General features: G+C 39.3%; 1 protein-coding gene across 1 annotated transcript; it reads right to left on the bottom strand.

The window, feature by feature from the left end:
* Positions 1 to 25,195: 25,195 nt before the first annotated feature.
* On the bottom strand, positions 25,196 to 56,667 carry gabra4 (gamma-aminobutyric acid type A receptor subunit alpha4). The gene is made up of 9 exons (XM_063000954.1): positions 56,573 to 56,667; positions 56,253 to 56,371; positions 50,399 to 50,466; positions 49,230 to 49,450; positions 48,457 to 48,539; positions 40,534 to 40,668; positions 36,521 to 36,673; positions 28,358 to 28,617; positions 25,196 to 25,723 (listed from the first exon to the last, which is right to left on the bottom strand). The coding sequence occupies exons 1-9, from the start codon at positions 56,665 to 56,667 to the stop codon at positions 25,196 to 25,198; spliced, it is 1,662 nt and encodes a 553-aa protein (XP_062857024.1).
* Between the last annotated feature and the right edge of the window lie 15,422 nt (positions 56,668 to 72,089).

Below are 72,089 nucleotides of genomic sequence, written 5' to 3'. Positions count from 1 at the left end.
TGAAATAATAGTTTAATAGTGCTCATAGACATAATAGAACTCCGACATTATCCCGCGTGGAACATTTGCTGCACTCAGATAATGCGCCAGCTGTCTCAACCCGTAAGACACAAGATGATTGATGGAAAACTTTACAGTCAACTTCCTGCGTAGTGATAAATTGTTACTCACTTCTCCCTATGCAGTTCGAAGTTCCCCTCAAACTGAACACTTTCACTCCCTATTGTTTGTAATCTCACTTAAAATAGAATGCACCTCTGGTGAGCTGATGGATAGTGTTTCTCTGGAATACCCTGTTCTCTTAATGGTTTGTTTATTGTTGCTATAATTGTATTCATTTATCTTGCTGCTGGCTGATATCTTCCTCTTGTAGTATTTCCTGACTGCTGGAACCTTTGCTGATAATAATTGATCCAAGTAGGCACTCTGTGGTGCAGCGGTCTAATGCTCTATCCCAGCACTGCTTTGAGTTTGGATTCCTCATTACTCCTGCTTCTGCTGACTGGTAGAAAGTGTGTGTATTGAGATGGTGAATAATGGAGAGCAGGGCATGACTCTCCAGATCTGATACTGCTCTTTCTCGCAGCATAAACAAAGAGCTTGGCAACTGCACACAGATTGGAGGGGGTGAATGTTAGATATAGCCCTCCTCGGTCAGGGTAGGAGTTTGCAGCAGTGAATGAAAGATACACTATATGACCAAAAACATTTAGATACTTGACCAAGAGATTGCTGGACATCCCATTACAAAAGTGACCTCTATGTCATCCTTTCAGGTATAGCTACAGCCACTTTTTTGAGAAGGCGTCTTGCAAGAATTTGAAGTATGTCTGTGGGAATTTGTGCCCATGTATTCAAAAGAGCATTTGTATGGCTGGGCACTGATGTTGGTCAGAAAAGCCTGAATTGATGTTCCACTTTATTCCAAAGCTGAGTGGGCTGAGGGCAGGACTGCATGCAGGCTACCTTATAGAGCTTGCTTTGTGCACAAGGGCACAGTCATGCTGGAAGAAAGGGCCTTCCCTAAACTGTTGAACAGGGTGAAAGCAGGCTAAAAAACTAAGAAACTGATGTACTACAGTCAGTAATTGTAGAACTACAAAGTGCTTCTATATGGTAAGTGGAGCTGACAGTGAGTGTAAATGGAAAGTGAGTGTAGAAACAAGGAGGTGGTTTTAATGTTATGGCTGATTGGTGTATATCATTCCTTTGCCTTTTCTGTATCTCCTTGCACATCTGGCAGTTCTCTTACAATGTCTCTAACCTGCGTTGAATAATTAGCACACACACAGTTTAAGGTTAGTTCTAATCTTTACTTTTTGCATCATTTTTGATAATTGCATTCTTGTGGTGCTCAGCAGTGCATAATGGCTTCCAAAACTCATTAACACAGAGGGATAAGCACTCAGGTTTCGACGTGATTACATCTACATGGAGAGCTAGCACAACCTCAGGTGGTTATTTTTTAATGCAAGTGGTTCCTAATACGATGGTCAGTCGACTGAATCACGCACAACCCAGGTACAGCCAGTGCTCAGGTCCTAAGAGACTGTATTATTGAGGCATTGAGTGCAGCTTTTACTCAGTGTATTTGTGTACAACAATGTGTATTTGTCACTGTAATGAGGTGCCGCTGCTGCAAGAAAGAAACAAAAAAACACATTCCTCCGCTGTCAACAGCATCATCGTTCACATCTGTCAGCCTCAGCACCGATACAAATGCCCACGTTAGCCTGGATGCAACAGGAACGGCGCATGATTATGAGAATCTCTATAAGCAACACTACAGAAAATGAGGATTGGTGTGCCCACTGTGATCTTCTCTAGAGGAGTCTAGCACATGATTCAGAACTGTAATGATGACCTGCTGTTCTGAACAGCCAGAGTGACAAAATGATGAGGTTTTAGTAGTGAGATTAATGTAGATACAAGAGTCATGAGCAGGTAGTCAAAACACTCACAGGAATCCCCGTGGTATCTAAGCCTGTCTGCAGGATGCAGAAACATTTATTATGTTTGGTTGGGAGGATTTTACATCCCAAATCCCCAACAGAGAATGCGTGGAGAATTTTGAATTGTAAAATGCAACAACAACAAAACAACCCTGTATTGTTACACCTTAAGATGTGTTAGCAGGGAGAATAGGATAAAATAACAGCTGAAACACTTTATTGCTTGGTATCATCGTTGCCAAAAAGACTTTTAAGTGCTGTGAGAAGCTTTACCATCCCAACTGTTGGAATGTGTTGCAGGCCTGAAATGCAGGAATGGATGTACGTGTATTAACAAATGAAATAAACCACTTAGACCAGCAGACCAGACAAAACCTGAAATATCTTTATCTTGGGTTCATACCAATTTAATCCTAACCTTTTTCCTGATTTGGGGTTGTACACAGGCAATAATTTGGATTAATATGTGCACTTAAAGACATAATTTAATGAGTTTGGTCATTGAGTCAACATTTTGATTACAAATGATATTTTGACATAAATAAACATAAATCTACATTCTAAAACAATGGATATAGTGTATAGCTGGTATAGCTGTAAAGGGTGGTGATGGGGTTGGGGAGACTCCATATTAAGCCATGCAAGTCTATCGCCCATTGATTTGGAATGGGACGTTTAACATGCTATTAAAATGATCATGTGACCACACACTTAAATTAAAATTTGCTTTCTCACACTAAAAAAAATAATCTGTCACATTTACTGGGACAATTAATTTAGGAAACCTCTCTTTGGCTACACAACAGCACTGAAAGAACACAGAGCGAGCAATCTGGCAGCTCTTCCAAATATAAAATCTCTCTATTGGATTCCCTCAGGTTTTGGAACACAGGAACAGCACTGGCGAAAGCTCGATTCAGAAAACCACATCCATCATGCCATGTATTCCAACAGGGTTTGGAAGCTGTTGGAAAGCCCCAAAGCATTAAAGATCATCCACCATAACTAACACTGGGGATTAGGTTTTTTTATATAACCATTCTATTTTTCTAGGCCAAAAACATCTTGAATGTTCAGTGCCAAAAGGCTCTATTTTTGTCAAGTTCCAGTTTTTAATTTTGGGCCAAGTTCCAAATTCCAGAAGAATCGAGCACACTAAAGGCACTTGGTTTTGTGGTTTTTCTTGCCTGCCTATGGAAATGGTTTGTTAAACTTTAGGGACATAAAATCTAACTGGAACACTTATTGTAACAAAGACTGCACGGGCTTTATGATTAAATTTTTTTCATTAACCTCAACTCACTGGCTAGTCTATTTTAGTGAGATTGACAGGTTTACCTACCTTTACTAGAGATATCAATATTATATACAGTATAATTATGTATAATTGAAAATGGAAAGAGTTAGCCCTATAAATGGTGTCTGTGCACTGGCAGATTATCTCTCAAAAATTTTGATTTTTGGGTGATTAGAACCTTCTGAGAACATTAAAGCCAGTATGTTGCAAGTGTCAGATTTATCATGCTGAAAACACTGATTGGTTAATGTCATTATGAGATGAAAAAAATCCTTTTTAAAGCATTATGCACCATCCTAAATTAAGCGTGTGTGTTTTAAAATACTAAAAGAATCTTCAAAACTAAAGCTAAAGACATTACAAGGTTTCCTTAACCATTTTTCTGTCTTTGCATTAACACTACATACATCTAATGTCCAGGAAGCTGCAATTTACACAACATGGTACAATTTTGTTATCTATGTGATTTCACATAACATTCCTGAAGCGAGTTACTGAGTGATTAACCCATTTAATATTTAATTACTGGTTTGCAATTAATGTTTCAAATAGTTGTTAATAATGACTGATGGCTCATTAACTTTTAAATCACTAAAATTTACAGACATTTCAAACAGACTGTTTGTCTTGCTGCTTTTAGTTCTGGATCCAATCCTAGGTAAGTCAATAAACTAAATACAATGATGAATCAAGTTTTTCCAAGTGAACACACAGTTAATGTCTTGTTCATATGAACATATGCTGCTGTCACATCATCCAGAGTTTGTTTGTTTTGCATGTTTTGTAGCCATGGCTCCACCAGAGAACTTTGAGGTGGCTTGTACCACTAAAGCAATTGGAAGTTCAAAGCAGAGCCACATTGTTTTCACACCAGCCCCAGATCCAAAGCAGAGAACAATAAATATATCACACAATAACAGTGTCTATAATGATACAGATGCATAGATAATCTTTAAACCTGGATCATTTCCAATCATTGTTAAATCTGCTTACAGACCACAAGGCATTCTGCTTTGGGGAATTTCCTTTTTTTTTCTATTCAAATATACCCAAAATCACAATTTAAATATGTACCTCTAGAGTACTCCTGCCTGTAAATAACCTTTCAGTTCTCATCAGCTGAAGAACCCCGTGTTGCTGCTTTACAAGCAATGAGCATGTGGAGGTAAATAAATCTACACTAGTAAGATCTGAGGGGTTTTCCCTGCAGATATAATTTTGATCTTGCCCTAATTACATTTTCTGCTCCTACATCTCATGTCTCTGCCCACTGAATGTGAAAAACAGCTGATAAATTGTGGATTTTACACAAATAACTGACCTGGCTTTTATGAAATCGTGTCAGCGCTGCAGCTCATGGGATGCAAGGGAAGAGATTAAAAAACAAAGCCAAATAAACGGTTATAAATGCTGCACTGATACGTGGATGTTGTATGTGATTCGCCTGTGGAAATTGCTTTATTTACTTTTTGAAGAAAGAAAAAAACTGGCATTCATGGAAAAAAAAAACATTCAGTCTTGCAAGGGATGCATTTTACTTTTTACATGTTAGTACACTGTAGTGTAGTATAGAGTGGATACCATCAGATACCAGTGTAGTTAGTACTGATTAAGCCAAGTTGTGAATCATGCTTCTCTATCTAGCAAAATAATTACATAAATTTAACTGCTGACTGTAAGCCAAGCTTATACATTACCATACAGCAGCACTAATTAGTCCATAACCTCACAAATCTGAACCTAACCCCTGAATTCACTTATAAATTCTAGTCTAAAAGCCTAAAGGCTGTTATGACATAAAAGACAAACCAAACCCAAATAAATGCTTATGGTTTGAATGTAAGGTTTACTAAACATATATGAATGGGAGTGTTGGGTCTTGTGTCCATGGGTTGTATGTTGCCTTCATAGATACCAACATAGACCAAAAGTATCACAATATACACAACAATTGTTGTCAATGTTGATTAAATGGTTTTATAAAATCCCATAGTTTCACATATATATTTGTTCATATATAGATGGTCAGTCTAGCAAAAATGTAAAAAGTGTGTTTTTATTTGGTATGTAAAGAATGCATAGCAATTCATTCACATTAAGAATTGTGATTGATTACATTGTGACACTGCACATTTTGTTAGCTCTCTGCTAAATTAGGGTCAGACAAATAAATTTTTTAATGCATTGAAAAATGTCAGTACAAAAGCATGGACTATTGTTCATCCAACTGCATTGATTGCTATTAGATGCACTGAAGTCATAACTCTATACATTATAAAAGTTATAATGTAAACCATTTCATTTCTTACAAAAAGTATCAAACCCTGATAAGTCAAGCTACTCTTTAAAAGGCACCGAGTAGAATTTTGGCTTTAAAAAAAAAAAAAAAAAAAAAAAAAAAAAAATACACTTCACAGCTCCAATGACACTGATTTCTGTAAAAGAAACCAAAAAAGGCAGCTGCTTGTCTATCATGACAGATGGGTGGTTGTAAAAACTAAAACTTTTTTTGGACAGCTGACAAACTGCAGGCTTTTATTGTGTGATCAGAGGAGGAACAGTGACAAGACCTTAAATCTAGCTTTCAAAATGAAAATGGTTTTCCAGAGATTGCAATATGTGACGTAGTAGAGTGGGGGAAAACATGCAAACAAAACAAGAACACTACTGTTGTTACAAAGACTATTGAGTATTTGCTGTCAGTGTTCGGTGGAGACAAGCTTATTTCCAGTGAACACCTAATTTCACTAGTAACCTTGTGTTATTACAAACAGTAGCTCATTGGGTACAACACAGACTAATCTAGATGTGAATGTGTACCAGTGGCGATTTCTCAAAGACTGCAAGGGAAGCTCAGCTTCCCCTAAAATGTCCAAAATTAAATGGTCAAATATGTACAGTTGTGTTAACATTTCATTGACTACAAATGCGTTAGAACACGTATATCTCGAAGACGAGTTCGTTCAGAATCAGCTAATTATCACAAATGGACTCGATTTTCTTAACTTAACTCATACATTCCCGTAGCGTCAATGTATTTGCCCGCAGAAGCTGAGCGTCTCTTCACTTCTATGGGACTGCGTTGAGGTTTTTTTTTTAATGCTCCGAAACTCGCCGGTCATTGGATAAATGCCTCGATTTTGTCCCGCCCCCGGACGCTGAGCGTCTCTGGGGGTGAATGGAGCTGTGGGCGGGTGTGGACGCTGAGCTTCTGCAAGATGATTGGAGGATCAGTGGAAAGGCTGAATTCCGTTTTGATTGACAGCTAGTTTGAGATCTACACCGTCACTTCTCAAACTCAAACTCAAAAGAAGCTTTATTGGCATGACAAATAGGGACATTCGTATTGCCAAAGCAATACACTTCATTAGTCACTTAATCACTAGGAGCTTCAGTCCCATCGCGGATTTTGCGAGTGAAGTCGAAAGACAAACTGCTGCAACCCATTTCAGGCTATTTTCTTGAAAAGGAACGGAGGGCAGAATTTATGTATAAATAAATTGACAAATTTTATGATGTAAGCCGACAATGAGCTTCCCCTCTTTGAAAGACCAGCAGCCGCCACTGATGTGTACTGTATTGCACTGTAGGGTAGCAAATATGACAGAATGGCAGTTGGATAGAACCAACCTATTACTCAGTCCTCCAAACTCACATCAATACATCTTTCTAAGCAAAGTCTTTTTTTTTTAAATGTGTTTAATAATATTCCGTTGCCACATTTCTTTTTAAAGGTCGAACCAATAGCACTACCATTACTGGCTTCATTTGAACTCAGCACTGAAGTGAGTTACAGGCCTGCTTATAAAGCGTCGGACACAGCTGACAATAATGAGCGTTAATGACCGCAGGGAATGCTGGGAAATGTAGTTCCCAATGAACTACACTTGCATCGGTTTTCGCTTCCCTCTGCTGGTCAAATTCTCACATTACAATTATTCCACATATTTTACACATTTTTCAATCCTTTTGCTATTATAAAATGCATGAAATCTGCTCTTTAAAGGTTATAAGTGTATTATATTATATTATTAAATGAGCTGCTTTAATTTACGTTAATAATCAAGTAAGATTTGCATGTTCCCGTAGTTTGATCAAATATTGCTATTACTAGTCAACTTGGGGTGCTCTGTGCTACAACAGTAAAGTACTCTAGTCCACTCAAGTATTCGAATCTCAGTGCTATCAAACAGTTGGGCATCCACATGGACATGATTGATTAATGTCCGAGGTGAGGGGATGGCCGAAACAGCCTAGCCATTGGAAGGTGCACTTGTCAGTGCGCTCTCAGTGCCGGTCCCAAGCTCAGATAGTAACAGGAGGGTTGTGCCATGAAAGGGGTGTACAAACTGTGCCAAGTCTATGGCGACCTCTAACTACTGAAGCAGCCAATAAACGTCTTGGTCAACTCAGCAAATGACATCAATCAGGTTTATGACATGTTTATGTCAGTGTGATGAAGGGTCACTTGTCCTTTATCGTAATACTTTACATTCATTCTATAACAATAAGGTTTTTTTGTGTCTGTGAAATTAGTTGTCATATTATTCTTTATGTATGACCTTGCACTGTATTGCATCATAATCAGGGAGTCTATGCTGATTTCTATGCAAATTAAAACACTTAATTTGAGTCACAAACCAGACTGTAATATATGTTACGAATACTAAACCCCTAAAGCATTATATTATATTATTATATTACACTGTTGCAGTAAACCCTGAAGCTAAAACATTTGACAACCCTGTGAAATCCCAAATTTAGGCTCTAAACCTCAGGAGAAAATGTGGGCTAATGATTATAATAGACTGCCATCTGCTGGTCGGAATGAGTTTATACTTCTTTTAGTGTGTTATTAGTGGGCAAGATGTTTACACTGAAAGTTTGTAATATTAAAGATTAGAACAATAGAATATGTTTATGTTAAATGTGTTTACCTAATCAAAGATGTCTTAAAATGTAGCCATAGAAAGCCATAGTCATATGAGGAACCACATATCAGGACCAGTGGGCCACTTGAGATGTCAAAATATTATTTTAGACTAATACAATATAGTATAAAAGGTAAGAAAGAAAGCAGATGTCAGTCAAGTAGGATAACTTTTTGCACATAAGACTTTTTTACAATCAGCACAATTGTCAGAAAACTAAAACCTTTGTCATGTTTGGGAAAGAACATTGACACAATACAGTCCTTTAAAATTCCATATAAAAATGAATGGGTAAATACCCAAAGACTCTGAAGCTGTTGTCATTTTTTCAAAAGGTGGTGGACAACCCAGGTGAGCTGGATGCTGGGGCTTTGTTGCACCCTACATACTGCTTTTTACTGATTACTTTCACCTCATTCTTCTCATTACCCACTATATCTTGTTCAGGGTCATGTGGGTTCAGAAACATCCAGGACAGAGCACCAATCCATCCCAGGGTATGTAACAAAATATCCTGCTAAATACTAAAAGACATAATTCAATTGTCTTGTTTATTTGCTGCATCATTGAACGGATAAAGACTTTATTTAAAACAAAATCTAATTTTGCAGAAAAGCTATTTTATCATTATTTTATTTGTGTTGGGTTAAGTATTTGGGTTGAGTATTTCTGACTGCAACTGTATGTAAGCTTAGTTTGCCTTTGGTTTGGGAGTTTGGAACGACGTGGGGATTGACTTGGGGTTTTCCAGCTTTAGCCTGTGGCTGTAAATGTGTTCATAAGAAACTGGACATGAATTTTTCACCAAACCATTTTTTGAAGGTAAAACTTGCTCCAAGGTCAGAAGCAAATGCTAGTCCTGTGATGAAATTTATTTATAATAAAATATTTTTTTTGTAAATGTTGATTTTCTATTATTTTCTATTATTTTTATTTATTTTCAATACAACAGACTAATAAGTGTTTTGAAATACAGTATGTTGGGTATTAGGATGGTTTATAAAATAAACAAAAAAAAGAAATGTTTTAACTTATTGTCCTAGTTTTTCTACCTGGTCTTTTGTGTAATGTGTATACTTTTAATTTATTATTTAATTTATTTATTTTTCAAAAATGTCCAGCGATTGTGGAAATACTGGGTGCAAGTCAAGAAAACACCTTGGACAGGACATCAGTCCATTCAGGGAAATATGTAAATGGTTAAATACTACATAAACCTTTGCATACACCTCTCCTTTAATCAGCATCCACCATGTCCTTTGCTACCACCTACTGAGAAGTTGTGTTACATGAAGCATCTCAATCAGTTAATCACTGGTACTGATGCTACATCAGACAAACTGCTCTCTCCTGTTGCCTGGGTAACTAAAGTAAGAAATGACCAGACCACAATCTTAGAGAAAGTATGGCCGGAGAGATCAGAAGTAGTGGCATGGGCAATTAGATAGTGTCAGTACCACTGGCAGTTTCTACTTTCTTTTCAAGTTAGCTTTGTAAACTGAAGCCCTTTTTGTTGTAGCTGAACTGCAGCCTAATAACTAAGATGCAGGGCCAAAAATAAAGCCTGTTATCCAGAGTCCAGAGAACATGCCACCATAAAACCAATTTATTAAAGGCCAGACTTCAAAATATAGAGACCGTGAAAGCTTTTTTATTACCTGAATGTATTTTATTGTTGATAGATATGAAAGCCCAATAAAAAGGATAAAGCTGTAAAATATGGTCAAGGCAGTCTTACCTGTAATTTAATTGTGAAAGAAGCATAAAAGACCTAAATGAAAATAGGTTCCTTAATTATTGAACTTGAGCAAAATATCACCATGGGCTTAGAGGCTGTCGTCTAAGAAAAAATCAATACTTTAGAGCTTGGATAAACAAAAAGCAGGAACAGAAGCATGAGTAAAGCATGTAACCCCTGGTCAAACAGAATAGTTACCAGCTCTAGTCAATCATAGGAGTTCTTGCTACAAAGTTAAAGATTTGCTCTTTGCTCATATTTAACACCTTTTGACTCTCTTTGACTCTCTATCTTTGTTAAATAGTTACATGTGGTTTCTAAGATTGTTGGGGGGGGGGGCGGGGTTCTTAGAAGTCAAAGACATTGTGTGTGAGTTTAAAGTGGATATATGCATAGTGGAACCTCGATTTAACAGACTAAAAGGGGGGAGCGCTGGTCCATAAAATGCAATTGTCCGAAACAGAGAGGGTTTTTTTTCAGGGGGTGCAAAATTATACAAAATATACAGGTCCCGGGAGGGATAGCACTTACGTGCTTGCGTCACACGTAACCTGGTGTAGCGATAATTGGAGCAGCTAGCGATCTTGTCAACAGGTACCTGGTTCTGCTGAGGTCTTAGAAGTCAAAGACATTGTGTGTGAGTTTAAGACATTGTGTGAGTTTAAAGTGGATATATGCATAGTGGAACCTCGATTTAACAGACTAAAAGGGGGGAGCGCTGGTCCATAAAATGCAATTGTCCGAAACAGAGAGTTTTTTTTTTTCAGGGGGTGCAAAATTATACAAAATATACAGGTCCCGGGAGGGATAGCACTTACGTGCTTGCGTCACACGTAACCTGGTGTAGCGATAATTGGAGCAGCTAGCGATCTTGTCAACAGGTACCTGGTTCTGCTGAGGTACAACCTCCAGGAGACTTTTTCTGAGACTGTGGCTCTGTTGAACTTCCTCATAACCACTCCCATGACAACGGCGGAAGCTGAGAGATGTTTCTCAACCTCAAAGAGAATAAAGACATTCCTGCAAAATGCTATGGGACAGGAACATCTGAATGCACTGGCCATGCTTTCCATGGAGAGGGAACTATTCAGGAACATGCCTGACTTCAATGAGAGGGTAATTAATCACTTTGTTGCTTTGACAAGAGAGACAAGCAAAATTTCAATACAAGTAAGTAATGTAATTTTTAAATTGTGCATTGTGATTTCACTTATTGTATCTCCCAATTGTTTAATTGTACTTCTTTATTCATTGCACATCAGCCCTGATGCCAATCTTTATTCTGGATCTGCTGCACCTAAAATAAAATGCTATCTGATGAAGACTGAATTAAATTGTTAGGGTGAAGGCTTTACTTAATTTTATGATTAATGGTAAAGTTGGTCTCTCTCCATGTTCAAAGTTATTTGTGAGGGCAAACTGACAGATGACTTAAGATGTTAATTATTAAAGGTTTAATTTACCCATTGAATGGGTCACCTTGGCCATCATCGCAACAATTGCCCCCCTTCCCGAGAGATCTGGCAGGAGCCGCCACTGGTCTGAAGCACTGCTGGTGGGTACTGGAGCAGTGCTGGTGCATAACTAAGCACTAGAACTTGCAAAAATTAAGCATAAAACACTGAGAACAAAGCGAGCCTTCCGACAAAAAAAAACCTATCACTCATGTAAACAGAGAGACGTGCGCCGGCGAGTGGACAATTACTGAACTACTGGTCTTGGTACGCTTCTCCTGGGAATTTTAAACAATTGCACCAGACTTTTGGTTATCCAGATTTTGTCTGTTAAATCCGCAATCCATTAAATGGAGGTCCACTGTGAGTGTTATTTGCTACCTTTAAGGGGAAGCATTTTATAAGTGTCTCTGAGCCTCAGCTATGAGCTCAGTCTCGCTGCGTCCTTCTCAAGCTGTCTTTCCCGTCTCTGGTTACAACTGCTTATCCTTTTTTAAGTTTCCTATGCTTTCCTTTATTTCTCTCTCTAGTAAGCATTTGGGTTGCAACAGAATGAGTAGCCTTGTCAGTTACATCCAGCTCCTCTTTTGTTTTAATCTTTTTATTTGCATTTTGAGTTCCCTTTATTTTCTCCCTTACCTCTACATGCCAGCTATCATGGTTCAGTGCTGGTTTATTTCCATTCTCTAGTTTCCTAATTTTACGGTTATAAACAATTTATACGGGCACCCAAAATAGACCACGTGTGACCGTGTTATAATTCTCACGAGTTTTCTGACTATTTTACTTGTTAATTTGGCTCAAGTGGTTTCCAGGGAGACTGTTACTATGGTCTTCCTGTCACTGTTGGAGTTTTCTGTGCAACCGCTCGTTACGTCAATCTTATTAATAGACCATGTGCATTATGAAACCATCGGCACACTGACACCTACATATATTAAGATAGCAGTCACATTCATCAATGTTTAACTCTCTTTAAATCTCTCTCTCTCTCTCTCTCTCTCTCTCTCTCTCTCTCTCTCTCTCTCTCTCTCTCTCATGCTGTGTAGATATGCTGGTACACTGGATGCCAGCAAAAACACCAGAATTACTTTTCCAGTCTGGTTGCTAAATATTCCGTGGGTGGGTGGGTGGGTGTGGGTGATGGCTGAGTAAATAAAACATGCATGTGTGTTTGTGTGTGTCCTGACAGTGGGTAGGTATATGCCTGTGTGTGTGTGTGCGTTTGAGTGGGTGGCTACAATATGTGGGCATGCTATGACTGTGCATTGCAAACTACATACTTGGGCATGCACAAATAACAAAGATTAAAAATGTGCAGCAAAAAAGACTCACTGTCTCTCTGACCATACTGATTAGCATAATACCTACAGATGATACAACTACGTTGCATGGCTCTTTTTCTTAAAACATACAGTATAATATCTCATTTACTATTATATGACATAATTCAATACATTAAAAGTCAGTTAATCAATGTATTTATTTTTTATCTAATATTAGGCACTTTACAACAAAACTTCATCCCAGCTGTAAAGTATTGTGTAGGGAGCATCATAAAGCTGATTTGTAATTAATAAGGAAATTAATCTGTTTTATTCTAGTAAAATATGTGAGACGTAATAACGTCTGAGTTGCAGTCCTTCATCTGAAACTTAATAGAAGCTGAATGATGGAACTAGACAATAAACTGTGCTTTGGGTTGATCCTTGGAAATAAAGTCTGTGAATTATGGAAATACAGAACATGCTATTCTGGATATTGCCTAGGTAGGTTTGAATGAATGCATGAGGAGTAGTATTTGGACAAGATGGGAAGTCGTCCACCAATAAGGAGCCAATATACCAGGGATGTACTGTACACAGCACTCTGATCCTTTCTATGGCACTACTGTATTCGTGTTCAGCTGTCAGATGTGACTGAATTTGTGTGTGTGTTCTGCTACCGTTAGTAAAACACAATAACTAATTGCTTATGCTGTGTGTGTGTGTGTGTATGTGTGTGTGTGGTTGGGAGGCTGGGAGTTGTGGCTTGGCGATGAATTTTTCATTCAGCTTTATCTTCTAAATATAGCTACACACTGATGTGTTAACTATGTGTGTGTGTGTGTGTGTGTGTGTGTGTGTGTGTTCTGCTGTTGCCTGTTGACATTAATATAATTAATGTCCTTAATTACTTGAGACTTTCTTTGGACATATAAGACATATACGTAAGACAAACCAGAAAAATGTGATATTTAATAAGAACTAACCAGGCTTACTTCTACTTTAAAGGTGGTACTGTTAAAGTCCGCCTGGGTTTAAAGCATCTTTGTAAATATATTATATAAAATTTAATTACTGATTGTTAATAGCAATGCACATTCCTGCACATCATAAAAAACATATTTGGTTATATTATTACATATTTTATATTAACTTAGCAGCAAAGTTCTGGAACTGACAGTTTAGCTTTAATGACACAGTAAGCTATATTAGCATATTATGCAGTCCGAGGAACATCATCTATGTGGTCCCAGGAACATCATCTATGTGGTCCCAGGAACATCATCTATTGGAATAAAGTGCTGTTTTGAGAGAGAGTAGGTGTATTTGTTGGGTGTATTTGTTGTTATTGTGACACCAAATCTGGACATACTGTTTGGAAGTGACCCTCTTTTTCAGAATCTAAATCATGCCCATTGTGCTTATTGTAAATGCACTGCACAATTACTTTGTGGCTCAACCAATCATTTTTTTTTCTTAAATGACGTGTAAGCCTTAAATCCTGAAATCTTATAGCTTTTATCACAGGTGTTTCCTGACCGGATACAATAGAAAATGTAGTATCCCTTGTCCTTGTGACATGCTTGACATGCTGAATCTGTTTTTCTGAAGGTTGTCAAAGTTTCAAGTGTTGCTTCTATGAACATCCCATGAACATCCTCTTCTTTCTTTAAAAGATGTACATCAGTTGTGATATGCTTGTTTCCTTTTCTTTTCTCCTCACGCAGCACTGTTTTCTTAATACAGTCCTCCATTATTCACCATTTCCTGAGTGGAGAGAATAATTAATTAATTCACTAAATCTTTCATGCATGGATATAGTTATCATTTTGGGAGAGTGGTTCGCAATTAAATAAACAGATTTTTCATACATTTTCAAATCCATATTGGACTAAATAAGATGCTAGGTTTCTTACTGTAGTGAAAAATCTAAAATATCAGTTCCAGAACTGCAGTTAATATCAAATGTACTGCTCCTGCATTAACATAAAATAATGAAATACCTGGGTATGATGTCTCCAGGTCAAAAGTGGATGATGTTCCTAAGACTACAAAATATGCTTACTAGCTTACTGTGATGTAAAAGCTATCAGTTCCAGCACTTTGCTAGTAATGTTAATATTAAAAGTACTGCTCCTGGATTAACATAAAATATGAATCCCTGGGCCAACACGACTGTATTGTGTCCTCAGGTTAAGACTGGATGATGTTCCTGGGACTGCAAATTTGATAGCTAGCTTACAGTGTCATTAAAGCTAAAATATCACTTCCAGAATTTTGCAACTATTAATATCAAATTTACTCCTCCTGGGTAAACATAAAATAATGAAATGCCCAGGTCAATACAACTGTGTGATGTTCCCAGGTCAAGACTGGTTTAAGTTCCTAGGACCACAAATATGCTAACTAGCTTACTGTGTCATTAAAGCTAAAATATAAAATAATGAAATGCCCAGGTCCATACAACTGTGTGATGTTCCCAGGTGAAGACTAGATGATGCTCCTGGGACCACATAGATGATGTTCCTGGAACTACATAGATGAGACCACATAGATGATGTTCCTGGGATCACATAGATGATGTTCCTGGGACCACATAGATGATGTTCCTGGGACCACATAGATGATGGTCCTGGGACCACATAGATGAGACCACATAGATGATGTTCCTGGGATCACATAGATGATGTTCCTGGAACCACATAGATGAGACCACATAGATGATGTTCCTGGGACCACATAGATGATGTTCCTGGGACCACATAGATGATGTTCCTGGGACTACATAGATGATGGTCCTGGGACCACATAGATGATGTTCCTGGGACCACATAGATGAGACCACATAGATGATGTTCCTGGGACCACATAGATGATGTTCCTGGGACCACATAGATGAGACCACATAGAGGATGTTCCTGGGACCACATAGATGATGTTCCTGGGACCACATATATGATGTTCCTGGGACTACATAGATGAGACCACATAGATGATGTTCCTGGGACCACATAGATGATGTTCCTGGGACCACATAGACGAGACCACATAGATGATGTTCCTGGGACCACATAGATTATGTTCCTGGGACTACATAGATGATGGTCCTGGGACCACATACATGATGTTCCTGGGACCACATAGATGATGTTCCTGGGACCACATAGATGATGTTCCTGGGACTACATAGATGATGGTCCTGGGACCACATAGATGAGACCACATAGATGATGTTCCTGGGACCACATAGATGAGACCACATAGATGATGTTCCTGGGACCACATAGATGAGACCACATAGATGATGTTCCTGGGACCACATAAATGATATTTCTGGGACCACATAGATGATGGTCCTGGGACCACATAGATGATGTTTTTGGGACCACATAGATGATGGTCCTGGGACCACATAGATGAGATCATTAAATAGATTTCTCAGATTTACCATTAGGTTAGCCAGCTAGCTTAACTAGCTAGCACAGCAAAAGCTATGAGAGATTAGCCAAGCCAAGGCTACAATATCTAAAATATTATTCTGTGTAAGCAAAACCAGTACTACTACATGTTAAAAGCATGTATAACAAGGAACTTCTAAAATACATATCTTACCTTCTGCAGGGGATTCAGTGCGTGGCACGGAGCTTCTCTGGTTGAGGTTAAAAATAAAAAAATAGAAAGGCCCGGCAAATGTGGTGATGTCATAGCAGCTAGTTTGTGATTGGTTGAACAATTTCAATTTAAGCACCTCCCCTGTTGACCCAGGGCCACATCTCACTCTGCAATATCAGGACGTGCCAGCACATAGACAGGGTAGTTCAGAATATGAAGTCAGAAATCGAGAGGAATGACCAGGAACACAATTCCATCCTGTCGTCCACCCGCTGCAAACTCTTCAAGCACCAAGCCCTCAACCACTTATCACTAAATAGCTCGGCTAAAGCTTTTCCTGATCGGCCTATTCGAATCTAACAGCATCCATTTTTATTCCTTTTTATCTTTTAGTTGGAGTTGTGAAAGAATGACCTGTGCTATACTACATATCCAAAAGTATGTAGACACTCCATCTGACCAGTTGATTTGAATGTTTTATGCACATCCACTCACAACAGCCACCAGACAAATCTAAACTATTGAGCCAAAAATCTGTTAGTCCAAACAGAAGAAAACTTTTTGTTTTATCTAACCACAAATACACAAACCTAGAGTTTGCTACAGACTACTAAAATTTTAACTCTGTTCTATAGTAAGATAGGAGAAGAATAACGTCTGCTAAAACTCAGGGTGGATTCTGCATTAAAAAAAGAATGGTTGCAAAAAACACTTCCCATTTTAAAGTGCACTATAATGACAAAAGTATTGGGACACCTCTTCTAGTTATTGATCTAATGTGTGTCATCTACAACAGTAACTTGTGTAATTAATTGATTATATAAAGAAAATTATATGCTTTTAACTTTTTAGAGAAGGCTTCTTCTTGTTCCAGAGTGACTGTGCCCATGTGTACAAAGCAAAGTCTATAAAGACCTAAAGAAAAGCTTGCTTTGAAGAAACTTCAGTGACCTGCACAGAGCCCTGACCTCAGCCCCATTGAACAGCTTCGGAAAGAACCATAACAACCAATACAAATGCTATTTTGACTAAATGGGCACAAATTCCCACAGACATACTAAAATCATTGCCTAACATCAAGCATTAAGTTATGACACTGGACTCTGTGACTTTCAACAGAACACTGTTGACCACAGCTTAGCCAAGAAGCAGCAGGCCACCTGCTAAAGCTAAAGTGCTAAAGCTTATACATCTTGACAAAACATCTATTCTTGATCACAGCAATAACTACTGAGTTCCAAACTGCTTTAAGGAGCAAAGCCAGAACAAAAACTGTTCACCGGGAGCTTTATGGATCGGGTACTCTAACACATAGATCACCATGCACATTCTCTAGCATTGGCTAGAATGCTGTAAAGCACTTCATCACTGGACTCTGGAGCAGTAAAAATACATTAATTAGAGTGTTGGAGTGTTCAATCCCTGAAGTTATTAAAAAAGGTTAAAAGAATCCTCAGAAGAATATAGAAAAAGGACCAATTCCTTCTCAAATATTGTGTTTTTCATTTGACATTTAGTTATTAGAAGTCAACATACTTTTGGTATGTTAAAAACAACGTTAGTGGTTAATATGTTAAATAATTCTATTATATCTGACAAAAATATCCATAAACCATGATGTCATTGGTTCTGGAACAGTGTCTGCATTTATCATTTTGGAGAATATAAAGCAGAAAATGTAACATTATTTTCGTGTCATTTTCATCCACGATGGGAAAATAAACTTGTATTTTTAATATGTTTCCATTTTCCTACATGCAGTAGCACCTCTAGGGCACAGTGTGTGATAAATGAATTATAGATATTGTTTATCCACATTTTGAACCCAACCTTCAGGCTCTGTGTAATAATGCATATTGATGATTCATAAATTCCTTCAGGCTCATATTCATAATAAAGAAACAATCCGGAAACACAATCTGTCTCTCGTTATCATTTTCCACCCGAACAGTGTAACTGCAGTGCAGAAAACATTAAAAAACAGAGACGGTACATACATGGCTGTGATCTTGTTTATTATCATTTCTGCAATCCTTATTTGAGTGTGAATGATCTCAGCTTCAGAAACCAGAAGAGGTGCCTGCTCTATATGACAATTTACATTTTAAGGTACCTTGCATAGGGCGATAAATTTCCTTTGACTACAAAACACAAAGTGTATATTAATCATTTTTACAAAGACATTCGATTATTGATATATACACAAGTCTGTTTGATCGCTCTTCTTGATCATAAGCGCCTCATAAAAACAGTCCCTGAAGTCTTTATGGTAAAGGTTGGTCCATTTTCATTCCTTAGTTTGATACTTTTCTTCCTCCTCCGGATTGCATGTGGTTTAGAAGAGATTAGGGGATCTGTTCTTCTCATGGTGAGCATGGTTCACTCTGCAGGGGGCACCGAACACAATTTTAATTAGCCTGTGTCTGGGTATTTGAAATATGCACTGCTTTTATTCAAACCTGTTTAGAAAAAATGACAAAGAAAAACTGGGCCACATTATTTTGTCTTGTAAGAAAGAGAATGCAGAAACAGAATGGTGTCTGACCCAGTGTTTTTTGTAATGGCATACAGAAGATGAATAGTTGAATTCTCACTCTGATTGAAACAGACATCATTGGTTCACATTTTTCTTGCTTCTTTTTCTTGCCTTATCTTATCAAACACTGGTACTACACAGACAAACGTGTCTGTACTGCTTTAACAGGCAGTAGTGGAACTTTCAGCATACTACTCATCCATCGGTAAGCATGCAGAGAGGACTTGGCTGGATGTTTACAAATCAACTAGCTGTCAAAAGAATAAAATATACAAGCAGTGCCATTTCTATTACAAAAGAAAGAAAGACAAAAGAGTTGTTAAATGTAAAAAAAATGGATCAGCAAGTTGTGAAGCTGAGATGTATCCGGTTAATCATTGTAAAGGTGCAAAGGGTAAAATTTAAGCTGTAGTGGTTATGAAGGGACTACAGCAGTAAACTCTGCTTTCTATCCATTAAAAAGGAAGTCTGTTGTGTTTTTTTTTTTCAGTTGTTGTACACAATACATAATGTTAATGTTTCCTTCAACAATGCAGGTTTTAATTGCATCAGTTTAACAGTTCGGTTTCATTGTGTTAAAACTCCCTGAACCCATCAGTAGATCCAGACTGTGACTTAATTGGGTTGCTGGCTTTAGCTTCTACTTATTTTAATTAGATTTGCTTATAGATACAAAAAAGATTCTACTTATCACAACATTCAGCTCATGGCTTTAATTCCTGGAAACAAAGAAACAACAAAGACCCGAGGAACAAATGTGATTCACCACCCTAAAAACACCCTAATGGCTCAATGACATGGGGCGAAAATAAATCTCAAAAGCACATCACTACCAGAAGTAACAAATGTAAAAGTAAATGTGAATCATTTCTTAATTAAAAATAATAATTGTAATAATAACTAAAAAACACTTATGTGGGTAAACATGCTTTTTGGCTTATTTGTTTTATACTGTCTGTCTGCTGGGTCTAGCCAGGTCCCTCCACCAGCCAAATCCAAACTATTTTGGAAATACACCGATCAGCCATAGCTTTAAAACCATCTACTTGTTTCTACACTCACTGTCCATTTTATCAGCTCCACTTACCATGTAGAAGCACTAGGCATGTGGAAAAGGCATGTAGAGAAACAGATGGACTACAGTCAGTAATTGTAGAGCTACAAAGTGCTTCTAAATGGTAAGTGGAGCTGATAAAATGGACAGTGAGTGTAGAAACAAGGAGGTTGTCACACTTTGAGCCTCTGTGTGCTCTGGTGCTCCTGTGTGCCACGCCTCTCTCTCTCCTCAGTCTCCTGCCACACCCCCGTTCCTTATTGGTTACCTGTGATTAATTAGCTCCAGCTGCCCTCTATTTAAGAGGTGAGCTGGAACACAGACTTGGAGAACTATTTTGTGACTGTTTGTCTGTCAGGTTTCTGAACCCTGTTCTGCGCCTTGCGCCTTGCGCCTTGCGCCTTGCGCCTTGCGCCTTGCGCCTTGCGCCTTGCGCCTTGCGCCTTGCGCCTTGCGCCTTGCGCCTTGCGCCTTGCGCCTTGCGCCTTGCGCCTTGCGCCTTGCGCCTTGCGCCTTGCGCCTTGCGCCTTGCGCCTTGCGCCTGTCTGTCTTCTCCGGTCTGTTTGTTTGGTTTATTTAGTTTAATCTGTTTAGCCTGTTTAGTCTTTGCTTAGTCTGTTTTGTCTGTTTAGTATGTTCTGTCATGTTTAGTTTGTTTAACCCAGTTTAGTTCTAGTAATCCTGTTTAGTCTTGTTTAGCCTTTGTCTCTGTGTTTTAGCTCTGTTTGTTAACCTTTGTTTATTAGGCGTTAGTTCTGTTTATCTCTGTTTAGTCTTTGTAGTCCTGTTTAGGTTGTGTTGCCCTGTCCTGTCCTGTCCAGTTCCTGTTTAGCTTAGCTTAGGGTCTAGGTTCCTGCTTTGTGTTAGCACTTAGCTTAGCGTAGGTATTGTGTTTTGTTTGTCTTGTTTTGTGTGTGCTGTCTTTCAATAAACGTTTTGGTTATTATACATCTCTGCGTGTGTGTCCGCCCCTCCTGTCCGTCTTAGCTCACTTGGCGTTACAAGGTGGTTTTAATGTTACGGCGGAACGACAGACACAGACACACACACAGACACACACACAGACACACACACAGACAGACACAGATACACAGACACAGACACACAGACACACACACAGACACACACAGGAAAGCCTAAAAAAAGAAAACATTTTCTTTTATCTAACCACAAATACAAGAACCTAGAGTTTGCTATAGACTACTGGAACTTTGCCTCTGTTCTATAGTAAGCTAGGAGAAAAATATCGCCTGCTAACCCACACTCAGGGTGGGTTCTGCATTGAAAGAAATATGGTTTAAAAAAATACTCAAACAAATAAACAAACAAACAAAAACAATTCCCATTGTAAGTGCACTATATAGACCAAAGTATTGGAACACCTTTTCTAATTAGTGATCTCGTGTTTCCTGTACATCAATTACTAACAGTTATAATAAATCAAAATCTGAAACCACTAGTGAAAACATACTTCTTTCTGGCTGTAATATAGAGTTACACTTCCCACCCCACCACTTGCTGCTATAACAGCCTTTGCTCTTCTGGAAAGGCTGTGAGCATTTGTGAGGTCAGACACTAATGCTAAACAAAAAGGCCAGTCTTACCATTAGTGTTCAATTAACAATAAATTATTGTTAAGGGTGAATAATGGGGTTGTTCTTGGAGCTTTGGCAGGCCACTGGAGATACACTACACCAAACAACATCTTTATTGAGCCTGCTCTGTGATTTTGTTAGCAATGGTTGTGGTTGAAACACCTGAACTCAGTAATTAGAATGGTGTCTAGATACCTTTGGCCATGTATTCTATGTGCTAACAATAATAATAATAAGCTTTAGGTAAGTGACCTACCTCCACAAACGTTCCCAACACAATAGCTCAACCGTCAACAATCTAGAGTCTGATTATTTCTGAGAACTAATCGAACTTTCTGATAACGATGCATTATAGCGCATCTTTTGTTTAGCTTAAAACAGAAAAAAGTAAACCGAAGGCTGGAAGGTTAATGAAAATGTAATGTTTGTGTTTGTTTGTGTGTGTGTGTGTGTGTGTGTGTGTGTGTGCTTCAGACGGAAGGAGAGAATATTTTTTGGAGGGGTGACAGTAAGGGTACAGAGTCAATTTCACACTCAAGTGCCTTTCCTGGCAAGCCAGAAACAGCAGACATTTGGAATGCTCCATCAGCCTTCTGATAGCTTTGTCTAAAAATTACACAAAGGATGTCCTCTATTTACACACACACACACACACACACACACACACACACAATGATAATGAAAGGGAGAGGAGGGTAAAGCAAAAAAAGGGAAACTACAAAATAAAAAGACAGGAAAACACCACAGGCAGAGCGAGAGAGAGAGAGATGTAATAAGCCTTCTGGTGCCTTGTGTAAGTGTATGGAACAGTGTACCATCCCCAAAAGATCTCCACTACTAAATTCTCACTTAACGCTTAGCCCTGTAGCTACAGACTGAAATAGAACGGCACTTGGGAAAACAGAATAAAGACCACAGAAGGAACCTTTCTTATCTGTGACAGTGGCCTCAAAATGCAATAATAATGATGTGCAATTGTAAATGCAAAATGCATCATTTTTAGATCTATTTTGCTGGGAGTGGTGGGGGGTGTAACTCGATCTAGCCTGGGTGATCAATAAGAATGTAATTATATAAAGTGAGATGGATGAGATTTTTTTTTATACCAACATTCTGCCTGTTGTAAACACAGATAACAATTTTACTCTGATGCAAGGCTGCAAGGCTGGTGGCTAAAAACCATTTTAAGTGAATAATCCTTGTTAGAACTCATCTGAGACATTTAATGGGGTCTGTGAACAACGTTTTTAGAGACACTGGACACTGCTAAATAATATTTTACAAATATATCATGACTTAAATTTTTAAAGGGTGTGTGTAATATGCGTGTAAATATTAATAAAAGCAAAATTGATAACTACAAAATGTACAGGATGATATAATTACAGGCTTTTTGTGGATTTATACATAAGTAACACGCCTCTGTGGTCATGAAATAAACATGACATTAACAATGCTTAAGCATTTAAGTCAAAAGGAATAAAACCTAATGTGGTCTTCTTTCATTAAAGCCAATTTGCCTCAGGATTAATCTAGGTTGGATGTATAATCTAAGGTGCTTTTTTGTTCACTACATTTAAAAATGATGTAATTATGTAGAGATTATGTAAGTAACTGTAGAACTGTGACTGTAAAGTCTGCTAATCGTTTAACCTTGAGCCAGATGACAAGTACTGCAGAATAGATCATTCTATGGAAGAAAAGAAAATACCTGGCAACCTTGAGAAAAGCGCTGTAAGCCTCTGTCAGGCTGGAAATGTGCACCTCTTGTTAATTCAATTAATGATATAATGAGATAATAATTCATTAAAAAAGTATTTAAATGGTGTAGTGTGTAATACTATATTTTGTAATGTATATTACACTTTTGTATTCTGAATACATATTCTAATTGCTTGTGTTCCATTAATGTCGAACTTTGTTGTTTGGTTTGTTGAAGTTTAAATCACACACAGTGGAAGTCCAATGTTGACACTGTAAGTGATCTATATGTTATAGCAGTCCTGGGATTTGTTTGGTTTATTTGTTTTATTAGAATTTTAACGTCATGTTTTACACTTCGGTTACATTCATGACAGGAACGGTAGTCACTCATTACACAAGGTTCATCAGTTCACAAGGTTATATCGAACACAGTCATGGACAATTTTGTAAATCCAATTTACCTCACTTGCATGTCTTTGGACTGTGGAAGAATACCGGTACACCCAGAATAAACCCACACAGACACAGGGAGAACATGCTAACTTTACACAGAAAGGACCCGGACCGCCCCACCTGGGGATCGAACCCAGGACCTTCTTGCTGTGAGGCGACAGTGCTACCCACTGAGCCACCATGCTGCCCTTCTGGGATTTGAATTACTTCCAAAATAAAATGACTTTCAAATATCTCCCCTGGAGTAGAGGCCATAGTTGCATCAGTTATGAGGAGTCCCTGGTCCGGCTCCCCACCCTATATGAACAACAGCCAAACGTCGTTCATGTAGGCTCCCAGCCTAGCCGGGTGGCAGATCTGAGTTTCTAACCGACGTGTACGAAATCTCAGCGTATGTTGTACTTTTAAAGACGAAACCCAACAACAACCCTGTACCAAATAATCTGGGGCTTTTTTTTTACCTGTTATGCTGATGTAATGCAAAAAAAGTGAACAAAATATTTAGAAAAGAATATAACCTCAACATTAAATGAGTAGCTTTTGGAATGGCCTTCCCAGAGAATTGAGCCAAATCCTATTAAAATATGTGGGCTGTACTGTAATGTCAAAATTCGTAATTTAATTTATCAACTGAATGAAGTCAAAAGAGCTCAGGGGCATCCAGTAGAACTAAATATCATGTGTGCTCTATGTCTATAAATTCCACAACAATTTTTAACGAAACTTTTATGTTCTCCAATTATTGAGTTATTAACCTGTTGTTAAAGATGAAATCCCAAGACTGCCATAACATCCTTAAATCCTGCCATAATGTCCTTAAAGCTCCATCCAGCTGTGTGTAACCTTTCAAATTCAATGTGGGTCTGGTGGGAAAAAAATGTAATAAATTATAGTAAATTAAAAATAAAGTATAGTAAATAAGGACAACAAAGACTTCAAATACTGTACTGAAATCACAAAATACAGAAGCTAGTATTGTGAATTCACCTTATCTCTGAGAAAAAGAAAGAAAAGAAAAAAACATGCATACAGATCTGCTATCGCTGGTCAGAAATCAACCCAGTGTTCCAGCACCTCACATATCGGCCGATAATTACCCAGCAGTCAGTGGATTTGCTCTTTCAACAAACATAAGTGCTATTCAAACCAAAACATAAAGTAAGTTAAAAGCATGTCTGCCAGAAAACACATATACTGAATCATCAGAAACATGGATCCATAGAAAAATAGACTAAATGGCAGTAATATTCATGTTTCCATTAATACGGGCAGGAAGAAGTTGTTTCTGAAGTAAGCTGTAATTAATGACCCTGGCGGTTTAGAGCCACTTGAAAAAGCGGAGGTAAATCTGTGATCCGTTCCAGTGAGAATGCTCAGAAACATTTTCTATAGATCCACATGCTCATTCTTTGCAGAGACCCTTCGGTAATCATTCAGATATTTTAGAATCATTTTACTTTTTAGCAAACGTTTTACTTTGAATAGAATTCCAGGAATTGCTTTGAACATGGTTGATATGATCCTCAGTGAGACGCTGTGCTCTGTATCCGCTCCCTGGCTTCACAAAATAAAACAATAACAATAAAAAAAAAAAAGATGTTTAATTAATTGTTTCCTCGTGCTTCCATGGTTTCTTTGGATAAGTATACCACCCAGTAGACCATGTTAAATGCCCCAAAGGAAACTGGGAAAAGGATGCGTGCATACTTGTCAATCTTGCTGGCCCCTCCAGCTGTAGAAGCTACCGGCTGAGCACTGGATAAGGTTTTGGCTTCCACTTTCTGCATAGTCTCCAACTTTGGAGCTAAGAGATGGTGAAGAGAGCCGGTGGGCGTGTTGGTTGATACGTTTTCTGTGACGGTTGGGGTGGAGGGGGGAGCAGGAGGGGTGGTCTTGGAATTTGCAGATAATGCATTGGACTGGGTACAGGTTTTGGGATTGAGTCGTGTTTGGCTGGACGTGCTGCTGGTGGTGCCCGAGCTGGAGGACAGTTGGCTAGTCGGAGGCTGTCTAGACGTGGCTGTGAAGCTCTTGCTGCAGGGTTCGTTTCTTTGGCTGCCCTTGGGGTCTGGCTGAGAGTGAGTTGTGGAGCTTACACGTTTTCGGAGGTTGCCGTTAGTGTCCGAGTTTTGCTGAGGGAGAAACAAAGAGATGTGGGGTTTAGCAGAGTTAGCAGCTATTAACAGCTGTATAGCTGCAGTCAAAAGTTTACATACACGTTTGAATAAACATGTAAATCATGGCAGTACTGGAATTATAGTAATTTCTGCAACTGTACTTTATCTGTTTCTAAATAATTGGAATGTATAACTCCTTTGTCCAAAAATATTGAATGAATTTAAGTTTTTGGCGCTCTATTATGCAGGGCTCTGTGGAGGTCACTGGAGTTATTTACCAAATTTGTAAAACCATGTATATATGTACTGTATATATGGTTTTGGTCGTTTATGGTTGAAAGAACATAGCATACTTGCATTTGGAAAATACACATCTTTCACCTCCTCCCTCAGACATGGCCCGCTGTTCCTATTTAGCACTCGGCCAGACTGGTGGCAGCTCCAGGACTCGACTTTCTTGGAAGTGGACTAATGTATTAGACTGCTGCACCACTCCAGCGCCAATCAGTGAGAAGCTTTAGCATGTGTTATTTTGCTGTCAGTAGGAGTGAAGAGGGGGCGTGCGGAGCTGTACGAACCACACAGCTTACATCACATTACTAAAACAAAGCCAGAGAGAAATGTAGGACGCCACACTCCTGTGTTAATGTGTATTTTTGGGTGTATGTGGGTGAGCGAAGCACTGAAGACGTGTGTCCCTGATTGATGCGGTCTTACGTTTGAAGGACATCATATGGATGCAAATGTGTGTAAGAGTAAGAATAAGAGCACAGCTTTGTCAGCCTTTCTTTTTTTGCAGTATAAACAGCTGCATTTGGAATTTACCCCCTTTTTACAAGCTTCTACGCCTCTAAGAATCAAACTTGAGCAAAAGGCTTTTGCTGCAATTTTTCAATAAATACCTACACACTTATGAAACTGCAAAGCTTCTAAAAAAAAGAAATATATCCTTTATCACACAGGTGCTAGTCTAATATTTAGGTTTCATTATATCCTGTGGAATGAAAAAAACAAACAAACTATTTTTGGGGTTTTGTGATAGTAGGAAATGAATAAAAAAAAAAAGAGCAGAAATGGAAAGGCAAGCAAACCAATGTTACAACCCCCAAAAAGCCTCTGTCTTTTTATAAAGTATTTAAAAGTATTAATTCCCCCAGTGCTTAGTGTAGCTCTGAGAAATCTTTACAGATGTGCCTTAACCGTGTTGCCTAGGCAACCACTTAATCCAACATCCATGTGGTGGTCTACTAAACCATCAGCTTCCAGTCATTCCATATAAGAGCAATCCGGTTATACGTGTTTCTTTCGAATAAACTTAAGCTACAATCTTTTATATGAAATCATATTTAATTAGACTGATACTTACTCGTGTATATGTACTCTTTACCACTAACTGATAATCTAAGGGGTTAAAAGTTATTATATTTTATTTATTAGAATTTTAACGTCATGTTTTACACTTGGCGGCACGGTGGCTAAGTGGGTAGCACTGTCTCCTCACAGCAAGGAGGTCCTGGGTTCGAACCCCAGGCGGGGCGGTCCGGGTCCTTTCTGTGCGGAGTTTGCATGTTCTCCCCGTGTCTGCGTGGGTTTCCTCCGGGAGCTCTGGTTTCCTCCCACAGTCCAAAAACATGCAGTCAAGTTAATTGGAGACACTGAATTGCCCTATAGGTGAATGGGTGTGTGTGTGTGTGTCTGCTCTGCAATGGACTGGCGCCCCGTCCAGGGTGTTACTGTGTGCCTTGCGTCCATTGAAAAGCTGGGATAGGCTCCGGTGCCTCAAAGCCATAAATATTCTTGTCCTACATCACACCAGATTTTTTGAGGCATTATGGTTTGCAGGTTTTAGCATGGTGCTATGGTAATGGGAGGTGTGATTAAATTCAGCACACCAATTGTTTCACACTGTCCATTTTAATAAACAATATTTGTACTTGACCTGATTCCCAAAGGAATATTACACAGAACCTGATCTCATTTATTCCCACTCATAAATTTTTAATAGGAGACAGATCTGGACTGGAGGCAGGCCAGTGAAACACACACACACACACTGGCCATTTTGACTAATGGATTGCAAACTGAATTGCTGTGGGACTGCTAGAACCGCCTCATAGTGCAAATTAACCAGTAAACGTGAGGCACTTGAACGCTACGCCAATGAAAAACTTACATTTACATTTTCCACATTTAGAAGACTCTTTTGTCCAAAGCGACTTACAGTTGTGACAGTATTTAATCTAAGCAATTGGGGGTTAGGGGCCTTGCTCAAGGGCCCAACAGTAGCAACCTGGCAGCGGAGGGACTTGAACCGGCAGCCTTTAGATTACTCTAACCACTAAGTTACAACTGCTCAAATGTTAAATTGCTAAACAAAAACCTTAAATTTTGAATTTCTTAGCAAATTGCGTATTACATGGGACAAGGCTCATTTCACAGTTTGTAAAGCGATTTTCACGGCCGTAAATTAGGTAGTGCCATAATTATAATACTTTTTTAACTTTTCTTTTCTTTGTGGGATGAAACCTGAGTACCTGGAGATAATCCACAGAGACATGGGAAGAATCTTTAACAATTTTGAGAGCTACTCCTTATCCATAGCTTTTGTTTTAATTCCCATCATCGCTGTTTAATGACATCTATACTTACCTGTAGAACCTCCTCAGTCTCCTTGCTCTTGCCGGATGTTGATGCGCTCTTTGCAGCTGCATTCTTTGCTGCCTTCTTTTTTGCTCGTTCTGCCTGGGCGTTGGTGAAATAGTTCACAGCAGCAAACTCAATCAGAGCAGAGAAAACAAAAGCAAAACAGACTGCAATGAACCAGTCCATGGCTGTGGCGTAAGAGACCTTGGGCAGAGAGTGACGGGCACTGATGCTTAGAGTGGTCATGGTGAGGACAGTGGTGATGCCTGAAAAATAACAAGAAAATAAACAATGGCAGGGATTGACCGGAAGTTACTACAGGTAATCGTTCAACTAGTCTTTTAACAAGCTTCAAATACTACTGAAAACCCGAAATACAAACAGATGAAGTCTCTTTGTTTAGTGTTTCCTGAGGGGTCACTCCTTTGCAGTGACCTGGCACTTGTTTTTAACTGACAGGTAACAAAAAAGCTGATTTTTTTTATGAATTGGATGCAAGGACGGATTAAGGATAGTCTGGGCCCCTGGGCAAAGAGTTTAAAGTGAGCTCACTATTGGACATATTGTCAGGCATGAAAAGAACATCAAATAGCTCAGTTAAGTGTGTGTATGCATTCAAACTGCTTGAAATTGCTTGTCTTAAATCTAAATAATTGCAAAATTGCTAAATTAATTTGTGTCTCTGCGCTTAAGAGAAATTGAACATAATAATTTTGAAACAATACAAATTCAGAAACATTAAGTAAGGGCCTGAATCGCATATTTGCAACAAAACGTCTGTTATGAAATATGGTAGCTTGCCTGGCAATTTGTAGGTCCCTAGAAAGTCAAGGAGCCATGGTAAACGACTTCTATGGAAGTCAAGGGCCCCATAGCAGGGGCCCTCGTGATTAAGGGCCCTCTAATGGTATGCCCTGCTCTTCTCTAGGGCCCCCTGGTAGGGGCTCTCATAACCAGGGCCCTCTAAAAATATGCCCCCCTCTTTCCTAGGACCCCTAATAGCCAGAAGTCGAAGTCAGAGCAGTGCCACAACGCCTCATCCATTTTCATAAGGGGCCCAAAAGCATGGCTAGGGCCCAAAAGCATGGCTAGGGCCCCCAAAAGCATGGCTAGGGCCCAAATGCATGGCTAGGGGCCCCAAAAGCATGGCTAGGGCCCCCAAGAGGCCCTGGGGTCAAAGTCCCTAATAGTCAGAGGATCCTTAAAATGGAGGGCCCTCGGAAATAAAAATATATTGTATCATAAATGTTGATAGGCATCGCAAAATGTTTTGGGCCAGAGCCCCCCCGGGGCCCCCTGACCTCAAGGCGCTGGCCCCACTGGCCCGGTCAGTAATCCAGCCATGATTGGATGGTCCATAGTTTGTTTCTAAACATTGAGAATATTTTTGCCTAAGCATAAATTTTACACACAGCTGCTCAGATGATTAAAGTACCACATAATTCACAGAGTTTAGGTAAAAACCAAAACGAAAACTTGTGTTACATTTGCCAAAGATCACTTTGATTCCTTCTTAACCTATTTTTTATAACATTCTATAGAGCAATGAGTAGACAGAGGATGTGTGTACTCATTGCTCAGAAGAAATAAATGCCCTGCTACATCTGGCGTAATGCTTCCAAAGCATGCCACAAGAAAACAGGCCATGTATTATGTGGGGCTGGGTTACTTAAAATAATTGACAAAATATCATTAAATAATCTTAAAGAGGAATATCTGGTCATAAGTCTGTGACAAGCACAAGAACAAATTATCATCTAAATTGATCAATGTGAAGTGGTCTAATAAAAACAAACACATCCAGACACGCTAACAGCTTTTTCCCCAGAGCTGTAACACTTTCTAACCAAAGTTGTTCTCTTGGGCAAATGTTGGTAAATACTGGTTAACAGTCCGTGTGCTGTCGGGTCTGTTAAATATGTTATATGTTACATGTCATACATGTGTAATTATCTGTACTATTATGTGTATTGTTTGTACTACTACTGTATGTGGACTATTGTGTGTATTATTGTGTGTATCACCAAAGCAAATTCCTCGTATGTGTAACGGTAATTAAAGGTAATGTGTACCTGGCGAAATAAAGTGATTCTGATTCTGATTTGTGGTGCAGCTAAAATACTAGCCCAGTTCCAAAAGAAGTTGAGTCTTGGACTGATGCTGTGGCATCAGCAGTACATAAATCGAAAGCCCCCCAGTGTAGCTAAATTAAAGCAATACAAAAAAAGAGAGCTGGCAGGAGGGATTTTTTTTGGACTTGGTCTACCTGAGTCTGTGTATCACATTTGCTTTCTGCTTAATAAAGGTTGATCTGTTATTTGCATTACTATTAAATGTGCTTATATATACAATTCTGAAATATAATTAATATTCACAGACTTGATTAAAAAAAATTATGAACAGCATTTCAAGAGTTGTATAATGTCCTTCAGATCACTGCAGTAGTAGTGATGGGAATGTCGTCATGTATTTTCAAAATTACCATTAATTAACAAAGCTGTTTACTACACCACTCTTTGCCTTACTTCAGTGAAGCCAACCACCTCTACAATGACTGAAAATGATAAGTGCGGACAACCTGTCTCTACCTTCAGGCTGTTGTGAGTCCTTTAGCTAATCACAGCAATAGGAGTCAACACAATGAGGGTAAAGAGAAGCAGATGCAGTATAGAGCAATGAGTTATGTCTAGTGCAGTTTGAAAGGTAATGTGGTGGTAATATCCAGAATATGAATAAACTGTGGGTAGATTCTTTAAAAGAAATAGTTTTTGTGGAGGGTAGGGCAGAGAGTACACTTGTTTGATTAATGAATAAACGGTGGTTAATGCATTCTGTTGAACTGAACTGTTTGTAACATAGTAGAATATTCAGACTACATTTAGAACACTTTTTGAACAGGATCACATAGTCAGGAACACACTATTCCTTATTGGTATTGGCAGGAAAAAAAACATTGATTAATTAGTAGAAGTACACTGTACAGTAAGAAAAAGAGCACTAAGAGCACTAAGATGAGTGGAAAAGCATCTTAGTGCATCTGGCAACCGTCTTCAACACTGTACAGTAAAAATAAGAGCACTAAGAGCATTAAGATGTGTAGAAATGCATCTTAGTGCATCTGGCAACCGTTTTAAACACTGTGCAGTAAGAAAAAGGAGTAGAAATGCATCTTGGTGCATCTGGCAACCGTCTCAAACACTGTACAGTAAGAAAAAGAGCCGTTCTGTTAGATACTCATCAGCCCACTTTTACTTAGTGGTTATTTGAGCAGCACAATGACATGTTTTTGGAAGGTGGAGTCCCGGTAAAAACATATGGAAAACTTCTATTAAATGAAAAAATATATATTCCACTGATCCACAAGGGGGCGCTACTATCTCATTCTTAATCAAACATACTCGGGAGCAAAAGTTTCTCTGAACTCTGCCATGCAGCATCGAGTGTGCTAGATTCTGATCTAATATCTCTCTCTCTCTCTCTCTCTCTCTCTCTCTCTCTCACACACACACACACACACACACACAAACACACTCACAAACGCAGCCAACATCGCCCATCTCCTCCTACACACTTCAACATATTGTTCAGTACACACAGGCTCGACTGCAGCAGCCACTGGATGAACACACGAAGACAATATTTATGATGCTCATACAAAGCAGCCACATAACAACAAAATTCAAGCACATAAACACAATGATGTAAATCAGAAGCACACAGTAACAAGTACTCTCACACTAAATGAATTTCATCAGCCACTTAGTGAACGGTCCGTTACAAAAGAACAAGGGCATTACGTAAACAGAAGGTACTGGACTGCTTCAAAACTGCACTGGGTAATTAGCATTACCCTACTCGCCTGTCATTTGTCTCTGAAGGTTAATCACCCAGTTAAATTTAAATAGTGTCAAAATATCACAGTGACCAGAAGAGTCCCATCTAAAATCCATCAATAGTAGGATGGCAAGACTAATGTATGGAACACTGTAACTTCCCTATATAAGCTAGCATTGTTTAAACAAGTAACCATTCATGTTAGCAACTACATTGCTCACATTAATCCAAACCAGTATAACCCAGTATAGACTGATTCTACTCCCACAGCATGTCATAGCAGATAGCACAGATCCTCTTAAATGGAAAAATAGCCTTCGAACCTTAGGTTGTTTTAAGATATTTCTTTTCCTCCTTGTGTAGTCACGTGGTTTTTAGGCAAAACATTGCCACCCTGAAGAATCTTATTTAATTATCTAACACTACGTACACATAAAATTGCACACCAGTCATAAAAATATGGACATGATACTTGATACATGATAAGTAATATAAGTAATATGGCAAGTGGTGTTCTTATAATCTCACTGCTTTATTGTCCTAAAAACCTTTATACAAATTATAGTGTATTCATAATTTTATTGTAGGTTTTATACAAGTATGAACTAAAATCTCTTTATCTTTTGGTCAAGCAAAACATAATGAAAATATAGAACAACAGCTGTGGTTTTATCATTTCTTTTGTGTAAGGAAAGTTAAAACAGTTCAGAACATGTCAATTGGATAGTGTAAACCTTTAAGTGTGACTTATTACATGCTAATTTACACCTATTCCAAAATCTGCAAAGTCCCTGTCATTAATTATATTCATAAGCACAAATTCCAAGGACATTATGTGTGTTAATTTAAAATGCATACATTGCCTGCATGTATTATTAAATGACAAAAAGATAAGTGGTTGAATATGGGTAAAACATGCTAGCCCACCAGTGCTGAGATCTCAAGCTCTCTGCTATCAGCCGGCTGGACACCTAAACAGACACGATTGGCTGTATGTCTGTTGAGGGACAATGGTTGAAACAAGATTCCTTGTCACTGATGAAAGTGCGGCCCCTGCTGTCTGGTCTAGATGCCTACATTTTTGGGGGGGGAGGGGGTTGATCATGGATAGCAGTGCGTGGCTCTACACATGTGATACTTTGTCAGGTAAAAAGAAGCGATGACCTGTGTGACTTTCTGAGGGGGCGCTCTCCATCAATCAATCATGGGTGGGGGTGGTTTCAATGGTGAGAGAGATTTAACTTCCAGCTGGCCACAATCCAACTTGGTACAAAAGGGGAACATGGTTAAATGAATGTGTTCTGTTGATGTAGGACTTTAAAGCATCATTTATGACAGAGAACACGAGTAGCAAAGAGTAGCAACGCTGACTGATCCTGCATTCAATATGGTCTCACAATTACAAACAGATTCTTCACTTATGTGGTTGCATGTGTAGTTACGCAATGTTCAGAGATTAAAAACGTCTCACAGCGCATCATAACGAGAGCATAAGATCACAACCCTAAATTAAATGCTGATGAGTTCAGCATGAGGCCAGAGGAATAAGTACAGCAGTGATTCAGTGTATAGAATGTAAACTGACACTAAACATTTCCAGCTTAAATTAGTGAGACGTGACTACACACAAACACATGTATCAGCATATTGAGTCATTATGTATTTCAGGTCTCATTATCAACCAAACGCCCCATTTCTCAAAACCAATTCTCTGAGCGATCATAACAGACACGATGCAGCTAAGATCACTGAACGTGACTTTACAGACTGAAGAAAAGCAGCTCTGAGAAAAGCAGATTACACAGTGACGATGCCACACTGTGCCCCCATTAAATATCTCTTGCACTATTAAACACATACACTACATGTACAAAAGTATATGTATAATTGTTGATTTCATGTGTTTTAACAGGTGTTAAATGCTAACAGGTGTAATAAATCAATTATTTAAAGAAAAATATATGCTCACTGAACAGCTTTGAAATGAACCGGAACATCAATTGATGCTTTCTTGACCAACATTCAGTGCCCAGCCATACAAATTCTGTTTTTACTAAATATCCACAAATTCCTACAGATATACTGTTATACTGTAGATTTAAGTCTTTAAGAAGTCTTTAAGTCTTTAAGAAACCTTCTCCGAAGAGTGGTTGTTATAGCTGAAAAGATCACACAGAGCTCACTCTATTTTAACACCATTTGTTTTTTAAAAGGGATGTCCAACAAGCTCATGGTCAGTTGTCCAAATACAACTAGACACATAGTGTATTACAGGTTTTTAGTGCTCTGTCTGTTTTCAATGTCTAATGTCTATTTCATGAGTGGAGCGCCAACCACACCGCACTTTGAGGAAGCATCTGAAGGTGGGTCATTGGTACACTTTCCCAGCAAAGAATGAGAGCGTGCTATTCTCAGCTTCACGACTGCCCCAGGTAAAGTGTAGCAGGACACACGAGGGGTGTGTGTGTATATACTGTATATATACATGTGTGTGGCCATGTATTTAGGTCTCTGTAAGGACCAAATATGCCCATACTGAAGGGAATATCAATCATTTTTCTTTGAGAGGACATGACCAGACAAAGAGGCCAGCTTTTATTTTGAGGAAATAAAACCCAAACTAACAAATAAAATAAAAAACATTCTACATTTCCAACAAGGGCTCAGATGGCACAGTATTGTTTTATGCTAGAGACCCTGGTACTGAATATCAGCTGTGTTAACAGCCGGCGGGCATCTACACAGACATGATTGACTATGTCTAAGAGGGATTGCTGAAACCCTGTGATGGATTGCTGCTGTGTCCAGAGAATTCCTGCCTGCCCAGTGTGTCCAAGTGAAATCAGATCCAAGGGTAAAAGGTAAAGGGTAAAAATGAAACAAAAAGAAAAAGTATTTGGAGGATTTGTCTGTTTACAAACACTTATTGCTTATGCAATGCATAAAATCAAGCACACAGTGACATAAAATATTAATCTTACAATATTTTGCCCACTAATAAATCTAAAAAGTCCTGCTAGGTAAGCTGAGAAGTGGTGACACACAGCAACTCTTGGGTCTCACCACATATGTTCAACGAGTTCAATATCAGGACAGGGCCATTCAAGGACATCTGCTTTCCTCAGTCTAAACAACTCCACTGCTGGTCTGACAGTGTGTTTTCATGAGTTTCGATTTTCTAGCTGAGGAAACCTCATTACTTAGCACCATGTGTCATTTATTTTTCCATCAATTCTTACAAAGCTGCCAATTCCAAAATTATTTATATTATTTATATTAGTTTATGCTTCCCGATATCATATTTTACAGTAGGGGTATTTTATCTGACTGCCATTCTTCATGCAATTAAGTCCACAAGACCTTTTACAAGTTTGTCAGAAAATCCTTCTAATTAACTAAAAAATATATACATAAGTTATAAACACTGCTTTTTTCTTTCACAGTAGCCTTTTGTTAGTCTGTACCAGACACTGCAGCCTGTATGTCCTCTTAACCGACCAATAACCTGTCAGCGGTTTGTGGCTTGCCCCCCCCCCCTTGGACCACTGTAGGTGGCTGCTAACCATGGCCCTCTGTGAGCACCCCTTGCTCCTTCTGAAATCTTCAACCCAGTCATATGACCATAACAATTTAACCCTTATTAAATTTACTCAGGTCTTTATGCCTGATGCATTCAACCTGTAACTACCATCAGCCCAAAATGTATTATGGGTACAGTGGTAGCCTAGTGGGTAAAGCTTTGGACTATCAGTTAAAAGGTTGTTAGTTTGTTAAAAGGTTCTGCTATGCTGCCACTGTTGGGCCCTTAAACAAGGCCCCTAACCCTCTCGGCTCCAGGGGCGCCATACAATGGCTGACCCTGCACTCTGACCCCAGCTTTCAAAACAAAAATTCATTATGCTGTAAATCTGTATATGTATATATGACAAAACAAAGGCATTTTATTTATTTACATGACATGACATGCACTTTTGTTACAAAATAGGCATTACTATGCACATTTTTAGGGGTTAGGTCTGTTGTTTTGGCTGCCTGGTGTATAAAAAATCTCAAATTATATACATCCAACAAGACTCATATACAACAATTATGTTACTGTTGTACAGATAAACCTAAAAATAATGAAACTGGATTTTAAAAAGGTAAAAACAAGCAGCACATCTTTGAATGAACAGGTTAAAAATAAACTGTGATTAAGAATGAAAGAAAAGGAATGACTGAAGTAATGTGTGAGGCAGGCACCACTTTCTTCTCAATTCCCTTCCAATCCTTCATTTTGTGTAAAAATGGAGTTTGAGACTAAAACTTTTTAGCGGGTTTGTGATTAATACTCACCGAAGACAGTTCTGGCAGGCACAGATTCCTTATTTATCCAGAAGGACACTTGGGAGAGGATTACTGTCATGATGCAGGGGATGTATGTCTGAATCATGAAGTAGCCCATTTTCCGTTTCAAGTGAAAGTAGACAGTCATCACCACGTATTCACCTGAAAGACAGCGATAAACAGGAAGCAGTTTATTAGTCTGAATTAGGTCAATAAACGTGGTGAAAATATCTGCAATATGTAAGCGCCTGGGGTGTAAGTGAGTTATTCACTCGAATATTTTAATAGACACATTATCAAGCAACACAGTGTAATGAGTAATAAGAAGTAGGAAGGTGCAAGTTGTTATTCTGTTTTTGGGATAATGTTATGTAACTGAAAATTGTATTAAAATGTATTGTGAAGCAAAGTGCTCTATGTTTAAGATAAAGTTTACGCTTTAGTGAGTTCTAAAATGAGAAGTTTCCCTCCAGTAATTTCAATAATAATACAAAAGGAAAAAAGAAAAATGCATGAAAAATATCTCCCAATCATTTTCCTCTTCTGTTCTGTGCAAATGTGTGAGCACCCCTTGGTTAGTAACACTTCCTTTGGCAGATTTCCTATTTGGTCTATTACCCACAGATTTTCAGTGACCAGGGGACTGAGGGGGCCATTCCAGAAACTTCAGCTTGTGCTTTTTTAAACAGTTCATTGTAAATTTAGAGGTACGTTCGGATCGTCCTGTTATAGAAGCCCACCTCTTTTAAGCTTAAGTTTTTTTTAACTGTTTTAGTGATACAAATTGCAGATATTTAGTGGAATCCTTTCTTGTTGCTGTCTGTTGCCCAACTTAACAGCATTACATAACAGTGGTAGCCTAGTGAGCATAGCTTTGGACTATCAGTTGAAAGGTTGAGAGTTTGAATCCCAGCTCTGCCATGCAGCCACTGTTGGGTGCTTGAGCAAGGTCCCCAAACCCTCTCTTCTCCAGGGGCGCTGTACCCCAGCTTCCAAACCAGCTGGGATATGTGAAAAAAGAATTTCATGCATACATATTTGTATGTACAGTGTATCACAAAAGTGAGTACACCCCTCACATTTCTGCAAATATTTTATTATATCTTTTCATGGGACAACACTATAGAAATAAAACTTGGATATAACTTAGAGTAGTCAGTGTACAACTTGTATAGCAGTGTAGATTTACTGTCTTCTGAAAATAACTCAACACACAGCCATTAATGTCTAAATGGCTGGCAACATAAGTGAGTACACCCCACAGTGAACATGTCCAAATTGTGCCCAAAGTGTCGATATTTTGTGTGACCACCATTATTATCCAGCACTGCCTTAACCCTCCTGGGCATGGAATTCACCAGAGCTGCACAGGTTGCTACTGGAATCCTCTTCCACTCCTCCATGATGACATCACGGAGCTGGTGGATGTTAGACACCTTGAACTCCTCCACCTTCCACTTGAGGATGCGCCACAGGTGCTCAATTGGGTTTAGTCCATCACCTTTACCTTCAGCTTCCTCAGCAAGGCAGTTGTCATCTTGGAGGTTGTGTTTGGGGTCGTTATCCTGTTGGAAAACTGCCATGAGGCCCAGTTTTCGAAGGGAGGGGATCATGCTCTGTTTCAGAATGTCACAGTACATGTTGGAATTCATGTTTCCCTCAATGAACTGCAGCTCCCCAGTGCCAGCAACACTCATGCAGCCCAAGACCATGATGCTACCACCACCATGCTTGACTGTAGGCAAGATACAGTTGTCTTGGTACTTCTCACCAGGGCGCCGCCACACATGCTGGACACCATCTGAGCCAAACAAGTTTATCTTGGTCTCGTCAGACCACAGGGCATTCCAGTAATCCATGTTCTTGGACTGCTTGTCTTCAGCAAACTGTTTGCAGGCTTTCTTGTGCGTCAGCTTCCTTCTGGGATGACGACCATGCAGACCGAGTTGTTGCAGTGTGCGGCGTATGGTCTGAGCACTGACAGGCTGACCTCCCACGTCTTCAACCTCTGCAGCAATGCTGGCAGCACTCATGTGTCTATTTTTTAAATCCAACCTCTGGATATGACGCCGAACACGTGGACTCAACTTCTTTGGTCGACCCTGGCGAAGCCTGTTCCGAGTGGAACCTGTCCTGGAAAACCGCTGTATGACCTTGGCCACCATGCTGTAGCTCAGTTTCAGGGTGTTAGCAATCTTCTTATAGCCCAGGCCATCTTTGTGGAGAGCAACAATTCTATTTCTCACATCCTTAGAGAGTTCTTTGCCATGAGGTGCCATGTTGAATATCCAGTGGCCAGTATTAGAGAATTGTACCCAAAACACCAAATTTAACAGCCCTGCTCCCCATTTACACCTGGGACCTTGACACATGACACCAGGGAGGGACAACGACACATTTGGGCACAATTTGGACATGTTCACTGTGGGGTGTACTCACTTATGTTGCCAGCTATTTAGACATTAATGGCTGTGTGTTGAGTTATTTTCAGAAGACAGTAAATCTACACTGCTATACAAGTTGTACACTGACTACTCTAAGTTATATCCAAGTTTCATGTCTTTAGTGTTGTCCCATGAAAAGATATAATGAAATATTTGCAGAAATGTGAGGGGTGTACTCACTTTTGTGATACACTGTATATGTACAGTATATATGACAAATAAGGGCATTCTACGTTTTATTCTATTCTAATAGATCCACACCCCCATGCTTAAGAGTTAACAAGGTGTTAATTTCAAAACAATGCTGCTACTTCTTTACCCCAAATATTCATTTAGTAATTGTGACCTAAAATGCTATTTTATTCTCAATTTGACACAATGTACACATTTCTAAATCAATTAAGGCAAACTTTACTTACCATACTATTCTAGACATGTACAATGTGAAGTTTTATAGGCTAAGTACTCTTTCAGACACTGTTTACAGATAATAATAGACTTTAGTTGCATTAAATAAGTTTTATGGCTTCAGGTTTATTATCATTAGTCTTACTGCTATAAATAACTCAACATTATCATTATCCAAAATAAAAGGTTCATAGACATAATGTGTTGTTTGGACCATCTGTTGATGTGAAGCATGTTGTTAGCCCCTAGATATAAATATTACAAAGATGGTGTGATGTTGAAGCCACCACTAAAGTAGCTTCTGTTTCATATGACTTGCATTTATTTTAAAAGGTTTTTTAACATTTGATAAAAATCTTGGAAATCAATTCCTTTTTTCCCTATTTTTCTCCTAAATTACCCTGATTGCGTTTCGCTTCACCTCTACTGATACAACCCTCCACTTTCTGACTGAAGAGCTTCGCAACTGACACACGCCCCCTCCGACACATGCTCAGTACCGACTGCCTCTTTTCACCTGCATGAGGTGAGATCAGCCTTGTGCAAAGAGATCCACACCCTGATCAGCATAATTCCCCAACTCATATGCAGGCGCCATCAATCAGCCAGCAGAGGTCGTATTTGCACCAGTTATGAGGAACCCTCATCCGGCTTGTCCCACCCTGAACAATCGCTGTTCATGTGGCCGCAGCCCAGCCGGATGGCAGAGCTGAGATTCGATACAATGTATTCTAAATCCCAACTCTGGTGATCAATTCCTTTTTTGTTACAAATTTTGTCAAAGTAAAGTATGGCCACTTTCTGATCTTGACAAATTCGATTAATTTAGCTGGATTTTATTGGTGTTTAGAACTAGAGTACTAGCAAGTGTGTACAGTAAGTAAACAGTCATTACTTTTCTGAATTACTACATTTGGCATTACTATGTAATTTAGGATGCTGCCTAATTATTCTTTGCCTAATATTTTGTTATATACCTGTACATCATTTAAAAACTCCTAAATGCTTTATAGGGAGTGGTGTCCACAAACTTTTGGTCCTTATAGTGTACAAGATCTTAGTATTTCGGAAGGAATTATTAACAACATTGACTGTATAACATTAGTGAAGCATGTCAAACTTAGAATTAGAAATAATTTGTCATTTAACTTTCAGTGTGTGCTTGTTTACCTGTTATAGATTTGACCATTTCACTGGAGACAGTTTGTCCAATCAAATCATACTGTACAAGACTGGATGATTCAGGAGGAACTTCCACTGAGTTTTTGGTCCATGTGTAGATCATCTCAGTCTTAGGATAAGCATCTGGAAGACAATGGTTATTTTTAGAGAATTGTTTGGCATTGGATGCAGTGTGTGTGTGTGTGTGTGTGTGTGTGTGTGTGTGTGTGTGTGTCACCAGGCAATGGCAAAATGCCGAGAAAAATAGAGAACGTGTCAAGGAAGAGTGCTGATCTGTTTAAATGTCATACCATTATTTTGAAATAACACAGTTATTTTGAGAGAGATGGCTGGACATGCATGGTGTGTATGTGTGTGTCAGTAATAAAAGTGGACATCTTTAAAAGGAAGGAGGATAAAGTAGTGCTGATCTGTTCAGATGTTGGTGTGGGTATAGATAAAAACTGTCCATAGAATAGAATAGAATGTCTTTGGCATATATACGTACATGTACAGGTGTACAGTACAATGGAATTCTTTCGCAGGGCACCCCTGGATCAGACAGGGTTAAGGGCCCTACTCAAGGGCCCAACAGTGGCTGTGAGACAGAGCTGGGATTCAAACTCTAAACTCTTCAGTTGATAGCCCAAAGCTCTACCCACTGTACCTGATCATGTCAAATGAATAGAATGTGCATACTGAGCATTATGATTCTTTTTGAATGGATATTTGTTATTATTTAGATAAAACACTATTCCAACCCACATTGGAAGTCATTTTCTTTGGTTAGTTGGTATTAGTTGTTGGTATTATACAAAGAGTGGCGTTGTATTGCACCTGAATGCAAGCCAGTAAAAATAATGAAAAATAATGATTAAAAGTTAAAGCTAACACACTGGTTGGGTAGAAAACTCTTATTCTGACAGACTAAAGCAAATACACAGCTAACAAGCCTAAGTCATCACATCCAAAACTGCATCATTTTGTTAAGTGGAGCTTCTGTGTGAAGTTGCTGTTTTTATATATTTACTGTATTGTTACACTAGTGTTTACCAGTGCTGAAGCCATTCGATTAAATTCCATGCACAATTACTTCATCACTGGCCCTTACATTATACTGAAATTCTGTCAAGGTGAGAGTGAACAGTGGTGATGGTGCTTTTTGTATTTATACCTGGGTAAAGCATTTTTACTTCTTAAACAAGGATGTTATATGCTACTACTATCCTAACATTCTACTACCATACTTCAGATTCTGTATCTGCACCAGTGTTTTCTGAAAGTCCTTTAATGTATAAACAATTATATAGGAAACATTTTTGACAGGATAATAGGTTACAATCAGGTTACTGAGGGCACTTCTTCTTATCATGGCTCACAGAAAAACAGTATGCAAATAAGCAGAGGACTTAATCCTAAAAGGGCATCCCAGATTAAATTCTGTGATCTGGAAATTGCTTGAAATTGTCCATCTCTAAAGACATCTCATTCTCTAAATGAGCTTCAAGGAACTGAGGAGGTAGGAGGCTTCTAGATCATCTTCTAGACATAAGTCTTTCCTTCACGGCAGTCTTGTGCCTCCTTGTGCGTAACATAGCCTACAGCGTAATCATTTTTCAGCCGCCACCCTCACATCTGGAGCAATTTGTAAGCAATGGCAGGAACAAAAAAGTGCTTTAAAGTCTTGTCATTTTATGTTTGTTCGTTTGTTCGTTCATTCATTGTCTGCTTTACCAGGCTTTATCCTATTCAGGGTTAAGTGGGTACAGTTCACTGGGCGAAAGGTAGGAAACACCATAGACAGGTTGCCAGTCCATCACAGGGCAAACACACACATACACATATTCACACACACAGTCACACCTATGGCAGTTTTGTATCTCCAATTAATCTGACTGCATGTCTTTGGACTGTGGAAGGAAACCGGAGCACCCAGAGGAAACCACTGTGAACAGCATGAAGAGCATGAAAACTCTACACAGAAAAGACTCAAACCCTTCCACCTGGAGATTAAAACCAGGACCTTCTTGCTGTGAGGCGACAGTGCTACCCATCAAGCCACTGTGCCGTGTCCAAGCCCCCCTCCACTGCATTTTTAACCTTTGCTTTATGCACAGCATCTATATTGTATAAGAAAGACCACAGACTAGCACATTCTTCTTTGACATTTGAATTCATCAGTATCTTCTTTTCACCAGCCAGTGGCAAAGCATGTCAGTTGCCATCTAAATTTGGACGAGGGGTTTACCTTCAGCACTGCATTGCACAGTGCAAATACTCATACAGAAACAGGACTGAAATGAGCAGTACTGTAAAACAGGATCAGCTCATGAACCCAATCCACTGGAGTATTTTTGTATACATCAAGAGCCAAACGAGGTCTGAGTAGATGTCGGTCTGATAGGACTGCCTGCCAGTTTCTGCAGTCCCAATTCCCCTGTCCTCCTTTGAGACCCTCCAGCTTTTTTGTTTCACACTCATTCTCACCCCCATCTCTTTCTTTCTGTCTTCATCTCTTGCTATTTTCTCTCTCTCTTTCTCTTCCTTTCAAAATCACTAGAGTAGTGTGATATAGAGCTGAGAATACACACTGCTCAAGAGAAACAACACACCTGCCGGCACCATGGGTTATGTCTCTGTGCATTTAGAGGCTAAAGAGGTTTAAAATAGTAACAGTAAAGGAATGGATGAGGAAAATCAAAGGACAAAAATGAAAGTTGAAACCCCTTTTACACTGATAGTCGAGCTATTTCCAGTATACAATTTTCACTGAACCCGGTCGAGCTATTTCCAGTATACAATTTTTACTTAACCCAGTCGAGCTATTTCCAGTATACAATTTTCACTGAACCCGGTCGAGCTATTTCCAGTATACAATTTTTACTTAACCCAGTCGAGCTATTTCCAGTATACAATTTTCACTGAACCCGGTCGAGCTATTTCCAGTATACAATTTTCACTGAACCCAGTCAAGCTATTTCCAGTATACAATTTTCACTGAACCCCTTTACACGTTTTCATTTATAAACACTCTTGCGATGATGTGTGAAAGACATACATACTTTTGGCCATTTACTATAAACAAAATAAAAAAACTGGTGTCTAATTTAACACGTATTAAAACTTCATTTTTTGGATTGCACATTGGCTTCAAGCAGTAAGGAAGGGTGGAAACATTACCAGAAGGTCCTTAAACATGATCTTGGATCAGGATTTGTTGGACCAGTCAAATTTCTTTCATTGCTCCTAAGGCCAATTCTAATGCCAGATTCACCGCTGTGGGTAAGGCAAGGAAAGGCAAGGCAAGGCAAAGTTTATTTATATAGCTCCCTAAAACACTGTGGTTGACCAAAGTGCTGTACAGGTTCAGGATACTATGTAACATAAAAACTGCCAAGGATACAAATAAATCCAGTCTTACAGTACCATGGTTCCCAAAACAAAACACATATTAAAACTATTAATTACAATCTCTACACCCCTCAACCGGTGTTTTTTTTATGCATTTTCTCCCAATATTAGTGCGTCCAATTATACCCAATTGCATTGTCACACTCCCCTCCGCCCCTCCGACACGTGCACAGTAGCCGACTGCATCGGGGCGAGTTCATATGCTGATCAGCTTTGTGCATGGAGAGTCACACCCTGATCAGCATTATTCCTCAACTCTGTGCAGACGCCATCAACCAGCCAGCAGAGGTTGTAATTGGCTCAGTTATGAGGAGTCCCTATCTGGCTTGTCCTACCCTATGAACAGCAGCCAGGCAAGGCAAAGTTTATTCATATATCACCTTAAAACACAACCGTGGTTGACCAAAGTGCTCTACAGGTTCAGGATACTATGTAACATAATAACTTACAATACCATGGTTCCCAAAACAAAACACATATTAAAACTATTAATTACAATCGCTACACCCCTCAACCAGTGTTTTTTTATGCATTTTCTTCCGATTTTAGTGCTTCCAATTATACCCAATTGCATTATGCTTCCTCTCCACTGTAGCTGACCCCCACCCCAATTGAGGAGAGCAAGACTGTCACACGCCCCCTCCGACACATGCGCAGTAGCTGACTACATCTTTTCACCTGCACAAGGTGAGTTCATATGCCGATCAGCTTTGTGCACTGAGAGCCACACCCTGATCAGCATTATCCCTCGACTCTGTGCAGACGGCATCAACCAGCCAGCAGAGGTCGTAATTGCATCAGTTATGAGGAGTCCCTATCTGGCTTGTCCTACCCTATGAACAACAGCCAATTGCCAGCCGGATACGATGTATTCGAAATCCCGGCTCTGGTGTGATAGCGTGTTTTACCGCTGCGCCACCTGAGCAGCCATCCTCAACCAGTGTTAAACACCAAAGTGAAAACATGTGTCTTCAGCACTGACTTAAAAACAGTGATTGTGCAGCCCCAATCTGGGAAGGCAAGTTGTTACACAATATCTGAGCAGCTACTGCAAAGGCTCGATCACCTCTGCTCTGATCTTAGACCTTGGTGTTTCCAAAAGCATTCGGGTACCGGACCTTGAGGCTTTCAGAGGAATCTGAACAAAAGTTCTGCAAGGTATGATGGTGCCATCCCATTTAAGGCTTTAAAAACCAGCAATATAAGCAATATAAACCAGCAATAATACCCTAAAATCACTGGAAGCCAATGAAGAGAAGCCAGGACTGGTGCTTTGACAGTGGTCAGGAGTTAACATAGCCACTCTGACTGGTCTGCGACTACACACAAGGATTCAACGCACTGTGTATTGTGACACGGGCATCTCATCACCAGTATTAAAAAGATATGCAATTTAAACAGTTGTTCTTCTGAGTCTTGGCCACTGATGGTGGGTACACACCATAGCTGCCTATCAGCACCCCTTGTTATTTTGGAAAAACTTCAACCCAGTCATTTGGATTTAAAAATTTGGTCCTCACTTAATTCTTAATACCTGATCATATCTGCTGCATTATACATGTGTTCTATGAGTAACTACCATCAGTACAAGACTTTATATCCCTGATGGTGACGTGCACAATTGTTACATTGTGAGGTGGTTCTGATGTTTTTGCTCATCGATGTATAGGTTCCAAAAGCTGTCAAACAGTGAAAACAGAAATGCAATACATTAAAAGGGTTAAAATAAAATTATGCACTAAAATGTCAGTGTGGAGATGAGTGTTTCTGGGAAGGAGGGGGTCAGGACAATGCAAAAAACCATAGTGACCTTCTCAGCTCTGCAGGATCCCATCGGCTCCCTATCTGCCTGCTTTCCCTCAGGCCAACAAAGCCAGTCAGGTTAACTATTCTCCCGAATCAAGATGAAACCTCCTTTGCAAAAAAAAAACGCTTGAGTGTAGCACTCCACAATGTCACACTGTAAAAAAAGTGGGCACCAGAGGGAGGGGCACTGAAAAGCCGCTCTCCAGTAAAGTTTTTTTTCTCTAACTCATGGACTAATTTTATCTCTGCATCTTTTTCTCGGCTTGCGATGATAAAAACGCTCCGCTGCACACCAACCAAGGATTCCTCGATCTGAGATTAGCTTTCTTCTCAGCTTTTTAAGTTTCCTTTTTTGCTGACCGGCCACCATAAAGGCTGGTGCTGATAGAGTAATTCTTTGTACAGATCTAATTTTGAAAAATATCTCACACAGGGAAAGAAAAGTAATTAGAGGAGCTGAATCACATTGTTACACATTGCAAACGAAAAAAAAAATTGTAAGGGAACAGCTATAAAAATCAGGGCTGTTTTATGGGGTGGAACGATGTTAGTCTGGTTCTGCATCAAATTGGTGCCTCTAAATATGAGCCACTGTGATCTCAACTTCTTAACTAATATAGGGCAGTTGTAGCCTAGTGGTTAAGGTATTGGACTAGCAATCAAAAGGTTGGTGGTACAAGTCCAATTACTGCCAGGTTGCCACTGTTGGGCCCTTGCTTAGACTGTACTGTATACTGTCACAGTACTGTAAGTTGCTTTGGATCAAAGCATCTGCTAAATGCTGAAAATGTAAATGTAATATAGATGAATTTATTGATCATCCCCTTCCAAAACCTTTGACAACAATATGTCTCCCTTTTGTTGGACTTTTACTTGTGGATGTAAACAAACTACACTCTACAAGGCTTTCCACAAAGTTTTGGAGTGTGCCTTTGTATTTGTTCCCCATTGAATGTACAGTCTTGCCCTCCAGAGGTGTTTATTATGGCAAAAGCCAGTGGAGTTCTTTTTATACCAAAGTCTTCAATTTTTTGTAAACATTCATGTTGAAACAAGAATGGACATTTAACAAACTGTTCCCACCACAGAGCATAAATATATTTATATATGTACATAAGTTTTGCATACTTTGCATCCTTAAGTGCTTTTAGCTGCTTTAGACTTTGACATATTGGACATTTTGACTAACCGATTGCTAACTAAATTTCCGTAGGATTGTTAGTGTAAGAGACTTTTCTGTGCTGACAGTGTTTAATGTATGTGTTTACATATTGAGTTCATTTTGTCTCTTTGGGAATTCAATAAAGTGTGCTTCTCTACACACGTGATCACATTGAGATTAGCCGCTCTGTAGCCTCAAAAGAATAGGCCAGTGTTATGCTCCCAGTCATTTGTCTATGTACAGTTTATTTCTTACTTTATAAACTCAGCAAACTCTAAAGAAGCCTTGGTTAAACTAGGACCGCCTCGTAGTGCAAATTAACCGGTAAACGTGAGGCACTTGAATGCTATGCGAATGAAAAACATTAAATTGCTAAACACAAACCCTAATTTTTTTATTTCACAGCAAATTGCATATTACACAGAAAAAGCTCATTTCACGGTCTGTGATGCAATTTTCACAGCCGTGAATTAGATATGGCCTTAATTATTAACCAAGCTTTTCTGGGCAACTCATTTAAAATTTAAAGAAATATATGTGTGTCATTTACATCTCAGAGGTTGCCATTTTTTCCCCAAGTAGAGCTGGGTTATTTGTGTCCATGAATATTTCCAGTCATACCTTTGTCAGTTATGATAAATGCTACACATTATCACTTTATACATTGTGAATCTGGAACAGAACTAAACCCAGCCCAGGGTACACAGCATTTAAGTAGTCAAGTAATTATGACTCCACAAAACAGCATTTAAATCAGTGCCAGCAAAAGCAGTTAATTCACCCACCATCATCCAGAGTAAAATATTTGTGCACAGTTTGCTTTTTATTTCTACATTCTTTCCTCTCTGCTTATTAAACGATTTTCTTCTTCTAGTGTAGTTTGGAGTCTTACTATATATGGCAAACACCCAACCCCCAACACCACAATGTTCTACCCTCCCCAAGCAAATTAAAAAGGTGCCCTGAGTATGTGTTTTAATCTTCCAAAGCCATTCTAATGAGAATGAAATCTCATGTTTATCAACACATCCATAATAATTTAGACTATATGGTCAAAAGTCTGTGGACACCTGAACGTGAGCTTCTTGTACATTTTGTTCCAAAAGCATGTAATGAAACTGTGCTCTGTGAGACCTCGTCCCTGGCAGGTGAATTGAAGTGATCAGTGCATGTGTCAGAGGGGGTGGTGACAGTCTTGGCTCTCCTCGACAGGGGGGTGGGCATGGTGGCAGCAATAAAAGAGAGATAAGTTCTAATTGGCTATGACTGAATTAAGTTTGTTCTTATCTACTAATGTTTTAGAGAGTTAAAGAGATCGCTACAAAATACAAATTGTGCATATGCCAGCCTCTAATGGTTAAGATAAGGCAAACGCTTGTTCCTTTTGTATGAAACCAAACAAAGATGTCTTGCTTTTAAACAATATTAGCATTTGTAATGTAAACTCTTTCATCTGTACTAATCAGTGATTTAAATTGCAAGACATTGACACCAACTGTAAACTTAATTCAGACCTACTACAAAACACATACATAAACAATTAGCAAACTTACAGCTGCCAAACTTGAGTGGGCAGGAATGACCGTCCATCGGGAAATTCACAAGCTTCATTGGACATTCTGCACTGATTGTTAGCCTGTGCAGCAAAACACATACCAGCAAACACATAAGCCCAGAAACACATCTGATTTAAAGACATTTTGGCTAATTGATGCATATTATTTTACAATACCTATGCTTAGCAGTAGCTATTAATATTTATTTTACTGGATTTTGAAAGTTTGATTATGCAGTTGGTTATGTAGCTGTTCTGTGCTATTTTAAAGTACGTTTGTTATAGTATACGTAAATAAATACACCTGGATTTTAGTCCAGTAATCAGGTTATTATTTAGCTAATTTTTATAGCTGCTTGTGTACTAAATACCCTAGGCTGAGGCACTGCGATAGACAGCAACCCTGTCCAGGGTATTCCTGCCTTGCACCCACTGTTTCCCGTGGAAAAGTGGACCTAAAGTGTCCATAACCAGCATAATGCAATTATTAAAAAAATTAAAATAAATTTAAAAAAATGATTAGCTAATACACTCTGCCATTCTGTGTGCATGTGCCTCGGCCAGCGAGTAGAGGCCGAATTTGCAGCAGCAGTGAGGTACACCATTGACCTTCCTCTCTCTGGGATGGCCAATTGTGCCTCTTTGACGCATGACCAGGTAGATAGACCCGTTGAGATTTAACTCAAAAGACTAGGATCTCAGCAGTGGTGAGCTAGCACATTTGTCAGTTTTCTTTATTACTATATACTGTATGTTGTATAATTATTGTACCTCATCGTGTAAAGAATTGTGCCATTCTTCATGATGCGGAAGAGTTTGTTTGGGGCGGTAATGTTGTGAGCGACAGATCTTTTGCCATTTCTGAAGAAAGTGTCGGGGGTCCAGACTTTGGTCACCATCAGGTTGTTTAGCCGAAGAATCTCGATCGGCCCCTCGTACCTAAGTCTCCTGTCCACCCACTTCTGTCGGAAAAACACGTCAATTGTGTACTCCTGAAAAACATGAACAAGCAACACAACCAGACACGAGCTTAAATGAATATAATTAATGACATTTACAGACATCTACAGCAGATGGTGCATGACTGCTTGTGATCAGCAAAAATGCCTGTGCTAAAAGTTGATTGTTTGACCCCTCAAAACAAACATCTTGCAGATTTCTACTTTTATTAAGCTCTACTTTTGGTCAGGATAAGGGTGGGTCAGGTACCACCTGAAAACAGATGCAGCAAGGCTGGAAAACACCTCAGGCAGGCAATACAGTGCCTGGCATCACACATGCAGCTACTCACTTACTTATTAGTGACCAGTCCACCCTTTGCATTATTGTAGAACTAGAGTAGCTAAAGGAAACCCACATGGACATGAAAAGAACATGCCAGAGTCCACACAAGTGTCCTAAAGGTTCAAACCCAGATCCCCAGGACCCTGGTATTGTGTGATACCCACACTGCCGTGGAGGTGAATGACTTTACTGTTAAACATTGACCATCTTGTCCATTCTGTGAAACAAATGCGACGCAAATATCAATATATCTTTATTAATTAGGATAAAAATAGATATATCAGTAGTCAATGTAGCAATATAAACAAGGTGATGTATAACTAATGATAGATAATGGTCTGTTTTTTTTTCTTTCTTAATACTGAAATTATGGCATCATTATTCCTGGTCTAACAATTTAAATCAGAATGAAATATGAGTAAATCTGGAGCTGCTTTATCACCGCAGGGACAAACATTGCGTGCTAAATTTGCTTCATTTTTCTGAAAATGTTTCCCTAAAGTTACATGGCTGGCTAATAAGATGAATAAGCTTGTGTACTGGTGTTCCTAATAAAGTAAATTATTTATTCATATACATTATTCTCTGCAGATAAATTTCAGCACCAGAATAAACACAAGAACCCAAACACATATGTTGATGTTGATGTTACATACCATTTCCACATCAGACACTGGTCCAAAACTGGTGACATAGATATCGGTCTTCACCTCAGTCACCGGACCTGTCAGGGGAGAGACAAAATGAGCTATTTTACATGTATGCCAGGTTAATGTAAAGCATGTCTATAAGGATTGTAGTTGTAGTTGGTGTAGTCCACCAACCAAATATTATCCAGCCAACAGCGTCCCATGGGCAGCGTCCTGTGACCACTGATGAAGGTCTAGAAGATGACCAACTCAAACAGCAGCAATAGATGAGCGATGGTCTCTGACTTTACGTCTACAAGGTGGACCAACTAGGTAGGAGTGTGTAATAAAGTGGACAGTGAGTGGACATGGTATTTAGAAACTCCAGCAGCGCTGCTGTGTCTTATCCACTCATTCCAGCACAACACACACTAACACACCACCACCATGTCAGTGTCACTGCAGTGCTGAGAATGATCCACCACCCAAATAATACCTACTCTGTGGTGGTCCTGACCATTGAAGAACAGGGTGAAAGCAGGCTAAAAAGGTATGTAGAGAAATAGATGGACTACAGTCACTGTAAGAACTGCAAAGTGCTTCCATATGGTAAGTGGAGCTGATAAAATGGACAGTGAGTGTAGAAACAAGGACGTGGTTTTAATGTTATGACTGATCAGTGTATTTTTAGTTCATAGTTCAGTATCATGTAACGTACACAGAATAAAACTCTAGATAATAGCTTTTTTTTGGCATAAATGAAAAACAGGGAGCTTAGTAACCCTTAGATTGTAATCTAGATATTCTAACTACCACATAAATCAATAACCTAGAATATTCTGTGTAAACTAAGCATTCAAATAATGTAAAATAACTTATTCCTCAGTATATTTTAATGCTAGGGAGAAAGAAAAACTACAAACAGCTAAACGCTCCACACCTTAGCCCTAATAAAGTGCCAGGATGTATGAATATACATGGTATGCAAATTAAAACTGCCCATATGTTCTTCTGCCCTCCCAACCTCCCCACTTCCCCCACTACCTCGGTTTTGCTGTGCTAGTACTTATGGTGTTTATGCTCAAATGCCTCATTCATGACGTGTGGAAAACTTTGCAGTGCTCAAAGTGCTCTTCACAGTTATTCACACAGTGTTATTAAACTGACACTTTGTGTTTGCAGTTTAAATCCACCATTAAGTACTATTATCATATTGTTGAATTAATTTATTCATTGTATAGGGCACAGTGGGTCTGATGTATTGGGTAAAAAGCAGGAAACACCATGGACAGGTCACCAGTCCATCACAGGGCACACACTCAAACACACAGGGCAATTTTAGTAGCTCTAATTAACCCGACTGGATGTCTTTGGACTTATCAGAGGAAACTGGAGCACCTGAGGGAAACCAACACGAACACAGTGAGAACATGCATCTCCACACAGAAAGGACCTTGGCCATCCAGCTTGGGAATCAAACACAGGCCCTTCTTGCTGTGAGGAAAGAGTGCTACTGCACCACCGTGCCACCCATTCCAATTCCAATAATTCAAGTATGATTAATGTATTGCACTGCTACAGTACATACAGTGTATCACAAAAGTGAGTACACCCCTCACATTTCTGCAGATATTTAAGTATATCTTTTCATGGGACAACACTGACAAAATGACACTTTGACACAATGAAAAGTAGTCTGTGTGCAGCTTATATAACAGTGTAAATTTATTCTTCCCTCAAAATAACTCAATATACAGCCATTAATGTCTAAACCACCGGCAACAAAAGTGAGTACACCCCTAAGAGACTACACCCCTAAATGTCCAAATTGAGCACTGCTTGTCATTTTCCCTCCAAAATGTCATGTGATTTGTTAGTGTTACTAGGTCTCAGGTGTGCATAGGGAGCAGGTGTGTTCAATTTAGTAGTACAGCTCTCACACTCTCTCATACTGGTCACTGAAAGTTCCAACATGGCACCTCATGGCAAAGAACTCTCTGAGGATCTTAAAAGACGAATTGTTGCGCTACATGAAGATGGCCAAGGCTACAAGAAGATTGCCAACACCCTGAAACTGAGCTGCAGCACAGTGGCCAAGATCATCCAGCGTTTTAAAAGAGCAGGGTCCACTCAGAACAGACCTCGCGTTGGTCGTCCAAAGAAGCTGAGTGCACGTGCTCAGCGTCACATCCAACTGCTGTCTTGGAAAGATAGGCGCAGGAGTGCTGTCAGCATTGCTGCAGAGATTGAAAAGGTGGGGGGTCAGCCTGGCAGTGCTCAGACCATACGCCGCACACTACATCAAATTGGTCTGCATTGCTGTCACCCCAGAAGGAAGCCTTTTCTGAAGTCTCTACACAAGAAAGCCCGCAAACAGTTTGCTGAAGACATGTCAACAAAGGACATGGATTACTGGAACCATGTCCTATGGTCTGATGAGACCAAGATTAATTTGTTTGGTTCAGATGGTCTCAAGCATGAGTGGCGGCAATCAGGTGAGGAGTACAAAGATAAGTGTGTCATGCCTACAGTCAAGCATGGTGGTGGGAATGCCATGGTCTGGGGCTGCATGAGTGCAGCAGGTGTTGGGGAGTTACATTTCATTGAGGGACACATGAACTCCAATATGTACTGTGAAATACTGAAGCAGAGCATGATCCCCTCCCTCCGGAAACTGGGTCGCAGGGCAGTGTTCCAGCATGATAATGACCCCAAACACACCTCTAAGACGACCACTGCTTTATTGAAGAGGCTGAGGGTAAAGGTGATGGACTGGCCAAGCATGTCTCCAGACCTAAACCCAATAGAACATCTTTGGGGCATCCTCAAGCGGAAGGTGGAGGAGCGCAAAGTCTCGAATATCCGCCAGCTCCGTGATGTCATCATGGAGGAGTGGAAAAGCATTCCAGTGGCAACCTGTGAAGCTCTGGTAAACTCCATGCCCAGGAGAGTTAAGGCAGTTCTGGGAAATAATGGTGGCCACACAAAATATTGACACTTCAGGAACTTTCACTAAGGGGTGTACTCACTTTTGTTGCCGGTGGTTTAGACATTAATGGCTGTATATTGAGTTATTTTGAGGGAAGAATAAATTTACACTGTTATATAAGCTGCACACAGACTACTTTTCATTGTGTCAAAGTGTCATTTTGTCAGTGTTGTCCCATGAAAAGATATACTTAAATATCTGCAGAAATGTGAGGGGTGTACTCACTTTTGTGATACACTGTATGTACCTGATAAAGTGGTCAGTTAGGATGTATAAACCTAGTCTAGAAGGTTAATTCCGACACAAAATAGCAATTTCTTGCTCACGTTATGTTGGTTTGCAGTTATTTGGGTTGTCTGAATGCATGGCTTCTGGTCTAAAAGGGCCAGAGTACAGCAGTTTTGTCATTTTCCTGCTCAAACACACCTAAATCAACTAATCCGATAATAAACAGGTTCAGTACAGTAGGACAGCAGGGAAATCACCAAACTGTGCCAGTAATTGGTAATACCCAATGCCTGGTAATCTCTAATGTAAGTAAAAACTGTGCCAACTAATCTATCCCTCCATCAATCACAATTCCTCACTCACTCACTCACTTTCTTAACCGCTTATCCAGTTAGGGTCGCTGGAGCCTATCCCAGCTTTTCAATGGACGCAAGGCACACAGTAACACCCTGGACGGGGCGCCAGTCCATCGCAGGGCAGACGCACACACACACACACACACACCCATTCACCTATAGGGCAATTCAGTGTCTCCAATTACCTGACTGCATGTGGGAGGAAACCGGAGCTCCTGGAGGAAACCCACGCAGACACAGGGAGAACATGCAAACTCCACACAGAAAGGACCCAGACCGCCCCACATGGGGATCGAACCTTCTTGCTGTGAGATGACAGTGCTACCCACCGAGCCACCGTGCCGCCCTCAATCACAATTATTTTATTGTATTATTAGATGAAACAGCTGGATGAACATTCTGCTCCTATTGCATTGTTTGAAATCCAGATGTACACAATATATTGTTCAGAATTGATCAGGTGCACTGAGTTCGTGAATGCACTATAGAGTAGTGTGCTAATCAGGTGAAGGTGGGCTACTACATACAACACACACACACACACACACACACACACACACACTTAAGGCTTAAGTGTTATCATGCATTTCATTAAACAAAAACAGACTCATCTACAGCAACAGTACGCAGATCAGATTACAGTGGGGAGAAAAAAACTGCTAAAATCAATTATAATATGAAGCTTCCCTAGACCGGTCATAGTCTATTCACACACACACACACACACACACACACACACACACATACAAACACACACACACCAAAAGATCAAGCTCTTCAAAAATTCATGAAGTAAATCAGCACAACAGCTCTGGTTAAAAACACTAAAACTACTGACGCATATCTGATCAAAATGCAAATATGTTGCTTCCACAAGCACGTTAAATAAGACATCTGCACTAATTCCTGCACCAACAGCGCATTAAACAGATTTTCAGCACGATTACATAATGAAAGTCAGCGAGAACTGTATATGTAAAGGCTTCCATCTAACACAGACCTTTCAAAAAAAGCTTGACAGCTCGTGCTTCACACAAACATCAGCGCTCTTAATTTAGATTATGCTGTAATAAATGAGCTTCAGTTCCATGTCATTTCTGTTAGTTTAGGAGAACACACTAGGAGTTTAGTTATTCCTGCACTGCTGATTTATGCACCTAACAGTAGAACAAGTCTACAAAAATGTGATAATACTCAACCATCATTGGTTCTTTGTTAATTGTTTAAATGGTTGATGGTTTTGAATTAGTCCTACATACTATGTAGTTCACATGATCACAAATGTGTTAAACATAAAATGTTTCCAACAAATTGAATGAAATGAATGTTCATGTTATTATTCACGAGGACTTCACATGGAAATCTACGTGAATATTGTCAAATAAATTTTAAGCACTCCTTAAACTGTATTGCTTTTACAAAAAAATAATTCTTAGACTTTAAGCATTTTCTGAAAGGGTTCTTTTTTGAAATAACAAACACTTTGGTCACATTTATGACAGGACAGGTCGCACATGATTCATTAACTCAAGTCACGAGTAATTTTGCACCTTAATTCACTGAATGTACATGTCTTTGGATTGTGGGAGGAAACCGGAGCTCCCAGAGGAAACCCACACAGACACAGAGAGAACAGAAAGCACAGAAAGCACCCAAACTGCTCCACCTAGCAATCGAACCCATGACCTACTCTCTGTGAGGCTACAGTGCTACCCATTGTTTTGTGCAGTATACCGAAACCATGAGGTCACAACAGCTTGCTTCTTAATGTCTATTACATTGCTTACACAACTTCTAACAGCTAAACTGTGCTGCAAGGTTGCTGGAACGTTTATGAACGTTATGTAACAATATTCAGAAGAAATTTATTGTGTACTGTAACACTGTAATGTCACAATATACTGTTACACACAGTGGTGCTCTTTACATTATTTTCTTTCAACTAATTATGATGCAGCACTGTTGTATAAACTTAACAGACACAATATTTTAAAACTAAACGTTTAAGGAACTGTAACATTTATAAACTCAGACTCAGAATTCTGTTTTGATCTCTGCACTGTTCTGAAACGACACACATGTTCCTTTTACAATGATCTAACGGTGCACATACAACTAGTTATACTGTAACAATATTTAAGTAATCATTTCCAAATTGCTAGACTTTATAAAGATTTTGAACCCTCTTTAAAAAAACAAAGTTCCGTCAGTCTTAAATCTTTCACATTTTCATTAAATTAAACTTTCTATACTTATATACTAATTTTACTGATAAATGCGCGCAATGCTTTGCGTGTTTGATACATACCCCCGAATCCAGGTCTCAGTCTGTTGTCATAGCCCTCCAATAATTGATCCAGGATCCGGGTGAAATTTTCGGGGTATAACTTGTCATCCCTCTTCACGTGGCCAGAGATTATTCTAATGCTGCAAACAGTGGAGACAAAGCGCGCGTTAAGCACACAAGCGCGCACCCATACAGTACAAAATCGACATGAACTAATGTTAGATTTGTTAACTTTAACAACAAATTACTTAATATTAGACCAGATGTGTGCGCCTCGATGTTATAGAGACAAACCACAGCGCACAGAGTAGATACGTGTGCGTAACGCGTATGGAACTCACCAAGCCGTAACGCACAGAAAGTAGAAGAAAGTGGAAATATAAGTAGGGTACATTGCAATCACCGTCTCCTTCTTGGCCAGGAACATCTTTTGCATGCCATACTTCAAGCCCCTTTACATTTTCCAAATGGCCTGTCCTGGGGAAAGGTAGCAGGCGAGATGGAGAAGAATAAAGGAACACCCGCGCAAATGCGCCAATACCATCACATCGAATCTATCGATGGACAGTGAGGAACAGCATCCGTTTATAGTCCAGTTTCTTTCCCATAAAAATACATCCAAATGCAAAACGATGTAGCTTCCGTAGCTGTGTATAAGCCCATTCTTGTGTCCACAGAAGAACGAAATGTTGACTTGTTTCCAGAGCGAAATTCTCCGCGCAAAAACTGGGATGTGAGTCCGCAGTGCTTCAAGCAGATACTAAGAAAGGACGCATAAGGCAGCGAAGTGAGCGCACAGGGCTGCCAGATTGGAGCTACTGCTTCTAGTGGTTTCAGCATTCAGAAGCAACCACAGTCATTATAAACCCACCCAAAGTGTGATCCTGATTAATTAGATTTATAATTCCAGTACTTTTCTTCAGACCACTATAATAAAAAAAACAGTTCATCTGGGAGGTAAAAAACTCAATCTGGCAACACTGTATAGCAAGACAAGTCAGGTCTCGTTGTAATGGGTGGAAAGTTTGTCTTAGTGTTAATTGGTTTCCTTCAAACAACCAAAGGTGAAAATAGAAAAAAGCAGGTGTTGATATTTGTAAGTGTGTTATTATAAGTGTTAGATCCCAAATGGTTTGACCAAGTTGAGTTCAATCTAAATATTAAAGCACAAGCTCAGGCATGGAAACATCATCAGCGTGAATGTAAATGGGTCACATTTGTTGCAACACACTCACAGGCACAGGTACAGTCAGGCTGTACAGTAAGTGGGACACACTGCATGCTGTTTTTATAAACCTTTATAAACCGTCAGCAACTGGAGTTCTATTTGCTGCTTGTGAAGATCTCATGCGGCTAGCATTTGCAAGCTATGATAGATAAAAGTCTATTAACACTTTCAGGCTAAACATAGCCATATTGGACTGGTTTTTAATTAGGAGCTGTGGATTTGGTTCATTTCAATTTATTCCAATCATATGGCTAAGTATAAGGTATAAGTATCCCAGCCTGTTTGAAAGCTGGGGTCAGAGCGCCGGGTCAGCCATTGCACGTCGCCCCTGGAGCCAAGAGGGTTAAGGGCCTTGCTCAAGGACCCAACAGAGGCTGCATGGCAGAGCTGAGATTCAAACTCTCAACCTTTCAATTGATAGTTCAAAGCCCTACTCACTAGGCTACTACTCTCCCCGTCATTGTCTTTGTGGAGACTGGCCGATTCCTTCCACAACGGATTTACAAAACTTAGGAAAAGCCACTGGCCTTATTAGAAGGAAAAGCAGAATGTTACTGGATGTGTATGTGGTGTATGTGATAAACAGTGCTTCAGTTGCATTGTATGACATCCAGACCCTAATTGGAAGAGACAATTAAGAGAGGATGCAGATCGTCAATTAAAAGGGAGCAGAGTAGTCACTCCATCACTGATGCAGCTTGTGTCCAGTGTGGCACCGCAACACTGACTGAGTATCTTGGAGCTGGTGGAAATTAGAGATTCCGGCCTTGCAGAGCGTTCAGGTGTGTCGTAGGCATAGACACCATACAGACGCAGAACCATTAAGCCAGCAAGAGAATGCACAACAAGTACACCAATTAAAAGGCTCTACCAGGTGCTCATGAGACACAAGAGACAAGCTGATTAAAGAGGCCACAGATGCCACACACACAGTATACTGTATGTACATATGTAGCCTACATATAGAAGTACACATATTCTAAATAATATACAGGACACATAGTGAGTGTCACCAGCATTTCATTTTACTAGAAGCACTGGGATGGATCAGTGTGACGTCATAAGCCGGTATACTGGGAGACGAGTTTTACATTCTGAACTATAAAAAGAAAACTTAACTGAAATAGAATGAGAGGGTGCCATGGCCTCAATACACCCAAGAACTATAAATACTAACCCTGTTATGCCTGATACTGATTTAACTAAGAAGGATAGACATGAACCGATACTGTCTAGAAAATATCAAATATTCACTTGACTTTTTATAAATATTCAGAATTCCTCTTTTGAACCTTTGAGGGTCGTCCTAATTCAGAGTTAAAATAAGGTAATATGACCTTTCCTGTTTTATCCAGCTCTATCCAGGATGGCTTTTAGTGACTCTGTACGCAGTGTAACATTGTGAGGAGAGGTTACAGTGTGTGAGAATTTGTGACCAGTGTCTGTTTTTAGACAATCAGATGAGAGATGTAATTTTAAGTGCAGTTAAAGTCAAATGTTTACACATTGTTCACACATGTGACACCAGTTTGGTGATGTTTTTAAACTGTTCCACCATGACCATGTTACTGTGCACAACATTTACATTTTCAGCATTTAGTAGACGCCTTTATCCAAAGCGACTTACATTATAGTTACAGTATACAGTCTAAGCAATTGAGGGTTAAGGGCCTTGCTCAAGGGCCCAGCAGCAGCAACCTGGCAGTGGTGGGGCTTGAACCAGCGACCTTCTGGTTACTAGTCCAGCACCTTAACCACTAGGCTACGGCTTGCCCATGTTGCACAACATGAGGTCCATAAAGATGAGTCTAGCGTGGAGGAACATTGACCTCAACCTTATTAAACATTTTTGCAATGAAGTGGAACCTTGTCTGTGAAACAGGTCTCGTCTAGTATTAGTGCACAACCTCACAAATGTGCTTTTAACTAAATGAACACAAACACACACACACACACACACACACACACACACACACACACACACACACATATATACAGTATATGTCAGCTTGAAGCTATAGGAGCTGAAAAATTATCCAGGAAAGTTGCATCATTTTTGTGATCATCTCAACTGTTTGTGTGCACTAGTAAAAAATAGTAATTGTTTGTTGTTGGTACAGTCCCAAACAACATTTAAACAATATTTTCTTGGTGAGACCATTAAAGGGTTAAGTGGACAGTGGTAGCTCAGTGGTTAAGGTGCTGGACTAGTAATAAAAAGGTTGCTGGTTCAAGTACCACCACCGCAAAGTTGCCACTGCTGGGCCCCTGAGCAAAGCCCTTAACACTCAATTGCTCAAACTGTATTCAGTCATAATTGTAAGCCGCTTTGCATAAAAGTGTCTGCTAAATGCTGAATGTAAATGACAGAAACACATCTGATCTGACGATAAGAATAGTAGCGTACTTAGTGACCAGTACCATTACAAAACAGGGTTATTTACGTTTACATTTATGGCATTAGAGCAGACACTGTTATTTAATGCAACTTACTATTATGACTGAATACAATTCTACCAATTTAAAATTAAGTGCCTTGCTTAGTGGCCCAACAATGGCGACTTAGTGGTGGTAAGCTTGAACCGAAACCATCTGATTACTAATCCTGTACCTAAACCACTGAGCATCCACAGTCCTTCTTGCTTATTGGTAAAGACGGGCCAGACTCACAATATCCTTCACCAGCACTGGAAATAAATAAACAGAATACAAATAAAGAGATTGAATCTTTCTTCCTCTCCAGTGTCTGTTTACTGTATTTTGACCCGTATCTTTCTACCACAGTGTTTAAGATTATATTCCATGGTTTAAGTGGTGGGGCATGGCACAGCTCCAGGGTCTGGAGATCAATTCTGGCTTGCAATTAAATGTGAGTGGGTGTAAGAAAAACAAGCCCCGTAATGAGCTGTCTTCCTGTCAGTGGTGTATTTCCATCTTGCGTCCAGTGTTCCCAGGATATGCTTTGGACCTTTTATGACCCTGATAAGTATAAGCATTCACTGAAGATGAAGTTTGGGAGACATCTGTTCCTGCCTGGAAATTGCATTAAAAGAATCACAACAAAGGCTTCATGCATCTTATGAAACTCATGATTGGTGCACCTAATGTTTCTAACATCACACCACAAAAACTGAACAGAAGCTTTTAGTTTCCATGGTGATGATCCATAATTCGAAGAAGAGATTAAATACAAGTAAGGTGACTCTAAGACACAGTTTGACACCCCATTATAGCAATATTTCGGCTAATAATAACAGTGCTCCGGGAGGGTAAATTAGATAACGTGCATACCAGCAGCAGGTACCAGAGATGCACTGTAAATGAGTACATCACCGCACCCATGCAGCTTGGCATTGTGTGAACGTTGCCGAGCGGAGTGAGAGGGTGCGATAACATTGAGCATGCCGAGGGTGAGAGAAAAGTAGAAAGAGAGAAAGTGTGAGGAGGCGAGAGAGGTCTCTTTATCGCAGTGCTCGTGTGGATAGGGCTCTTACGGAGGCCTGGCAAATGAAACTAATGACTCAGAACTGTGACTCAAGCTGTCTGGTAATAAAATCCCAAACAAAGAGAAGCAGTTGACATGAAAATGTGCACACATGCACACAAAACACATTTCTAAACACACACATAGGAAGTAATGCTTCCCTGACCTCACCCAGGCTGTGGTGGTGACATGTTTACTGCCACTGTGGTTAAATAGTGAAAACTAGTAATGGCAATGTAAAGTCAATGTGTGTGTTTTAATGGTATTAATTTAAGTCCATTACTGTAAATGTATTCTCAATAACTGTTTACCAAAGATTAGAGATTAGAGTTTATCCTGAAAACAATGGACAGAAGACATGAACATAATTCATATATTAATAAATATTATTAATCCATTACAGCAGTGGCTTTTTAAAGTGGGGGGTGGAGCTGTTGCAGCGGTGGTGTTGGTGGAGGGGGGGTTGTAAGGCAAATGAATGAGATTTGTTTGAGCACTGCTAGAATAAGATGGACAAGTTTGTGAAAGTTACACAGTAAAAATTTAAGATACATAATGCACATGTGTGTAAATCACCACTTCATTTTGTTTTGTTTCATAAGAAATTGCAGTTTTGTATAGATTACAATGTTTAAAATACACAGTCGAGTCACATTATTATGTCCACCAGCTAATCCAGAGTAACAGCCGTGTGCAGCACATACAGCAGCTAGACAGGCTGGGAGTGACTCAATAAGGTCCTGGTAGGTTGTTACAGTTATCTGGAGCCATGCTGACTGCAGAGCATCCCACAGCGGCTGGAGGGGGCATGGGCAAGGATCCATAGAGTGAACACGACGATCGAGGTGGTCCCACAGACGCTCAATTGAGTTTAAATCTGGGGAATTAGGGGGCCAGGGTAGTACCTGGAAGTCCTGGTCATGCTCTTCCAACCAATGTTGGACATTTCTAGCCGTGTGACATGTCGCATTGTCTTGCTGAAAGATGCCATCTGCCCCAGGGAAGACAATTTTACCCATGGTTTGTTTTTTACCCATGACAGCAATGAGGGATATATGTGTGCAGACAGCCTATCACACACCTTAAATTACCACCGAGCCAGCTCATGAAACATCATGACGTACGCGCTGTCGTCATTCGAAAGTAAGAAGTGGCCATAATAATGTGACTCCACTGTATAAATCCCAGGGATGTTTGGAAGCTAAAAAGCTAAAAGCGTGTGTCGGAGTGGGGAAAGGGCTCTGCATTACAGAGCTTTACATTCTTACACATTAATTTACTCATTTATATATTACCCAGACCGCTCCACCTGGGAATGGAACTCAGGACCTTCTTGCTGTGAGGTGACCATGCCACCCTTGGTGGTAAATAACTCCAGTATAACAGTAATGTGAGGTGGCACCACCTGACATTTTCTATGCTAGAAGCTGTCCTGATCATTTTGATATCTCTAAAACAAATATTTGTACATCAAATCAAATTAACTGTGGGTGGCATGATGAGATGGCGGTGTTGATGTAACACAGATTTAGTTCTGTTTGTGTTCTGTCTGTGTATAATTTGACATTTCATTCTGTTTTTTTCACCAGCAATAAAAATGCAAGCTTCCAGTGTAGTGATGAAGCGTCGCTCCCTACTCCCTACACAGTTTGAAGTTCACTTCATTTGAACATTTTCATTACCTTTGGATTGGAATCTCACTTAAAATGGTGGAATACCCTACGTAGTGCACTGAACAACTGGGGTGAATGGAACGCTCCTACAGAATTGGCGCTAATGGTTGAAAGAGCGTTTTCTGAACCAATCAGACCTTCTGATTTTAATTTATTTTGTGACTTCTGAACATCTCTGCTGCAAACCTGACAAAAATAAAGCAGTTACAGAAGATAAAAATGTAACGTACTGTAACGTTACTATTCGTTTATTACCGACATGCTGAATACAATAAAAAATATCTATATATTTGTACTTTGGCTTCAGGTGAAAGAAAAGCTGTGTTCAGTATTGCTAAGAATATTGTAGTTATATGTCTGCTATAGTATCTAAGGTGGTACCCTTGCATTAGTACTGTGTGTAGGGCACGAAGGCCAAATAGTGGTGTTTTCTGGCTATATGAAGTAGCTACTCAGCAAAAGCTGGCGCTTAGAGCTGGGACTACATCTGCTGCTGCTGGTGGGGGGGGGGGGGTGCTGTCACCAAGGCACAGAGACAGGAAGTGATGTGTCAGCCAAATTACATTTTTTCTTTATGTGGGGGTAAAAAAGAAAATTAAAATAAAGGGAGGAAAAGCAGGACAAAAGCCGGGCTGTCATAGGGAAGGACATTTAATAAGGAAAGAACCAGCAAGAGGAGGAAACAAATTTCACTTCAATTAAGAACAAAAACAGTCGAGCATCCATTTAAATGAAACAGCAACTCTTATTTTAACTTAAAAGTAGAAGAACCCTGTGTGTTTCTGAAATTAAATTAGTTAATCAATTAATTAGGTCGCTGCATGAAGAATCTTTTGCTGTGGTCTAGTAATACAGAAAGAAACTAAATCAGTTCCTTAGAAATGATCTAATCTTCTTTATTATGTACAGGAGAAACCTGCACAACCCGGTAGGATACACAGCAAGCATTGAGAATGATAGTGGATCCGACACTACTCAGATATTTCTTTGGAACTTTTAGAAGGAGTGATCCAGGAGTTCTCAAAGGAGGTGAACAAGGCGTGGGCATGCATTTCCACATATATACGGCAGCTCAGCCTAGCTGGAATTCAGCTCAGGAGATGAGCTGCCATGCCAGATGAGATGTCTGCGAGACTCGCTGAGATTCGAGTAGCAAGCTGAGAATCCAACCCTGGAAGGGAAATAATGAGTTAGTTGTCATACCTGGTTCATATTAACATCTGTAAAGCCTGTATAGGGATTCTAGACCTTATTAAGAGCTCATATTTCAAATCTACCTAAACTGTTGCAGTCATAAGTGCAATAAATGATTTTAATAATGTATTTATTTCATCTACAGTTGTCTTCATAGTCAAAAATGCTTTAAAACCCTAATGTTTTACAATTACTCATAATGTTTTATTAGCTGAGACACAAAGAAAACGGCATTAAAATTCCTCATGCCAACTGTGAAGCATGGTGAAGGGAACATCATTGTTTGGGCTGTTTTACTGTTTTGAACTCTAAAACAGATCATTTATTGTGGAAATTGAATCAGCTGCTATAGGAAATTAGACCACATTTTATTACTAATTTATAAAGAAATGCCAGTTATTTTATTTAAAGTCTCTATACTATTAAACTAGCTTTTGTTTTTAATAATTCATATTCAGTAACCACTTCATCTAGAAGTTGTGGTTTGTGGAGCGTTTCCCCAAATCATTCACGCAATTTATAATCAGCAAGCTATACTTACTACCCCTAATCGTTTTAGCCACACCTGATGCTAACAGATAAATACATTTAGTTATTGAAGTAAACTATATGGTTCCAACCTGTTGTGGCAATAGTTTGGAGAAGGCCATTTGCTGTGCCAGCATGACTTCACCTCTGCACAGAATGAGGTCCATAAAGACATGGCCTGACAGTTTTGGTGTAAAGCCACTCAGTGGCCTGCACAAAGCATTGACATTAACCCTATTAAACCCTATAATTGATTGCCACAATTGTAGTCAGGCCACAAAATCCCAGGGGTACAGGAAGATCAAACTGCACACAGACAATAACTGAAACGCATTGATGATAGAGTTGTGTAGCACCCACTTCATGCCACCAGAACATTGTATTATGAATGTATGAATACCACCAGGCCACCTTAAAATAAAAGAAGACAAGCAGATAGAGCAGTTCTCTTTAGGGATCGTTTAGTTTTCTCAGCAGTTAAAAGCAGTGGCATGTCATCATTTATAATGATAAGACTCATCAGGGTTCCCTCTCTCCATATGAGCCACAGCAGTAGAGCTCAGGATAATGAGAGGACTGGGTGTGGGGTGAATTAAATGGGGAGGGGGTAATAAACATACCCTCATTAAAAAAGAGCTTCTCTATAAAATGTGCCACAACGAAACAGTGAGAATTCTGATTTTATGAGCCACACAAACTAACGCCGGCTGAATGTTAGTACTACTGGCAGATCTGAAAACTGTAATCAGCTAGAAAATCAGAGGAGACGAAAAGGTGGAAATTTCTATTATCTTCTTCAGCAAATTGGAAAAGTGCCTCATACTGCTAATGAAAACAGTAGGAATGGGTTCTGTGTTTCAGTGTAGATTAGACGCTTGCTGCTGGAGCACCTGTCAAAGTGCAAAGCATTACCCATTCAGTAAACCAGCAGGGCAACTCGGAGTTTCTCCTCTGCAGACCTTATGTCTACTGTTCTATTCACATTGATAGACATTGTACTTTTGACATGATTACATGGCAGAGAGAGACATAAATAAGTCAAAAAGTAAGAAATAGATATAGAGAAAAGACAAGAGCATTGAGTTATAGTCCTTTCAAAAAGCATTTAACCTATAAACAATTTATATATTTTATCACCTCAAAGCAATTATTTCTAGTTAATCAATACATTGTTGATTATACACAAGTTGATCTCATTTAATTCATTATATTTATTCAGCATATCTCTTTGTGATGTCTATTACTATAGTGGAGACTGTCCATAATAATAATAATAATACAATATATTAATTAAACAAACTGCTGCATCCAAAACAAGCAAGATCTAATCATAGAAAAGTACACATATAAAGCTGGATTATTTCAGGTCACCATTGCAGAACATACACTATGTGGCCAAATGTTTGTAGCCGCCCCTTCTCCTAACTATTCAGTTGAGGCATTTCTAACAGGTGTAAAAAGCAATTATATCAACTAAATGATTTGCTTTTAACCTTGTGGCAATGTTTAGAAAATATCATATTTCCTGTTTTATCATGCCTGTACCATTGTGTACAAATCACAGTCATAGCCTGACCTCAAATGAGCACAATCAAATAAGCAGACACCCACAAAACCATTGCCTTCCCAGAAGAGTAAAGACTGTTAGAGCTGCAAAAAATGCAAAATTGTACTGGAGCACCATTCAGTCCGTTACACATAACTGAATATTGGAAAATTACAGTCGCATTGCAAGTGGGCTTTCATATAAACCTGGCCAACCTTCTCTTCTAAGAAGGCTGTCTTCAAGATTTTTGTGGGTGTCTGCTCATTTTGTTGTGCTCATTTAGTTAAAAAGTAATTAATTAGGTCCTACATTAATAATGGGGTAGATGAGTTAAAAGGAGTCTTGATTTTGAGTAGCAATACTCTGACATTAACTGTACCTCTGCGTCATTAGTTAATTAGACTGATGTTGATGCTTATGGCTCAATCCAATCCAAAACATTACACCAACATGGCATCTTCTGTTTGCAAGAAAAAACCAAACACTGAATAACAGAAGATAATTTGAAGACTCCTCACTGAGGTGACAGCCTTGAGGTTTGATGGAAATTTTGACTTAACTTTTTGACTATCATTATGCCATAAAGATACTTTTTTAGCAGGATTGACAATCTGATCAGGATTAGATTAAGCACAATAAATTGATTAGTAAAAATGAATGGATAAGTGGTACACAGTACAGCAAGATCCAGGGGGAAATTGCTTTCTTCTGCATTTTAGGTCCTTAGTGAGGAGTGTCTGATTTAAAATTGTTGTTTTTTTATTACGTTTAGGTACACTCCAGGTTTTAGCAAGCATTTATGTGGAACACTGGGTCTAAATACAGTTCACTGCATTATAAGTCAGCAAACTGGTAAAAGAGCGATGAAGCAACAGATTAGAAAAAAAACTGCAGTATTACAGATACAGAATTGGTGTGTGTGTGTGTATATATATAAGAGAGTCTATCCTAACCACCAGATCTTCCATCCTACCTCTCTGCCTTGTTACCGGTGTCCTGAGGCGAGAGGGGCGACGGTGATATGATTATGTGTAAACAGGCCATGTTACCAAACGCCTCACTACCTGCCCACATTAAGGCAATAAATACCTGCCACCCACACAGCCCCTAACAGCCCAACAGATATGCAAGCAGGCACGATGTATTCAGGTCTGATAAAGCTACCACATCCAGGACCTGCTCTGTTGACAGAAATTAAGGCAGAGAGGAAGTCTAGTGCTGCCAGTGTAGTGCTTTCTTGAGCAGATTTAAAGAATGAACAACTTATTCAACTCCATTGAGAATTGTATATGCAACTGATACTTGTAGCTACAATGGTACAGTTCAAAGCGACTGTGTCTCAAATCTACGTTACTAATCAAGATGACTTATTAGTGCACTTGATAAACGCATAAGTGAATACATAAGTAAAAATCACCAATTAACGTCAGTTAAGTGTGAAATCATGTGTGAACAATGCAGTAAAAATAAATATTGTGACGTTGGCGAGACATAGACAAACACTTTTTCTGTTTATGCTAGGAGGCAGCAATTTATATATGATAGAATAGAATGCCTTTATTTGTCATTTACACATATACATGTGTAAAGTATCCGCGTATCCCAACTCATTTGAAATCTGGGGTCAGAGCGCAGGGTCAGCCATTGTACTGCATCCCTGGAGCCGAGAGGGTTAAGAGCCTTGCTCAAGGGCCCAACAGTGGCTGCATGGCAGAGCAGAGATTGAAACTCTCAACCTTTGGATTAATAGTCCAAAGCTCTACCCACTAGGCTACCACTGTCCCATTATTTGCAACTGATATACAGCAGATCCCTCCCACTATATTAAACAAGTGGAAAGAGCAGACAAGTCACCAAACACAACACACTTGGTACCTTACACACACATGGTAACTTACAAACTCAACATAAACACGAACACAAAATGCACCACAAGTCACATAATAACAAAATAACTCTTTACATAAATGCTCCCCACACTATTCCAACCATTAAACCCGCTTTAACCCTTATTATTGCTTTGGCCATGGACGCACTGCATCGTGGGATACTGTGCTCACATGGTTGATAGGCACAATATTATGGTTACAATATCACAATATTATCACGTGTATGGTGTAAACTGCAGACTGCAGTGTAGCATTACACAAAATCTCTGTACATGATAGAGCTAAACATGTGCTGTTACCCTAGAAAAAGAATTCAATATGTTTCAGGTAATAAAATAAGTCACAGTTTTAAGATAGAACTGCAGAATTTATACTCCAAAGAGGTTAATCAAATTTGAATTAAGATCACTGACAGGAGCAACGGATACTACGAATTTCCAAGTAACAGATAAACAGCTGAAAATGGCAACAACATCTTTCACTAACCATTAATATGGCTCCAGTAGGAAGCTTTCATATTGCCAGGATCCACTCTGTCTCGAGCTGTTATGTCTGAAGATATTAACTGAATAGCTATTAACAGAAACACTTACTTATGTGCTAGACATATGATGTGTGGAGGAAAAAATTATCACAAGTTGAGAAAACACTACTGGGTTTAAAATATGAACAGGTTTACCTAATGTCTCTGTTCCAGATTAGGGTTGGGAAAAAGTACTTTTTAAAATCAGCAAGAACCTGAAATGGCCACCAATAATTGAAGTGTTGACCTTCCAAATAATGAAAAAAGCTCCCAGCAAAAACGTTCCACTCACGCTAAATATGTCCACAGTAAAGAGAGACAGGAGCTTTATTCTCTTGATTAGAAAACATTGTAAAGTTAAGGGTGTTTCCTGATTATGTTAGGGCTTAAGTGGGTTGCTGAGTAGATAAAAAACAACCCTATTGTACACTGATTAGCCATAACATTAAAACCATCTCCTTGTTTCTACACACGTCCATTTTATCGGCTTCATTCACCATATAGAAGCACTTTGTAGTTCTACAATTACTGACTATAGTCCATCTGTTTCTCTGCATGCTTTGTTACCCCCCTTTCATGCTGTTCTTCAATGGTCAGGACTCTCCCAGGCCCACCACAGAGCAGGTATTATTTAGGTGGTGGATCATTCTCAGCACTGCAGTGACACTGACATGGTGGTGGTGTGTTAGTGTGTGTTGTGCTGGTATAAGTGGATAAGACACAGCAATGCTGATGGAGTTTTTAAACACCTCAGTGTCACTGCTGGACTGAGAATAGTCCACCAACCAGATATATCCAGTCACCAGCGCCCCGTGGGCAGCGTCCTGTGACCACTGATGAAGGTCTAGAAGATGATCAACTCAAACAGCAGCAATAGATGAGCGATCGTCTCTGACTTTACATCTACAAGGTGGACCAACTAGGTAGGAGTGTCTAATAGAGTAAGTGAACACGGTATTTAACAACTCCAGCAGTGCTGCTGTGTCTGATCCACTCATACCAGCACAACACACACTAACACACCACCACCATGTCAGTGTCACTGCAGTGCTGAGAATGATCCACCACCTAAATAATACCTGCTCTGTGGTGGTTCTGTGGGGTCCATTACCATTGAATAACAGGGTGAAAGCAGGCTAAAAAAGTTTGTAGAGAAACAGATGGACTACAGTCAGTAATTGTAGAACTACAAAGTGCTTCTATATGGTAAGTGGAGCTGATAAAATGGACAGTGAGTGTAGAAACAAGGAGGTGGTTTTAATGTTATGGCTGATCGGTGTATATGGATTGTGTAAAATCTACAGTGTATAGAAAAAAAGCTTTACAAATGTCCATGGACATTACTGGAGGTCAGAGTTCTTCCTTCGGTACATCTACACAAGGGGGTGAGTGGATGTTCTGGGGTATTTTCAAGTACCCACTCTATCTTTAACTGATTTGAATGAAGTAATTAACAGAAAAGCTTTAACGGGAACCTTTATCCTTCTTACAATGCGTGCAACATACTTCAGAATAAAAGAAAATCCATCATATTAACAAGGATTAAATTCCTCTGTTCTAGAATAAGGGTTAAGACAAAGCATATTCTAAAAATAAAAAGTTAAAAAGCTACATGTACAGATTAGAATCAAGGCATATTGTGCTGGATTATCAGCCTACTGACACAAAAGTGCCACAAATAATGAATAATGCTGACTTTTTAATCAATGAAAAGAGCTGGCAAGCAGGATGTACCCCTCTAATTCAGGTTACAATAAAGAGGGTCAAAAGCTTTTAATAACTCAGTGTCTATATTTTAAATTGTCAAATGGCACACAATGCTTGCACAGTCTCCACCCAGAGCATCCCCTTTAATTTTCACAGAAAGATATATAAAAGCATCAATAATGTTAAGCTTTATTGATACCTCAAACCATTAATAACAGAAGCTACCTGGAAAAGGCATGAAGGATTATCTAGGACTCACTCTACCATAAACTGTTATGGCTGAAGCTATTAACAGAACAGCTATTTTCAGAAACACAAATCTAACCTACTTATCCATGTGCTAGCAATATCATCAGTGCAATTGTCTTTCTCAGAGGAAAAAAACACATAAAACATAAAAACACAGAGCTTAGGGAAGCATCACTAAAATCAAAGTATGATAGGTTAGGTTTATCTCATGCTTTTGTGTGATTATACAATTACAATAATGGGAGGCTTTGGCTTTCCAAATAATGGGAAAGGTTCACAGGTGAGAGAATATGCCCCCTAGTGTCCACATTTCAAAAAAACAAAAATTGACATTTGCACAATAATGAAAAAGGCACATTGAGAGCTGGGAAGTCTGTTGTGAACTTTAGAGCTCCTTGTGTATGAACTGCCCATTGCATCACTAAGGATAAGCTTCCTTACCCACAGGACAACTGTACCAGGAGGTCCCTGAAGAGGGCCTTGTAAAAAATTAAGGATTATAGAGCCGCACAGGTTTAAAAAGTCCTGTTAAATTCAAACCCCACTATATGGACAAAAGTATTCGTGCAACCATTCTAAATATTTATGTGTTTTACCCTTACTAGTTGCTAACAGGTGTAATAAATCAGTTATATTAAGGACATGATGTGCTTTCAGCTTTGCAGCAATAGTTTAAGGAAGGTTTTATCCTGTTCCAGCACAACTGCAAAGCAAGATCTATAAAGACATGAAGAAAAGCTCTGTTTAAAGAAACTCCAGTGACCTGCACAGAGTCCTGACCTCTGTGCAGCTCTGGAATGAACTGAAACATCAGTTAAGGCTTTCTTGACCAACATCACTACCTAGCCATACAAATGCTTATTGACTGAATGGGCAGAAATTCCCACAGACATACTTCAAAGACTTGTAAGAAGCCTTCTCAGAAAAGCTGAGTTGTTATAGCTGAAAAAGATCACACAGATCATCATTTGTTTTTTAAATAGGATGTCCAAAAGAAAAAGAAAAAAACATTACACTGTAGTTTCAAGGTAAAATGAGAGGCAAAATCTATCATTAATTATTTGACTTAATCTATCATTAACTTACATCAGACAACAGTAACTTTAAGCTTTCATATATTAATTGATTTGTTCATGGATGCCACTAAAGACGTATTTCAAATAGGGCTTTTACTTTAGTTGTATAATTGATGAAGATGTGGTTATTAGAACAAATGGTTATTAGGACACATAGTGGATCTGTGTCATTAACAGTATGCATTAGGAAAATGTGGTATTTATCATGAATTAAATATTACCAACTGACAAATAAATACAAATACTGTAGTTGTACAGTGCACAATACTTTCATTTTTGCATGTCACAACTTAGTAGCTAAATAAGGCCATCCATTGCACAGTCCTAAACTTAAAACCCTTTAGTTCAGTCATTATCACAGTTCTTCTGCATTCTAATTATTCACCACAGTCACTGTGAAGTGCCTGAAGCTAATCCCTAATCTTTGGTCATCAGTCTCCACCAGCAGAATTAATATGTAGTTGTTGGTGTGCTAACACTCCCGGAAGCCTGAGTGAGGACAGTCTTATATCTCTCCCATATGTGAGCTTTAAAGCTTAAACGTTCTGTTCCACTTACTGTTCCTTATCCAGGATACAGCAGTATAAATAGGAGCTCCAAAAATAAGCTTCGACCCTCCAAAGGAGCTCTCAGGAGATGGCCAGATGGATGAATGGCCAAGTTCCCAATCAGCTACTGAAACATCCACATGTGGAAAATCTAAGTCTGAAAGAGCACACAGAGTGTGGTAGGAGAGTGAAGGGGCTGCAAAGTTCTTGTCG

Source organism: Trichomycterus rosablanca, chromosome 8 (assembly GCF_030014385.1).
Source record: "Trichomycterus rosablanca isolate fTriRos1 chromosome 8, fTriRos1.hap1, whole genome shotgun sequence".
Lineage (NCBI taxonomy): Eukaryota > Metazoa > Chordata > Actinopteri > Siluriformes > Trichomycteridae > Trichomycterus > Trichomycterus rosablanca.
The sequence above is the reverse complement of the archived record's forward strand: the minus strand, read 5'-3'. Positions and strand labels throughout refer to the sequence as shown.

Bases quoted from the DNA above. Each gene is read 5' to 3' on its own strand.
- gabra4 (XM_063000954.1), bottom strand. From the start codon at position 56,667: ATGCAAAAGATGTTCCTGGCCAAGAAGGAGACGGTGATTGCAATGTAC. The intron at 49,451-50,398 runs GTATGTAACATC...CATGTTTTTCAG, and splicing joins CAGTGTCTGATGTGGAAATG to GAGTACACAATTGACGTGTT. The intron at 40,669-48,456 runs GTAAGTTTGCTA...ATTGTCTTCCAG, and splicing joins CCCACTCAAGTTTGGCAGCT to ATGCTTATCCTAAGACTGAG.